General features: G+C 41.6%; 1 protein-coding gene and 1 non-coding gene across 2 annotated transcripts; one reads left to right on the forward strand and one right to left on the reverse strand.

Annotated features, from left to right (window-relative positions):
* Window positions 1–4,913: 4,913 nt before the first annotated feature.
* On the reverse strand, window positions 4,914–46,887 carry LOC121865496 (mitochondrial uncoupling protein Bmcp-like). The gene is made up of 9 exons (XM_042365004.1): window positions 46,781–46,887; window positions 44,695–44,774; window positions 17,748–17,898; window positions 15,955–16,091; window positions 13,042–13,184; window positions 12,744–12,868; window positions 9,540–9,600; window positions 9,174–9,281; window positions 4,914–6,400 (listed from the first exon to the last, which is right to left on the reverse strand). The coding sequence occupies exons 2-9, from the start codon at window positions 44,756–44,758 to the stop codon at window positions 6,281–6,283; spliced, it is 909 nt and encodes a 302-aa protein (XP_042220938.1). The 5' UTR covers window positions 44,759–44,774; window positions 46,781–46,887; the 3' UTR covers window positions 4,914–6,280.
* An 8,429-nt stretch (window positions 46,888–55,316) lies between these two features.
* Window positions 55,317–55,387, forward strand: Trnag-gcc. The gene has a single exon. It is a non-coding gene; the product is annotated as a tRNA-Gly (tRNA).
* The last annotated feature ends 4,621 nt before the right edge of the window (window positions 55,388–60,008 follow it).

A 60,008-nucleotide genomic window follows, 5' to 3' on the forward strand; every position in this document is an offset into this window, starting at 1 on the left:
CGCCAGGCAGGCGGAGGAGGAGCGAGGGCCGCCAGGCAGCGGCGGAGGAGGAGGTGTTGCTGGCTGCGGCTGTAGGTAGAAAGAGAGAGATCACCACGAGGTCAGGTCTTAAATAGCGGGGGTAGGCGTGGCTTAGCAGTTGACCCCCGCTCCGTGATGTATGGCGGCGCTGGTTGACCCAGACCACGAGGCATACACTGGGGAATTGGTGGGGTCGGCTAGGCAGCGACAAACAGCGTTTGTAGGGGAGAAATCCACTACACTGTATAGAGTAATGACGATATGTTTACACATGTGCGCACTTACATACGCGATCTCTCTTTTTTTTCTTTACCATTATCGTTAGCTACTTCTATTGTTCCATTTATTAACATTAAATAACATTACTTAAAACAACCACATTAATTTTACGACAGCTACAACCAGGGTCTTATTTTCTTGTTTTATATGTAGAACCAGTCAGTCACTGGTTTTGTAATCAACGAAAACAATGCTGTCTCATTTCCTTGTGTGTTTTAATATTCTACGTATTATTAATGAATTGTATTGCCCATTTTGCACACATAAACATTAATTCAATAAAAAAGACATTCAGTAATAAACAATAATGAATCTTTTGTACATACGAGAAATGACGCTGTTTACATGATTGTGCACGTCGTCTGAACGTTGGCGGGCCGTTCAAACCCGTTGAAATTCGAGTTTCCGCCGTCAAAATTTTAAATTTTGTTTTTTGTGTTCAAATAAAAAACGTCGAATTAAAAACTCGCGAAATTTGAGAAGCTACTGTACGACATTTAACCCTTCAATATGTCTTCAAAGAGACCATGAAGCAGAGAAAGTGGTGCTAGTGCTTCCAAGCATAAGCACAGTCACTATCTATCCAGGAAAAGGGTGAATTTCCATGGTCTGGAAATTTCCATGGTCCGGCACCGGTCAGGTCCCGAGGTTGCCGGACTAGAGAGGTACAACCTGTATTAAGTACTTTAGTGCTCATGGGACAGCCTTGGATAATTCTGAGGGCTTTGTTTTACATTTCTTCGAGCTTGTCAATGCCTTTTCTGTCATGAAGGACCAGGGCTGGTGCATGATAATCTTCCAGAGGTCTTATATAGCCTAGGTGAATTGTTTTAACAATTCTAATATAGCACCATAATGTAGGCTGTACCCCTCTCCACTTCTAAAACATTTCCGTCTGTCAATACATTGGCGGGTTAGCTGTTGTATGGCAGGTAAGGTACAAGGAACGGAGACACCAAGATACCTCTCTTGAACTTGACGGGGCCACCTTTGCGGTGACCAACTTGTTTGTTAAACACCTTAGTTTTCTCAGTGGAGATAATAAGACCGAGGTCCTCATAGGTTGTTTGTACATTGTTCAGGATGGTTTGCATTTCACGATAAGTTTTAGTATGTACAGGTACAAGAATATCATCGGCATAGCTGATTGTGATATTGCTGAGGTTGTCTGGTATTGAATTTAATAATGCAACAAAGTGGGACTAAGTATTCCACCGTGGGGATTCCAAGTTGCATATCTTTAACTTCTTTTGTAACCCTGAAACAGTGCTGCAGCCCTTCTGTTAGTGAGGTAACTACTTACCCAGTGTAACAGCCGACCTCCTATATCCATTTTGGCGAGTTCATACAATATAAGTTGCCTATTGGTAATATCAAATGCAGCTTTTAGGTCAAGAAATGTGATGTATCTGTGCCTTTCATCCCCATGCACAGTTAGGAATGTGGTAATGCAATTATGTAGACTTTTACCATGGGTGAAGCCACTTACGTTAGAAGACATGTTCTCTGATTATATAAAAATCTGCCAAGAACCATCCTCTCAAAGGTTTTACACAGGCAGCTGCTTAGTGATATGGGACAAAATGTATCAGGCTGGCCTGGTTTCGGTATTGGTACAGTACAACAATACTGTTGGTCCATGATCTGGGTAGTTGGTCTTTGGCAGGACTCATATTGTACAATGCCAATAATGGATTGCCCAGCACACACCTTAGAAGTGAGGGTGGCTTCAAGCTCCCATTCAGTATATGGAACATCACACTCATTGTGCTGTTTGTCCAGCATAAAGTTAATGAGATTACTTCTCTCTACAGACTTTGCATCAAGTAGTTCTCAAGTCCTTGTTGGTAACATGTCATAGCTAGAGACAAGAGCTCACTTTGTTATTAGCTCATTCAATTTTTGCAGCGCGTTTGGATGGGAGACATGTCTACTGTTTTTAGCTTTCCAAGCTTTGCTGAGGGAATTGTGTTGGTTCAGGCTGTTGACTTAGGTTTCCCATGCATTTGTCTGAGTTCATCTACACATTCCTTGATGACACCCTCCTAACTCTAGCCCTGAGTTTTGTCAGTTTGGGGTCATTATAGCACTGCTGTGTTGCCTGCTTCCATTGAATGGATATCAATTCACTGGAGTCAGTGCAGCGAAGAATGACGAAAATGATTTTGGGACTTAGAAACCTTCCATATCAAGATAGATTAAAGAAACTAAACATGCATTCCCTAGAAAGATTAAGAGTGTGGGGAGATATGATGGAAGTATTTAAGTGGGTGAAAGGAATCAATAAAGGAGATTTAGATAAAGTTCTTATAATATCCGAGCAGGATAGGACTCGAAGCAACGGATTTAAGTTGGATAAGTTTAGGTTTAGGAGGAAGATAGGGGGGAACTGGTTCACAAATAGGGTGGTGGACGAGTGGAACAAGCTTAGCAACTTTGTAGTAAGTGCTGGAATGCTGGAAAGTTTTAAAAGGAGGCTAGATAGATTCATGGATGATAGTGTGTGGTTGTAACTCTCGACAAGAGCTGCCATGCACAGGTCATCCAGCCTATTGCAGACTCCTTATTTTCTTATGATGCTAATCACATTTTTTCCATTTTTCGGTGGAGGCATTGTTGGTGAAGTATGTATAAATCCTATCTATCAGATTGTCATGGAGACTTTAGTAGTTGTCAGGCTTGTAATCCTTGTACCAGTCATGAATGAATTCTATGAAATGGTTTTCATGTTCGTGCTTGACTGCGAATCTACTTCTGTTGAGTTTTCCGCCAGTGGGGGTGGCATTGGCAACATGTATACTATCTTGGATTGGGTATAAGATTAGTGACAACATCAGAGCAATGAGTTGTGTATGATAGATTAAAGCCAATACACTAGTCTAAGAGCCCTGCCATATGTGTGTGTGTGTGTGTGTGTGTCTTGGTTCAATATTACCTATAATTTGAGCAGCTTCATGTGTGCTGAGAAATGCAATGTCTCCTACCATTGGTTTTAGTGGTGGGGTCACCTAATTTCTTGTCTAGTATTCAGGTCACCAATTAGGACAGTGGGTTCAATGTGTACAAAGTCTGAGAGATCTGTGTATTGAAGCTGATCTGATGGAGCAAATGCATTTAGCATGGTGAGTTACCCAAGTGAATAATGATACCATGGTAGTGACTTCTTAACATACATCAAACATGTGTGAGTAAAACTAGTATCAAAATGCACATAATTGGGGCAGACTGGGTGGGGCGTACCATTAGGTGTGAGACTCTTGCAGGCCCACAATATCTATGTCCAACTCATCACCTTCACCTCTATCTTTGTCTGGTATTAATACTGGCCATTATTTGGAAAGAAGCTGAAGGCACTGTATGATGCTTTCTTTCCTTGCTGCCTGTCCCTCTACAGGCAGGAAGCTTTTTAACTTTTTAAGAAACATTTCTGGAGCATGTACTCCTCACCAGTTGTTCTGTTTCAGTGGCAGACATTAACACACTTTGGTTACACTCGACATTACTACCATTTTCTGTTTCTGCTTGTTCTTCTTCAATGCTTATGTCCAGAGGCATCAGTAAAACAGTTACCAGTATCATTGTTTTCCTCTGCGTGGACAAAGAGTTCCTAGTGGATCTTGAGTTTTCACATCTGGTACTGACATTTGAATGTTTTCAATTTGATTGTAATCTTTCCATTGCTGCTGCTTTTGTGCTGGTGGTGCGGTTTCTGTATTGCATTGCAGAGGCTCTTTAACATATGAGGCGTCTAGAGTAGGAATGACGAACTCACCAAATCATGGTTTTGAGTAAACGCACGTCAAAGTTTTAGAGCTGTGAAATCACACAGCGCCATGGAATATCGATAGAATTGCCTCAGTTATGTTCTATATTGATAATTTTTGTGTAGTAGGTGTGCATAATACAATGAAACCATAGAAAACGGATTTTGGGGGACTGGCGAGTTCATCCCTCCTACGCTAGACACTTCTTTTCAGTTTGAACTGCAAATTCACCTTTGAGTTCTTTAATTTAATTTTTCAAATCATTGATCTCTTCATTTTGTGCATGTTGGCAGCTACCTGTAGAGTCCATACATCTGTGTTGCCCCATGCAGATCTTGCTTTAACTGCTGGTGATGACCCTGGAGCTTTGGTGGGGAGGGTAGGCCATAGGTTATTCCCTAGCAGCAGCAGTGTTTCTTGTGACCTGACTTGGTGGCGGGTCTGGGTTCTGAGGAGGTGTAGGAGCTCTAGGACAGCCAGGGTGCCATACAGAAACTGTTTTGCAGTTATTACCTCTGTTGAATGGTTCCCCTTTGAGTAACTGTGTGTTGCATGTTGTCGTGGGCAGAGACCACACCACGGCTTGTTAGAGGTGCATACTTGGGCCACAGGGCCCCAGTGGTGACACTTGGAACACCTCTGGGTAGGAGGTTGATGGTTACCTTCAGTCCAATAGGCACCATGGATTCAAGCAATTAGTGTTAATTAATAACCCTTCAAATAATTAAATGCATTTTGAATATTTAAGATGTCAATTATGCTGTGCATACTATGTTCAAACCAACAAAGACCTTGATATCCATGTGGAGTAGTTAAAAGGAGTGAAAATTCAAGGTAATAGAATACAGCTTTCAGGTTTGTAAATTTTATTTGGAAGAATAAGTTATTCAGTATCACTTGCACCTTTCTACTCTCATTCATTCCCAAACAAGTACAGTATGTATTTAAGGAAACTGGTCTTTATATGTTTTAACATGGCAGAACTGGAAACCCCCAAACTTCACATTCAAATTTCAAACAGTCTTACATATTTAAAGATCACAAGTACAACATTCAAACTTTAGATTGAAATTTGGGTAAATATTTATTGGCAGATCTTTTTTGCAAGATTAAATTGCTTACGTACCACAATAAATCACTGCACCATATCTGCATTTGAGGTCACCCACACCTTACAAAAATAGATCATTTCAGCATCATGTAAGAGATGCTGTCAACTGCAGTCAATTATGGCAGAGTTTAGGAGTGAGCTACATTTTACTTTCTACAGCCAATGATTCTTTTTTAGTATGAGTACTTCAAAGATGTAAAAATTGATAAGCCAAATTTAAAGACTAAAATACATTTACTGTACTAAGTGTAATAACTATAAAACTTGACAAGTAATAAATATTTCCATGCTCACTGTCTAAAAAAAATACAGTTGACAATATAATAACTGCCACTTTAATCTCCACCAAGATCTTTGGTTTCAAAATGGCATTGCCACACATAGTCCAAGAACAACAACTGTAATATATGAAATACTCAATTGTTTGTGAATTTGACAATTCATTTCATCAAACTAGTTTTATATACACTTTATCCCTAAATTTACACAATTTCTTTCATCACATTAATGCATTATGCATTTATTCAAGCCTGATGGAATATTTTCACTGCAGGAATGATGAACAGGTCATGCCAGAAATTTTTGACATCTTATACTTTTGGTTATAACAAAGAATAATACTAAACACAAATGATGATGACTCAATGCATCATATACAAATGGAAGTGAAATAGGACTTACTTCATGAACAATATGAGATCCTCTCAGGTTGGTTTCTTCCAAGATTGTCAAGAACTTGATAAATGTGAAGAACCAGCTCTGAGCCCCAAGGTAAAAAAAAAAAAAAAAAAAGAGTAAGGAAATAAAGGCCTTCCCAACTGGAGCACTTTGCTTATCATTACATTTTTCCTTTTCACAAATATCAACATTCATTTGTGATGATTATCAAATCTTATTAGATTTGGGGAAAAAAATATTGGGAAGTCCCATGTATCACGAAAAATTTTATATTTAAAACAGTAAGAATATGAAAATTTTTACAGGACCTTTAATGCAGTACTGATTAAATGCCTGGTAGATCTTGATGCTGAGGTGATCTTCTGAATAGACAGATGAGTTCGTCAATTAAGCTGAATTCAGAAGATGACGTACAGCACGGATAAACTTAATAAAACTTCTTCAGTTGCTCAAAGGTAACAAAGAAGATTATGTTCCATGGCCCAAGTCTGAGCCATGTAGGGATGAAGCCCTTGTACAGGGCTAAGGGTCCCTCTGCTTTTACTGTCTGGAGAAAGAAAAAAAAAATTACATTCTATATCTTGCATTTAGTTAACAAACCATCGGTTCAATGATTCACACATGCTACCATGGAAAATGTGTTTGATTACATCCAACCAACAACTTATCCAGTTATGAAACAACTATAATAATAAAAGGTCACGTCTGTCTCCGTTCCAGCCATAGCTCCAAAACAGATGCAGTTACAGAACTGAAACTTTACACACATACTAATTGGGACATTAAGGAGTATTCAGTGTGTGTGCAGCCAATCATGACACCCCCCCCCACACACTTTCAGGGCACCAAACTTTAAATAAATAAAAAATAAAAACATTATTTTAAGTATTTTTATTGTCAATGGCTAGTTAGTTTTCCATTGCTGTGTGTAGTTTGCAACCTTAGGGGTAGTGGTGTACATAAACTAAGCTATTCACTCAAAGTATACAACGGAAGCCTAGCATAATTGACATTTTAAATAATGCCTCTAAAATGTCTACAGGTATGAGACCATTTATCCAGGATTCCTGGATAGGGTTTTTTCTGTAATTTGGAATGCCAGGCCAAAAATGCATGGTAAACCCTCTGTAACTGGCTGAAATACAAGGTAATAAGATCAGACATTTTCAGGGTGTCTGTAATACTGTATATTCAAATATCTTGGTTTGCCATTAGAGGAATGTTGTCTGTAGGATTGGATGCTATGATGCAACCTATTCATTTTATATAACTTTATATGTTGAATGCCTTCCCACAATTCTATTTTGTTGGACGCTTGTATTCCATAAGTAAACAAGTTTGTGTCTGTACAGTACTGTACATATATTTTTGGGAAGCTGTATTGCTGGCGGTTAACTGTGTGTGCAATAAACAAGAAAACCCACACCATGGACGTATAAATCATCCCGGGTAATTGAATCTCTACCAGAACGTCAGCAATGAGAATGGGATTATAATAGAGAGTTGTACGAGTCATGACAAGTGACAATAATCATTGTTGGCAGGTATGTGAGGTGGCTTGATTCATACATAACAGTGTCATGACTTTTCTCAATTAAGTGAAAATTAACATGCTTCAATGCTAGTCTTAAGAAAATATATATAAAGGGGATTTAAAACTTATGGACACTTATTGAGGTTTTAAATATTCTGAACAGGTTTAAATATTTTAATGATCATTAATTAACACTAATTACTTGAATGTTCCAGTTTTGAACCAAGACGCATAATCATGTAAAAGAGTACCTCTATGAAATTTGAACAAAATCTGTCATGACCTCATGTGCCATAATGTAAGGGGTCGGGTATTTTTAGGGCAACTAATGACTTTTTCCCGTTAAGTGAAAACTCGCATGCTTAAATATTAACTCAATTTAAAACTTGGGCACAGCATAATGACATTTGAAATATTCTAAATGTGTAATTATTTAAAGGATTGTTAAGTAACACATATTACCCATGTTTTTTTTATTCTGAGCCCAGATCTTTAATCAGCATGTAAAGACCTCATAATTATGTATTCTAGAAGCCAGATGTCCAATAGGGCGGGGCCAAAAAAAAAAAAGAGTTGCCAACTAGGATTTTCAAGGGGCTGTTATGGTGCGACTTCTCCTATGTACCTTGTTGAAAGTAGCTTAAATGTACGCCATTACATTAAAACTTAATTCAAATCATCGGCATATATACATCAAAAACATATAAATAGTATACAGTACAGTAGTAATAATGAAAGCATAAAAAAGCAAAAATGATAAGATTTGTGCACACAATGTATCACAGTCACTCGATACTCACTCGCCTTAGCAACCCTCCAATTTCTACACACTCGCCACCTGAAGATTCATAAAACTTTATCCCTTATGTTAATTATTTCTTTTTGCACTTTCTGGATGCATATCAATCCAAATTTTTTAGTTGCAAAATACTTTAATCCTTATGATTATTTTTTTTTTTACTTTTTGTATGCATGATTGAGTATGAATGTAAGAAAGGAGAGAAAATGAAGACAATAAGATACACAGAATCTACCCCAAATTACGAGTTGAAAAAACTATTAGTCCACAACTTAACATACAGCTCACTATGGGGAATGGTTGAAAATATCCCCACTTGGCCCAGGAATTACTTTTGGTGCTAATTTAAATAATTTCTTCCAGAACATAGCCGGTTTTTGGAGCGTTCCATATACCGGGACGCAGGATAAATAGTCCCATACCTGTATGCATTAGGCAACTAAACCTGAATGTTATTTTAAAATCTTAGCTTTGAAGAAAAAGTTTTTAGTCATACAATATTTGGTTCAATTCTTCAAGCAACATTATGCTTGAATGAAGGAATAATTACAAATGAAATTGACTGCTTTTGAACACTATCAGGGGAATAAACAATAATAAAAAAGAACCACTAAAATGTGAATTTGTTACATGCCCTGCCTCTCTGTATGTTAATAGATTAGTCAATAAATTGTCTTCAAACTGTCTACTAGACCAATATTTTTTAGCTTGGGTATCACTCGGACACTATAGTATCTGCCCCAGGCGAGAAATTGAGTATTTACTAAGTGGGTCCCTGTAATGTGATCATAAAGCTCACTGAAACAATCTTCCTGAAACTAACCCTTATATAACAATACTGAAGTACTGTTTTAGCTCCCTGTGACATTTAATTAAACTATGAAATTCACATAACAGCAGAAACCTGTGTGACGAAGGAGTAAACAATGTTCCTAGATTTATGTCGGCCTCATATAAAGAGGCTGGAGAATATGAAATTATACCTACCTGTACTAAACAGTCCAGAGTGCTTGAATAAATCCTTGAAGTACACACTGCCCCGTTACCACTAACTTGTGCAGGAGATTTCAATTTCCTTTGGTTCATCACTCTTGTCTGTAAAAATGATTATCTTTTTACTCTTAAGCACAAATGGAAAATGCTGTAAGTCATACATAAACCAAATTCAGTATATGTACATCCATCATGAACAAAACTAATACAAGCGGTTTCAATCAACTTCTGTATAGCCATCAATAACAAGGCTAATAGCTATTTAAATAATATAAAGACAATTAAATTCTTGATTTGTACAGGTAAACATGACTTTAGTGTCTCCACTTATAAATTATGCAAGACTCTTTGTACACTCACTCGCACAACATCAAGTGGCGTCGAGGCAACGGCACCTCCTAGGCTTGATATGAAGCTCGATCTGTCATGAGAAAATTATACCATTTATTCAATGTTCAACTACCTGCTTGACACCTCCGTTCCATTTGATAATGTATTTATTTGGTATTTCCTTCCCTTTCCCCATTTTTCCTTTTAAAGACACGAGCTTTCCAAATTTTCTTTATTTATACACAGTATTTGGATTAATGGTAACTTGGTAACTTCTCACTGTCTGATTTTAAAGTAAAAAAAAAAAAAAGTGCCCAAAGCATGCATTCACAATATAAACAGTACAATTAGTGAAGTTCCTTTGACAACATGCTCTTTAAAACTATATATTCAATAATCTTCATTCAATTCTGTTGATGAATTTGTATAATTCTGAGTTGACAATGTGTGCCTGTATAAATGAGTCCATGCACTTCTTATGGAAAAGCACATAATTATCAGTGAAAAAATACCTAAAAATAAGAAGAGCATTTGCAAATGAAACAAAGTTAAATGTATCAGCCAGTGAGATGTTTGTACTTAATTTGCTCAAACCAATTAAATATACTGTAACCTTAGATTTTCCATATTTTTATAAGTTACTCATTATGAAAATGAAAATGTGATGAAATGAGAAATTATGATGTAAAGGTACAGAGAGTGTATAGATCATAGAGAAAAATCAACTAAACTACTACACAATATGGTGCATTTATATTACTGTAAACTTTCATACAATTGCTACAACCTTTGAACTTTGAAAAACAAAAGTTCAAATACCTGTAAAATTTAATTTAATAGTTGTCAATGAAAATATATACCTTTACTGAGGGAGGGCATGTCTTCGGGGATATTCTTAAAGGAATTAATGTTACATTTTCATTCAAAGCTTCACATTGTTTTGAAGTACAGTACAGTATTTACAAGATAATAATTGTTTGGTTAGATCATTGTATATCACACATAAACAATACAAGGGCTTATTTCATTAGTACTGTACCATGAACAATCTTCCAGGTTAAGAAATTTAATGCAAAATGGATGAGCAGTAGTCGAAGTTGGCATTGCAAGTTAGAGGGAATCACAGAAGTGATTATGAAAATGATGGTGATGGTGAGGCACTAGTGATGAAGATGGTACAATACAGGTCAGGTTCTCAACGTTACATGGGACAAGTCACTCCCGAGAATCATGGCGGTTCCTCAGCTAAGGGCCCCACAGTCCCTCCGGGACTGGGGACCCGTGCCGGGTAAGTGGTCTGGGACCGGGGTTTTGGGATCCGTTGCCAGGTCCCGAAGGACCCTTGATTCATCCCGGACATGCGTTTGCGAAACATCTGGAATGGACACACGTGAAACTATGTGGTGGTCGCCAAGGACGTACCACCAGGAAAGGATATGAGTCGACACACAAAACCAGGTCATGAATACAGTACAATGTTTACACATTTGCCATTATCTCTTGCCTGACTGATTTACTCTAAACATACTAACATTAAATTGACCCATTAACTTAAGTTTTAGCTTTTGATAACTAACCTCACTTTAGTTCCCTTCCTCACTAAGGAGATGAAAAGCATCATTCATTCGATCTTACATTCTATGAGATGAAAATTATTAGTCAAGTGTTAACATGCAGGTTTGTAACTGTAGGTCAAATTGTTTCATAATCAGATGCTTTTTTCTAATTTAGGGGCTGGTTATAATTCTAAAAATATAAGATATGGACATCAGAACTTTTCAGTAAGTACCACAATTACAAAATTTTGGGCATTCCACTTGAATCTAGAGGATTTCAATGTGATACAATGTAGACTGGGGGTCTTATGTACAAGCAAACACAGAAGTCATCCACAACTTCATGAAAAAATTTGAATTTCCACAAAATGTAAATTTTCTAACAAATGTACTGTATGCCATGGACAAATATGCACTAATTCTCATAAAGATTGATTTAACAGTTTCCTCTGGCCAAAATTTCATATAACTAATAATCAATAATGCAGGTAATATGATTATATTACTGTATTGTATATTTATGCCATGAATGTTTCAATTCCTAGTGGATATTTTAATGCTGATAAGTGAAAACTAATATGGTACTGTACTGTAACCAGAAAAGGTACTAAAGAATAAAAAATTAATTCTTACTTTCAAATAACTGTACCAAATAAAACAGAAGAAAATTAAAATAAATCCTTGCTAGTAAGTAACTAACCCTGAAAGATATGAAACCCTGTTCAAAGTTCAGAGGGTTGCTGGGTATGAGAATATTGGCAAGGTTTTACATATAGGTAGCCCAAGATGGATGGTTTGGGCTTGTGAAGAGAATGGGAGAGAACAACTGGGTCAAGAGATGCAATTGTTTGAATATAAAAGGAAGGAAAGCTATAGTTGAACAAGGAGGACAACAGAGAGAGGTTGTAAAAGACCCTACAGCCTCGACAGCTGCCATCCCCTGATAACCACTAAACCCCACAAAAGGATTGAAAATTACCATAAAACAAAAATGATGAATAAATAATCGATAAGTATAGACACCTAGACTTGATTACCACTGACTACAAACATTGAAAAAAAATTATTCAGAGTTTTTGTGAAGTGTATTCAGGTACAGACCCTAAAACAGTTTCCAAATGGAGTCACTGCAATTTGGCATTCAGTTACTCCTATAACAAGGTGAGATGCTACTCAGGACAAATACAATTTACATACCAATTAGATAGAAATTTATAGAGTAGGTGTGGTCATGGAATTTTATAGAAAGGACGAGAAATATTAAACAAACAAGTTGAAATTTGTGTTAGAAATGGTTCTTTACGCCACAAACCAATATTAGTAAAGGGGACAAAAAGGATATGAAATACTGTAACAGTAAATATATGCAAATACAGTACCTGTATGAGCTACAAATAGCCATCATCAGGACTAGTGTGTTAAAAAGACTATTAGATATAATGGAGAGGCAATTTAATTTTAAGGAAGCTTGTCCTTTTCCTCACCGGGAAAATATTAGAATATTCATCATAATACTATACTGTAGTGGAATGCCCTTTTCATTCTACATCAAAAGATAGGTTACCGATGTCCATATGATTCCAATGTACTTCCCAGATCTCAAGTTTATTCTAAATTACAAGACTGCCCTCAGTTAAAACACACCAAACAAAAGTACAGAACTCGCAAAATAACTTACAAGAAATGGTTTGTTGCATTGTCGGGTAGCACATTCATCTTTATAAAATAGTGTTTGCACATATCATATATTGGCAATTCTACACCCACAATCACACCTGCTCTCTGAGCTGTAGGACACACTCCCTGAAGATAGACAAATTATACGTTATACAGAACCTGTGACTACAATTAGCCTATTTGTCCATGCTGTATTACATCATGAAATTATTCTTCCTCTCAATACTCATGTAATTAGTGGTAGCTTAAGTGTATCTAGCAATTTACAGACATTATCACTTTCATAATGGAAGACCTACCCTCCATAAACCCTGTATGCCCTCCTGGTTATATATGCTGAGGAATGCTTGAGGAAGACTCTTCTCCTTGAATTCTGCACGTCCACTTTGTAATCGCACCTTAAGCACGTCTGTAGGGTTGGCCATGGAACTTGCCACCACTCCTGATGATTATGTAAACATTGTATTCCACATACTGTACTCGTACAGGGCCACGGGGCATAATAATAAACAAATATAAAAATCTATTACAGTATAGTCTGCATTTACGCGGTTTTTGTTTATGTGTTCGGTCATTTACGCGGTGCCTTGCCAGAATGAAAATGCTTTAATTAAGTGGTAAATTTGGTCATTTACGCGGCGAGCAGCTGGAGAGGTCCAGACCGCCGTGCCATTTTTTTACCCACGCGGTTCATTCTTGACCATACGAGGAAAGCAGAGCAAAGAGTGGTGCGCATTAGGCCGCTCTTACGTTATCGCTGACGTCATATGACGTATCGGACTGTGATTGGGCCACGCATCCTTACCTCCCTCCGCCGCTAACTGTGATTGGTCTAATGTAACATGACGTGCTCTGCCACCAGAGGGTATAAGTCGCTGACCTAGCAGGGCCTGTCTCATTCTTCTCAGTCCGCATATACAGTTCTCTCTCGTGCCCGCAATTCCCCTCACAACGGCTTCTGCGGGACCCCCACCACCAGAGAAAAACATTGAATTTCCTGGACCAAGCCATGATAATGCGAAGGAAATCATCGAGTTGGGGGAGAAAATTAAGCTCATCCTTGACAACGACCCAGACAAGCATTGGTATGAAGCGTCTAATAACCATCTGACGAAAGTTATGGAGCCGTATATCCAGATCTATCTCGACAACATCAATGCTAGTCGTCAACGTAGTATTGAGGACTTCCTCGCCCGCAACCCACCACAACCACAGCCAGCCCAAGTCAGTGATAGTGATATTGACAGTGAGGATATGGACTTTGAGGGGTTTGTCTGGGAGGCCCTGCAATCCTCTGCGAGTAGTGAAAGTGATTCACCGGAGGGCAACTAATCTGCCCTCTGCCTTGGAACCAGCCGCCATCCACGTGTGCCGACCCATCTTTTCTTCTAACGTAAGAGTTAAAAAACCTAATATTATTGATATTTCTCTTAATTATTAATTGTGTGTGAATATCATCATAAAATTAAGATGTTATTTTTACTACAACGTACGCATTGTGTCGAAAAAAATGGAGTTTGGGGGTCGGCCCAGTCTCTATTTCAATTAATCCCATATGTTCTGTTATTTCATTTACGCGTTTCTCGTTTTACATGGGCCTCCACGGGTTCAATTGACCGCGTAAATGCAGACTATAATGTACTAGATGGTAAGATTTTACCTACAAAGATACTCTCAATATGCTGGGTTCCAAATTGTCAAATTTGAGTACAGCATTGTAATTAATGTGGATTCATGACCCATGAAAAAAACATTACTTGTAGACTAACTCCATTTCCCTACCAGGCATGAACCAGTGACCCTTAGAACAGGAAGCAAGCACTATAATAAATGAACTGACACACTCCATGTTGAAGAGAGAGAGAGAGAGAGAGAGAGAGAGAGACACATGGATATGATCACAATCCAGAAACCTTGGCAATAAAGGGACTCGGGTCCTTCCTGTAGTCATGTATAGTCTCTAAAAAAAAAGTATTGTTAGCCATAGGTTTGATGTGATTGGAGTCTTTCCGAGCATTATTACTCAACCTGTTTCTGAACGGTTGGTAGTTCTACATCCGTGACCTTTGAGCATGAACGAGTACAGTATATACATTTTCGAACAATGTGAATCTCCTGAGGCTTCAGATCATATATTACACAAATTAGAGTGGATGTCATAAATGGACACCAATGCCCTGCCAGTCATCAAAGGATCTTACATTGGCTGGAGCGAGGAATTATCAGGGAGACATCGCAAGATGTGAAAGGTGCTATCATTGCCCTTCACAATGAGGGTATACGACTATACGTAACGCTGAGATGCCACAGTGAAATGAGATGAGCGAACCCAGAGCATCATGATGGGTTAGCAGGAGCAGATCCAAGGGGGGGGGGTGATCCTGAGGGTCCAGACCCCCCTTTTCATCAGAAAATTCCAATACTCAAACTTTTTGCAAAGTAAAAAGTAATTACTATTGAACTCAGAATATTTCCTAATATCAAGTGAACATGCCTTCAAAATAGCCACAAATGTCTTACAATTGGGGGGGGGTGGGGGGCTCTGTTTCTTTAAGTCCCTTGATATGAAACCTTATTTCAGTGTTAAACCAATGCAATTTGCCTATCAGTACTGTAACATGGTAGATCCTATGTAGACCAATATATTGTATATTGCTGCAGCTGTTCACTCTAACATCAAGTACTATTTGCTTCTTCTCTCTCCATAAATCAGACATATCGTGAACAACATGATTAGGCATATTGTGAAACCCTGTATAAATGAAACTTCATTACTACAATGAAAGAATGATGAAATGTCAGTTTTGAGGTCTGCCTCAGTTTCGGTTATAATGTTCTGAAACACTTCCAATTAATGTATATTTCAGTGTTACTGTAATCATCAGTTAGTGGCTTGTTTACATATGCCTTGCTTCTACTCAGCACGACAATGGATTTCATGCTATACAGTACTGAAGTATTTAATATGCCACACAAAGACGACTCCCTCTCCCAATCCTACTCCGTTGCTGATATGGCAAGCAGGTGTACCAACATATGATGATGTACTTTGTCTAATGACTGTCTAGTCACTCTAGTGTTTCAAATTGTAGCGATGGAAAATCTAATGATGCTTTTTTGTGGGACTTTTCATGCAATCATGTTTACATTATTTTTATATACAGGGTATAACCAAATTGCAATGTTTCTCAAAAGAACTTCCTAAAATTTACCTGCTGTGACTGCACAGAATACATTGATGCCGAGTCTTTCTTCATTGGGATTATTCACTAGCATCTGTTTGAGCGAATAGTAAATACCAAACTTGATAGTTCCATATGTTGCTTGACGTAGCACTGCTGGTGCAATTCTGTAAAAAGAACATAGAACATAATTTTTTTATAAATATAATTCTTGTGAAAAATGAAATCCTGATGCACTGTATCTCACGAGTCCTTAAAATAAATTTTACAGTTTAGTTACCACCCTAGAAAACTTTTCCATCTATCTAAAGAGAGTTTCCTGATCTTCTTTTTGCCAAAACAGCAATAAACCAAAACATCAATGTACTGTACCGTTACCCTATACATTATCATTAGGTGCTACTGGCTCCAAAAATATGCATTTACTGTCTTGGTCATCTACCACCTGCTCTATACACTTGTACAGTGGTCCCTCGGTTAACGAGATTTCGGTTAATGAGTTACCTTCCATAAGATTCTTAACTTCGGTTAACGAGCAATCCCTCGATTAACGAGTTTCTTACGAGCTGACCTGTACATGTTTTCGCTTGCATTTGGCGGTCCACCAGCTGTAGTATTAGTCCGCCAGTACAGTGATCGGTTCTAGGGCTTAAATTCCTTACCATTTTAGTAAATATCAGGAAGTTTATACTATTCAATAATTTTAAAAGTTTAATATTAAATTTTTTAGTAATTTTAACAATTAATGAACATGCCATCCAGCCTGCCAACACACCATACAGGCGTCAGTCTTTGTGTCTTTTCAGTGGAGGTAACATCTTGCTTGAGACTCTTCAACTAAATGCTTTTTTCTGTGTTTGCAAACAAATTATTGGTCATTTTGAAATTTATTTTACACATTGACAATATATAATGCAGTGCAGTGTTGATTTAAAGAACATAATCTTGAATTACACCAAGAGAATTAAAATTTTATGGGTGAAATGGCACCTTGGGGTGACCTCTCTTCCACCCCAATGTCTTCTCTTCTCCTCCACCCCCATTCTAATTCCCATCATCATCATCCAGGAGCCTTCTACATACACACCTCAAAGTAAGTGTACTTTTCTACCTTTTTTGTTGAATTTAGGCAATTTTCGGTGAGCTGGAACCAATTACCCCAAAACCCATTGAAACAATGGTTTCGGTTAACGAGTTTTTCGGTTAACGAGCAACCTTCTAGAATGGATTGTGCTCGTTAACCGAGGGACCACTGTACAGTATGTAGTCTGGTTTTACGCGGATATTTTTTTTATGGAGAAGGCCATTTACGCAGCACCGGTCAGAAGAGATAATTATTATTTACACAGTGAATTCCATCATGTACGAGGCAAGCAGCAGGGCGAGGTGCTGGACGCTGACGTCAGACTCACGCCAGTGACGTCGCAGACTGTGATTGGGCCATGTATCCTTACCACCCACACACCCCCTCCGTCGGGCACTGTGATTGGTCTAAGCATCCTTGCCAGCCCCGCTCTTCACAGCGTCAGTCTCACTGTCTCTGCGTTTATTCAATCGTGCCCAGGAACCAGTGCTTTATTTTTCTTTCTACACAATGGCTTCCGCTGGACCCCCACCACCCCCGAGAGGCCCTGAACTACCTGGCCCAAGCAGCGCCAAGCCCAGTCACTATTTCAATTAATCCCATAGGTTGTTATTTTATTTACGCGTTTCACTTTATACGCAGACCTCCATGGGTTTAATTAACCGCGTAAAACCAGACGACAGTATACTGTATATATGTTGTGATAAAAATAAAATAAAAACTTCAATCTGCCACTCACCCAAAATAGAGAGCCCTAATTCCTTCCTCGTGGGATATCTTAAGGAGTGCATGGAGCATTCCCCGGTAGCGTTTTGTGATCACCTCCCCGGCATCACTTCGTCCACCTTGAATCTGGAGCCGAGTTTTGGTCGTGTCAATGGGAAAAGTCCCTGCAAAGAAGATTAGCTGTCGTTACACAGAGAAAACAATAAAGATTCAAATTGAAGATCAATAAAATATGAAATGTGTGATAACATGACTGCCCTCATTGTACAGCAAATTTGAAAAAGGGGACATATAACAAATTATAAAAATACCTGTACCGTATTGTGGAACAGACTTTGTCTAGTTATAATAAATACCGTTATTGATAAATTGTTGTTTACATTACATCTACGTATTGAAGATAATCACGTCCAGTTTACTGTAATAAAAATATCTTCATTGACCCAAGAGCTACTATGACACTCCTTGCAACAAGGCAATCTTGAAGATATTTAACTATCATCAGTAAAGACCTTCAACAGGCATTGGAATTTGGTGTTCTATATTTTCAAACATCACCCTGATGGCAGCTGTTGGGTGAAATCATAATGGGATACCCCCTCCCTCACTACCATCAAACAGGTGTTATACCAGCTTAGAAATTACAGCAGAGACCAGGGAATACAGTACAGTACAGCTTTGGTAACTTGGAAGCCATCATGGACGTTGAAACCAAGTTTTACTGCTGGATGTCCTTCCCAATGCCAACCCACAGGGTGAGAACAAATGGCAAGGCATACTGACTTCAGACACCCGGGAACAGTTATCAAAATATCTGCTGCAATTTCCACCTGGACGATCGTCTGTTTTATATGGCTTATCCTTTTTAGTTCCATGATCAGGTTAGGTTAGGCCGGGTCGGGTCACGTTTGGCAAGGTTATGTAATCAATTCAAATGTTATGCTCCAGTAAAAGGTTTAGTCTTCCTGTGACCCTGACCTCTGACAAACTTCAATTAATCCACACTTTCTTGAGATGACACGTCCTCGTGCAACCTTTCTGAAATATCTGCATCGATACAGAACAAAGATTTGACCTTAATTCAGCTGGGAGCCTCCACATACAATACAGCGAAACATAACACACAAATAATATACACATCCGTAAATGTTAATACTCTCTTGAATTTCGGCAATTTCGATTGAAACTAAGAGTGCACTATAATAATAATAATGTTACCGTTATCATATAATGGATTTTACATTATCATTGTACTCAGGAAAGAACCACTATCGTTGTTAATTCGGCAAAAACTGTTATTGTGGGCAGCAAAGGTAATGTATTAAGAGAGGGGAGGGAAAGTTGGGTACGGGTTAGGTACTGCAGTGTGACGGTGGAGTAGCCTCATCTAAGCAGTCATCACATGGTCACTTACAGTAGGCTCCCCCAAAAATGAACACATGACTACTTCAAATTAATAATTCAGCTATTTCTTACTGCTAAACAATAAAACATCAGTGCATTTAACTCGAGTCTCTGATTAAATAACTTTTTAAAACGATATAAATATTGCTAACTCATCCTTAAAATCAGATACAATAGTGGACAAAAATCATATTCCTACATGAAACGGTCATAGGAATTAAACGCTACGAATAACCTTAAGGGTGTCCACTGTGAACTGTATATGTTCTAATGCCGTACATAACCTCGCAAGTCAGGGATCAACAACGCTAAATTTGTTGGTAAATAATATCCCTAAAATTGCTTTATTAAGTTGTTAATGAAATTCGAATCTAGATTTTAAAGCACTACCATAACCGCTAGCACAAGTGGATATAAGCATTCAAATCTCACGAACATGTCATTCATTGTACAGGAACTTTACGAAAACGAGGAAAAGTAGACCTCTACAATCACATCCGTTGAAGGTACTGGGGAACACTACCAGCAGTAGCACGGACAGTACACGTGCCTAGCCTTGTAACACTTCAAGGTCACGGAGCATCAGTATCTTCCACCCTCTGTTCTACGTGGGAACAATGAGACTGCTCTTTATTTCAAAGGTTAATTACACCGTGTCATCTTCACACTTCAAAACCTTAAGAAAATTAAAACTGAACTCGAAGGCGCGGTGTCTCCAAGTTAGGGGTAAAAATGTGTGTGTAAAAAATTAGTCACTTCCTGCACCAGAAAAAACAACAGGTAAGCCGATAGGTACAAGTCGCGGGGCATTACAGTATACCTATACGGCTGGCTAACCTGTGAACCTTGGGTGTCGTATATCTGATCAATTTGCCGGTGTTATAACAAACACATCGCCGACATTTGAGAAACAGCTGTGAGAGGGCTTCCCGTGCACCCTAAACACTATAGTACTGTACTGCAAATGAATGTACGGTAAGTGAACCCGATCATTAACAAGACAAAGTTTATGTCATGGGCAATATATTTATCATTCTTATTCACTCATTTTATTTACCTTTACTACTTTGGAGATCTTCAGCTAAATTAAAAGAAAACGAAGGTATAATGTTAAAATTCGTTGGTAAAATATACTGGGGTGTAATTCCTGTCTGTACTACCGGGAAGTACAGTACTTAAGTTATGGTGAGTTACGTTGGCCTTTACAACACTCGGTACTGAGCAGTTCTTAAAAGCACAAACCAAATTATCCTTAGTTACATCAGCACATATAAACAACCAAAAATATTAATTCTATAAATTCCCAGGACATAAATAGAAGGAAATTTTAAAGAATTTACCTTCGTTGTTTCAATGACTCCTGATTTTTACCGAAGACGAAAGTGAGGTCCATAGACATTACTGTCAGTTAAGTAGTGTGATTATAGCGTACAGCAGGAGACAACGTGGCCGTCGCTGTACTCTACCGCCTTCACCCCCCAATGTATTTTATTTACAGCTGGGAGTGCCTTGGGACTGAATCAGCGACCCAGAAAACAGGAAAATTCTGTAGAAACACCCTCAACCTATTTCAATTCTGAAAGCTCTTCAGACATAAAAGTGAGCTTTGTAAACAAAACACAGTTCCAAAAAGTCCTCATACCCAAAAGTGGTGACGACCAGGCCAAGACACGTGAGAAGTGGGGGTGTGCTTCCACGTGCAGGGGGTATGGCATTAACACGTGACCACTGCTAAAACCGCTCACAATATCGCAACGTCTTGGCACACGCCCATCGCCCCGCCAATGCCTTATTCCCTTTACGAAACTTCTCAGGGGGTCAGCCAGAGGTGGCAGGGACATTTTTTTGTCCACATCTACAATAATTTAAAATCTTTAAAATCTAATCGCTTGGATAGATCGATCCTTATCGTGTGCTGGAACACACCTAAAAGTTTACCGTCTGACCTCGGTAACATCCACTGCACTAGATTCGTTGTGAAGTGTCGCAACTAGATCTGTCTGAACGCATTCTACTAACTGGCAACACGGCCGCCCCACCACTGACAGTATACTTTAATAATTTCCTTGACTGAAAATTAGTAGGAATGTCTTCCCAAGTTTTCAAATTATATTTGTCATATTAAAAGTATTAAAAATTATTGCTCTTCTTTAGCTCAATTGTTAACAATCTGATATGAAAACCAAAAAAGTCAGACAATATATACAATATTATTATATAAGAGCACAAAGACTGCAACACCCACCCTGACAAGCAATCGTTTCTTGCAAAATATTACCTTTCACTGTCACCTTGACCTTGAAAACTGTATAACTTTTAAACCTCTTGCACTGTGTTAATGATAAACAGTGGAACCCACACACGAAACAAAAGTAGAATCACCCGAAGGTTAGGTTAGCGGAAAGGAGGTTAATCTTAGGCCAAATAAGCTAGGGGCCTAATCTTCTGGTGATCTCCCTTACACTGGCTACTGCAACAAGAAGGGATGCCAATAAAAATGAACACCTCGCTAAGTACAGTACGAGAACAAAATAACTACAGAAAATACTTCCTTCACGGTCGGGAATTAACCAGAAGCCAACAAAGTGTACAAAGTGAGAATACCGCCACCCACAACACGCTCACGTGAGACAAGTGTGGCTCTGACACGACATAAACAAGATGACCTGCCAAACCAATGTTGAACTATTGCCAAGTTAACGCCGCAGTGAGGATTTTGACGCTAGGCGACGACTTTTAAAGAGAGTTTAAGATAGAAATAATACACGAGTCGACATGAGGGAAAGCTTATTTACATCAACACGCAAAATACAACTGTATCTGCAAAACTGTGGCACGAACTTCCAGCCCAGGATATAAAGCGAGTGCCGACACTGTTCATCCGAGTGCCCACAAACCAAACACTATTACCGGGAATGTTTTACTACCCTAGCTCTCCAATATACAGCCAATTAGCAGTGCGACCACTGCTAGCCTGCCCTCAAGTTTCCCAGATACAAGTACACGACGCCTGGATCGGTGTGCCAGCCAAACCTGCTCTACCTGCACTTGTCCGCCACTCCAAGCCAAACCTGTCACTTACCAGCACCACACCAGAGCATTGTTGCCTTACTCTAGTATTTTTGGTTTTCTTCTTTCTTAGGAACTATTGTTGGGTCGGATGGGTACTGTATAATGAAGATCAATCGAACTGATATTAACATCCCCCTCTCCCTTTCTCTCTTTAAGTGGCTCGTATAAACCTCTTTCTCTTTCACACGCACGCTCGTGGTCATTTACTTTCACTCAAAAAAAAACATGACGCGACTCGGCTGCTTGTAAAGTTAAGAATCGGGCTATTTTGACTATAAACACACCTGGTACAATCTTAATTTACTATCTAACTTAAAATCCGTCAGCTACTCTTACCAGGAAACTTCAATAACTAAAGAAAAAACTATCAACAAGATGACCGATAAGTTTGGAAGGGTTAAGTCATATTACAATAACTCGCACACTATCTGCTATTTGGGGAAACCCACAATTTCCCTCAGAATGTAGATAACAAGTGTTTATGGGGGTCATATTATGGGTTTAAAGTTGGCTCGATAATGTGTGTGTGTGTGTGTGTGTGTGTGTGTGTGTGTGTGTGTGTGAGTGTGTGTGAGTGTGTGTGAGAGTGTGAGTGTGAGTGTGTGTGTGTGTGTGTGTGTGTGTGAAAATCTGTCCTTTTAACTTTAAGCCAAGAATTCCTCCAATCCTTAAATTTTAGTTTAAGCACGGTTTCAGGGATAACAATCTTTAGGCCCACATATACTATAAATATATCTACACACACAAACACACAGTCTCTCTCTCACTTACACAGCTACACACACAAGTTCCCAAAACAGTAACACGCCCAGTCTGAACCGCCCATGGACTCGTGTTACTTTCGCGGGAGTTGTGAGCGAAGGTTTTCTGTACATAGACGAAAACCAGTGTAGACGTCAACAACTTAGGCTTTAGGGGAAATGGTAAAACATATATACATGACTTACCTGATAAACTACAAAACGCAGTTGTATTGACAAACAGTTCAGTGATCAGTTTAAAATCCCCCACCATATTCTTGCACCACTGAAATGTAAACTTTAATGACCTTCAGTAATAACAACAGGAGTGGTGATACGTTACTATTATCACAACAACGGGTAAAGTTGTGGACATAATTCCCCGAGACACACTTGACAATCTGAGGCGTTTATTGAAGTGACGTGTGACTGAGGGAGACTGGATTTTAAGATTAATAATTGGCATTGTGTTGTGTTAATCTGACAAAAAAAACATACCATTAGAGGCAACGTTCACCAGGTGTAAACCAATCACACATTATGACCCCACTGGTAGATGCCCTGTACTAGTTGGTATGGAGGAGATTGGGGTTACAACTGTACTGTACATCAATAATAAGCGTGTATAATTCTTCGACCATTGTTCCATTACTACGTAAATTAATAGTTAAAAATATATAAAAATAAAGATAAATAAATTGACAAACACGTATGCAAGTTTATGCACAAGGAAGTAATGAAAATTTTTTACAGAGCCATAACCGGGAGATGTTCCAGGGTTTCACCGCCATTAGGAGCTGGTACGAATAAATACTGTCATTAAGTGTGTGAGAGAGTGAGAGAGAGTGTGTGTGTGTGTGTGTGTGTGTGTGTGTGCACTAATCACTCATTGTGTGGAGACTGATAACAAAGATACAAGTTTCCTCACTGTTTTAAGTGGGAGTGACGTCTAAATTGCAAAGTATAGCCACTGATAAAAACACGATTACCAGTGGCTTTGTCTAATGGGGACGTTACAGAAAGAAAACAAATGTCAATGAAGAAATATGGGGTGAGGTTCTTGACTGACCACGACCAGTCCAGCACCTGCCCACCTCCCAAGCTTTCTCACCACATCTGCGTCATCACTAATATTTTCATCTCGCTCTCCTAATCTGCTCACTGTAATTATTCACACCTCACCATCCACTGGTAATGGAACGCCACGATTTCAGTGGTCTAAATATAGGAAACGCCTCACCACCTCCCTCGCCCACCCAGGCACGCAAAATGACACACACGGATATAAGCCACACAACCAAATGAGGAAAACGCTCAGTGACGTTGAGTTAGATGGTCGTAAGATCTATAGTACATTCCTCTCGTGTTTATTTTGTTCTACATGTTCGCAGACTAAAACTGGGCAGGCCACCGACCTTACGTCGTGGCTGGTTCTGTCAACACAGTACGATGACGAATCTATAAGTCTGACGCGGCTGCTTGCATCTTCAATGACTCCCTCTCCTCCTCCAGTCATGTCTGCGTGACACAAGCAGGAGCCCGGCAATAAATATTCAACAAAGAAAAGGGTGTTTGCGTCTTTCATCATCAGTGGCTCGCTATGTACAAAACTGACAAAGAATGTCAGAATAAAAAAAGTAGGTCCTGAGAAATTTAAATACTCGGGGTACTAAGACTAATTAGCCCTTAGGAGACCTTCACTTTATAACTTGACGAGACAGACGAACGATTAGATATGACTACTCCTTGAGCTGCTACCTCATAACAACGATTAGATATAACAACTACAGTAGTAATAATAATAATAATAATAATAATAATAATAATAATAATAATAATAATAATAATAATAATAATAATAATAATTAATGGTTTATTGAAAAAGTTTGTAGCCCGAAGGCTGAAAATATACATTGGACATGAATGACTTATTACATACATTGGTGGTTTAACAAAAGCCTTCATTAGAGAAAGGTGAAGGAACACAGTGAACATACAGATTAATGTTTACACACGTAGATCATGTGAGCTGAGGTGTTGAACAGCAGACACGTAGTGTAGTAACTCCCTCACAGGTGGTGTTTTGAGGAACTTGACGTGGTGTAGTAATTCCCTCAGAGATGGTGTTACGAGGGGCCTGATGATGTAGTAGTTCCCTCACAGATAGTGTATGAGGGGCCTGATGAAGTAGTAATTCCCCCACAGATGGTGTTATGAGGGGCCTGATGATGTAGTAGTTCCCTCACAGATGGTGTTATGAAGGGCCTGATGTGGTGTAGTACATTCACCCTACATGACACCGAACAACGGAAAACCACCATCAAATCCATAACTAAACACAAACTATTGAAACCGTCACCATGAAAATATTTTAGAAATTATTCCAACCATACGTCACGTGCTGTATATAAAGGAGTACTGCACAGCACACATGGGTGGCTACTGCTGCACATCCTCCCCACGCACGCATGATCTATACATATACTTATCATCCATCCCCTCCCTGTACACAAACGAGGAAGGGAACTCACCCTGTCCTCCATCTCGGTATTACCCAGTTACTTTACCGATATTCTGGACAATATTAGATACTGTTTATAAATACACAATGGAATGTTATGTGATTATATGCGACGCAATTCCTGACCAAGTGATAAAAAAAGTTCTTTACTGAGCGCAATTTCGTAATCTATTTATCGATTATTTGAATATTTATACCTCTACATCTCTCCAATAACCGTGGTTCAGGAGTCTCACCTGTGAAGGCCAGTGACATGACAAGCATACAGCATTTCACTTACCAGTCAGTACAATATGTTACCTTGAGGAATCAACGTCAATACTTAAGGTACAAGGAAGGTTGAGCATTCATTATCAACTGTTTTACATACCACTGCTACAAGCACACTCAGCCAAGAACAATTTGCCAAGCCTTTAAAGAATAACTAAAATAGATGAATCAATAGTTGCAGAGTTCCACGCGTTCCTCGGTTCACCTTATGTTGAGAGAAAGTAAGAGTGAGTGTGTGTGTGTGTGTGTGTGTGTGTGTGTGTGTGTCAAAGAAGGACGGCCTAGTCTTCATTACCAAAAGCAAGTATCGACATCGTTATTATAAGTTATAACCCAGGCAATATAAAACATACAGTGCGTGACTGTGTAATGAAGCTTGATAATGTGTAAGTATTTATGTATAAAACAAGAGTGGGGGCGGGGAGGAGGGAGGGGGGGGGGGAACTTTCCATATCAACGTAAAAAAATATATATTTCGTTACCGATAACAAAGGAAATCCGTTGTGACAAAACATACAACAGAGATAATTAAAGAGTGTAGAGTGGCCATATTTGTTGTGTGGCCTTATTCTCAAGTCAAAGCAACACCAATCACATGTTTACAACGTGTGCTGTAGTTATCCATCCATTCTTACACCATCCTTACAGCGAAAACAATAATCTCTGGAGGCTATATCTCATATTATATTGCCCTCGCTAGATTAAATAGTGGCATTAAAGTTTTACATTATCTGATTTAACTCCACAAAGTCATAGTCAAACAGTTCTCGCCGAAATTCTCTCGTCTGGTAAATTGTTCAAGATTAATTGATCGATTTGTAAAACATGGTTACATCTGACGTCGTAACAATTAAGTCATAAGACGCCGTTCTCTTTTAAAAATGAATTTCTATTAATAATAATGTAACAAAGCTATCCAAGGCATTTCTTCCTCGGGTAGAAAACATTCAAAGGTTGTAATGCAAAAAAAAAATCACAGCTAGAGTAAAGGGTTGGCGTCAACTGAGAGTCACGAGGCCTGGTGCACAGACATTCCTCTCTCGCCCTCCTTTACCTCTCGCCCTCTCCAGCGTGGCCCAGGGGCACTCGACACGCCCACTACGCCTTCGTCCATAAAACATGATGTACTACACGGTGGACAAGCACAAGGGACAGACAATAAGGTAAACACAAGAGAATTTCGAGTACAAGAGTGAGGCCCAGAAAGATAATAAAAAAAAATATTAATAAAAAACAGTAAAACGGGAATGAGAGATTATGGGAAGCGAATATTCTTTCCTTTGTTCCTGCTTTCGTGACAGCTGGCTACGCGATAAGGCACCACGGTTGTAACAAACTACTGTACTCCATCAATAATATGCACAAACCCAGGCACAAGCCCTTACATTCCTCACCTATGACCTTTCGTATGATTCCCTGACACGCGCCGGTGGTCATCGTGGGACGTGGCAACATTTATCAACCATAACTCCGCCACCTGTTTGTTCTGAGGGTAGACGTCCTCCCTGACCCAACACAGTCCTGAGGTATTTTATGTAATTTATAGTGTCCTTTCGATGACATTACCTTTATGCACCCCACCTTATTTCACCTAAAGATTAATCACCCTTACACTACTGGGGGGTTAGTGTGGTTAATCTTTAGGTGAAATAAGTTGGTGGTAAAGATCCTCCAAGTGATCCGAATATAGACATGGTAGTCCTGGTGAGCTCTTTACCCAACTACGCGTCATGTGAGGGAGACCAAATAAAAATCTCTGAGTTTCTTCACCACAGTCAGTTGCGCTTCCCCCACCATTCTAGTACACAACAGTTGTCTCAGCATGTCATGGGCACTCCAACGACCATGCATTTATCATATTCTTTTTCTGCCTTAAGTTCACTTCTTAATATTTCACGTCTGGTTCTCTGTTAGCAGCAATCAACCAACTTTGGGAATTAGACAAAACCACGATAAGGAATGTTGAAATGGAAGGAAAGGGATGCCAGGATTGAGCAACAAGACTAACCCAAGCCTTACCTAACAACCACCACAACTGTCTTAACACAAGGTAAGAAATGTATATTCTTCACCCTGACAGCACTTGCAGGACCCCAAGTCTTTATCTCTCTACACTTTGGTCTATAGAACAGAACCTCATGGTGACTTACTTATCAATCGAAGTTATCACATTCAGTCCCTTCAACACCTCATTATGAAAGATGACAAGGTTACCATCTTCAGGTAAAGATCAACCAAGTAACAAAAGGAAAGACGAGGTGAATACGATCTGAAGATGGTATGAAGAGTAGTGTAACTACAGGACGGGGTGCGGGGACAATGTACACCACCTGAGAGGCCTCCTCCAACATCCTTGACCTTCACCAAGAAATCACTAGTTTTCTAGGGCCTCTGCAGTGTGCGTGGGCGCCCTTGTTGAGTGCCACACACAAACCATCCAATGCAGTGACGCTCAGCAACATCTAAACTCTGCTGATAAAAATTCAGTGACCCAGTTGGAGATCCTCCAACTCCGTCACTTATGAAATGTCATGCAGTGTATTTGATGCTCTACATATTCAACTCTCCGTCTACACTATACTGATTTTACTCTTAATCTCAAGCGATGCAGGCACACCAGAATTAAAATGACGTATTCAGAGGAGAATGGCAAGACTAAACCTGGGCATTAGGAACCTTGAATACAGACAGGTTAAAGCATCTTAATTTGCACTCCTCGAAAGACGTAGAGTGAGGTGTATATATGGAAGTCGGGGCTAAACAAAGGTGGCATAACAAAGGTACTCACACTATCCAACCAGGTGCAAACTCATAGCAATGGTTTTAAATTAGACAAATTTACATTTAGGCGCGAGAGGGGTAAACATTGGTTTGGAAATAGAGTAGTGGATGAGTGGAACAAGTTACCAAACATCATCATTAACTCGAATACGCTGGATAGCTTCAAACATCGGTTGGATGGATATATGAGCGATAGGGGTTGGGTGTAAACGGGACTGCCCAGTATGGGCCAATAGGCCTGCTGCAGTTTCTTCCATTCTTATGAAAGTCTCACCCCCAACTACCCTACTACGAATATGATCAACATTTCAGATTTTGCTGCGACGAAATAAACCAATGGGATCTGTTCCTCTGATCCGTGCACCAACCCGAGGACTGACACATCCATCAATTCACAAGCGCAAGTCACGACCACTGACCCTTATGTCCAATACAATACCGCCCACACCTCCGCCCACCCCTACGAATACACCATCTGTGAGGGAATTATTACACCACATCAGGCCCCTCATACACCATCTGTGAGGTAATTACTACACCACGTGATGCCCCTCATAACGCCATCTGTGAGGGAGTTACTACACTAATTGTCTGCTGTTCAACACCTCAGCTCACATGATCTACGTGTGTAAACATTAATCTGTATGTTCACTGTATGTTCCTTCACCTTTCTCTAATGAAGGCTTTTGTTAAACCACCAATGTAAGTAATAAGTCATTTATGTCCAATGTATATTTTCAGCCTTCGGGCTGCAAACTTTTTCAATAAACCTTTATTATTATTATTACGATTACTGCTGCCTCTCTCCGTAGGTTGACCATATTCATTATTTGCTCGAACTACTTGTCCTGATAGGCGTCTCCACTAACTATGTCTTATTGAACTTCGGGGTAAATAAGCTGCATTCAATTTTACACGCCCTTAAAATGAAAATTTGGGTTTCACTCTAGCCTGGTCTCATTATAGTAGATCATCGTCCAAATATGGCTAGGCCCATGACTAGACTAGCACGGGCGTCACATTAACGGGATCCCAGACTGGCAACGTAACTACGCAACCATTAATCTTCCGTACGGCTTCGAAAAGTCAACATTCTTACCTGTAGAGCATTGTAGGTCTTCTAAATATTGTAATACATAGTCAATTAACCACCCAACACGTGCAACAGTGAACTGCATTACATAATTTACAGAAATCTTCTTATTGAACACGGAACACGTTTCAAGCATGACGTATATCAAACAAAACAAAACCCCCAGAACTCATCCAACTTAGAAACTGAGGACATGGGTGCTGACTGGGACGGAGCGGACGTAAACAAAAACACATAACTAATACTGGCAGGTGTCTGGTGAGAACAAACCTCGCCTTCACCGGGCAAAAGCGGCCCATTATACAGCATTAACATCCACTGCCTATAGCGATTACAACAACGACAACTACTACAAAGACTGCTACGACGCCAAGGATCCCCAGCTACTTAAAGTATGTGAAAAAATGACAAAAGAAAGAACCACGTCTTTCATCAATGCATAATAACTACAATTACACATAAAAAAAAACGAATGATTGTTAGGCCACCAATCATTTCTACATAAAAAGCTGTAGGAATGCCAGGAATTTAGTAGAGGGGGGGTTAGTCAATATACCTAACTACGTATTACATAACTCATGCTACTACAGGGTGGTGGTGGGCGTGTCTGGTACGTAGGGCCACAGCTCCGCCCACAACCACCTCTCAGACGGTGCCTTCCCAGCAGATCAATAGTGTCAGCTTCCTGCAATACGTTCACGCGCGCGCAAGGCTCTCTCTCTCTCTCTCTCTCTCTCACCAATAAATTCCTCAGTATCCAGTCATATGAAAACAACCGATGTCCTCATGACACAGCACCAAGGAGGATGAATACCACATAAACAACAAAGACCGGATAGAAGTAACATTATTAAGGATTCTCCACACACAACTTAAAACGCCAACATTCCCTTCTTAATAATACAAATGGGCAGCCGATACGTTTCCAGAGCGGACGATGTATTTAAGCTGTACTGGCGCACCGGGTATAGATAGCAGGTGTTACGCTAAGCTATAGAAGGGAAGGGAAGGGAAGGGAAGGTAGCGTGAAGTAAGGTAAAGAACACACAATATAGCTCTCGAACATCACATCTTCCACACCATATATAGTGTTCGCTAATTAGATTTTATATAAACAAAATACAGGGCGAGGGTCAGTGTCATTAACCTTTCCCGGGCCGGTGGAAGTTGTTTGGACTTACTTCCTAGCCCCCATTAGTCCCTGTTCACCTAGCAGTAAAGTAGGTACCTGTTGTAAGTCGAAAGTTGTGAATTCGTATTCAGGGAGTTGTTGGAGCTTCCAATAACTTGATGACACGAAACATTGACTCTTTAGGCTTCTACGCCCTTAACTCATGAGACATAAAAGCAAGCATGAACTTAGCATGCTTCCCTATTGGGAGCTGTAAACGCTTCTGCGCTTCACCTTACACAAGGGTGTAGGGGAGTGCCCAATAAATAAATAAAAAAAAAGTGTCATTAACCCCTTAAGTGTGGTAACTTGACTTAATCCCTTAAACAATATGTCTAAACTCCCTGAGTGTGATGTCTTAATCCCTTTATCTTGATGGTTTAACCCTTTGAGCACAATATATTAAACCCTTGAGTATGATGTCTTAATCCCATGGTTATGACTTAACCCTTTGACCATGATATCTTAACCCCTTGAGTATGATATCTTAATCCTTTCAATAATATGACAAAAGCAGCCAAGGGAAGAAGTCATCCAACTCGAGGGATAATTAACGCTAAGCTGGGTAGGAACGAGTCACCCCACAGCGAGCATAAGACAACACGCATCATAACTCAATCCCGCAATTAACAAAATTCAATTTAGCCAGCTGCAGTGATTTTGTCCGCTTCGCTGTTGTTATACTGGTGAGATTTTGTCCTGTAGGATATTTGTTTTGAGGTGCGGAGTTTTATTTTGATGATGGGGTTTTAGGATCACCTGAGGTTGTCCCCCCAACTTATCTCATCCAAAGATTAACCACCCTAACCTAACCTACCCCCCCAGTTAGAGCTCGTTTTATTAATCATCAAGTGAAATAAGCTGGGGGGGGAGGGGGGCTAAGCTTCAGGTGATTCCGATTTCGTCCTGTTGAATATAATACTTTAGGATCTTTGTCTGAATGTTGTTGTACCCACCACATCATCCACCGCAAGAGCTAGGAGGGACTTGCCGATATAATTGAGTATTGCCCCCACCCCCATCAATAACTGGCCACTGCAACCACCACGGCCCTCTGCTGACCTTCGCTACTCTTATCAACAACGTAGGCAAGGGGAAGGGAAGAGAAGGGGGTGGTGGGGAGGAAGGGGTGAGGGGAACGGTGGTGGGGGAAGAGGAAGGGTGGTGGGGAAGGAAGAAGGGTGGTGGGGAAGGAAGAAGGGTGGTGGGGGGAGGAAGAAGGTGGTGGGGAGGAAGAAGGTGGTGGGGGAGGAAGAAGGTGGTGGGGAGGAAGAAGGGTGGTGGGGGAGGAAGAAGGGTGGGGGGAGGAAGAAGGGTGGTGGGGGAGGAAGAAGGGCGGTGGGGGAGGAAGAGTGAGGAGGAGAGGAAGGGTGGGGGGTGTCCATATCTAGAGGTCGACGTCTTTTAACATTTAGTGGATGGGTTTCAACATATAACGCTACGACCCGACCTTTCTCCCTCATACAGGCATCTTAAGAAAAGTTAAAACAAAAGAGTGGTGCCTGGTTAAAGCTGACCCTGAAATCTCTTTAAGGGTCAAAGTCACGCTCCTACAGCCCAGTCAGCCGTATATAACCCACTAAGTCGTGTATTCCCCCCCCCCCCTCGAGTCTCCAACACAGCAACAAACTCGCTTCCTCTGATGTAATACTGCCAGTGTCTGCGGTCACCTGTGGCATCATTCCATGTTTCAGGATAAAACACTATGAAGGAGAGACTTTCGGTGTGTCAAGATTCCAGAGGAGAGGAAGTTGATAAGGAGCGTTGTGGCGGTGAGGAAATCCCATCTACAGTACACGTCAGTCACACAAGCCTTCGACCATGACCCTGACCTCTAAAACACAACACCCACCCGGCTGGCGCCCTCCAACACAAACACCTCAACAGCGATCATCTCCACTCCCTGTCTCAGAGTATGATTGACAGTGACCACAACAGTTACACTGACTGGCCAACTGACTGTCTTTATTTCCGAGGAGGAAGCTCGTCTGGGGTCTCATGAGGGATAGTTTTCACAGGTGAACGACTGAAAATTAGCATGTGCTATATAAACAGTCGGGAGGTTCATGGTGGTTAACTTTGCTCTAGACATCATATGATCAATAGTAATTCTAGATTAACTGGTTGCAATAACGCGAGGAGAATGTTCTAGAAGTAATAAACCGGTTGTATCTGGTTCCTGGCAAGGGGTGAGAGCGAACCTGCCACCGTCGCCGGCCAGCGCGAGGGTGGGGGACGGTCCTCTGTCTGTCAAGTCTGGACTGGACTGGCGTCTCCAGATACTTCGACTAGCAATCCATACTGTAAATAACAATTACCATACTGACCTCACTGTAGCAATACACTACAAACAAGTCAACTGTATCTCACGACACTATACCTTAACCTACTTCGAACCACCACTGTGTTTGTAAATGTTATTCAACCTGTAAAATCAAGCTCACTAGAGCCTCCGTACTCATCCAACTACACCTGTAGCACCATGTTGAACCATAAGTACATACCGGCATCCAATTACGTTCTTTGTGGTGGCTACAAAATTCAGCGTTAGCGCAGCGACCATCACAAAAGAACCAAAACTTGAAAAAGCAGCACCACTCTCCCCACTCCGTCCCAGCTGAATAAATCAACCGCCACTATAAACAAGGACCCAGACCCACCACCACCACACACAACCAAGAAAAGTGGTATCTAATATTCCTTCCACACATTAATGGGGACCTGGAGGCTACCTGACCGTTAATAGGGATCTTGGCACACTGGTGGAAAACTTATTTTATATAACACACATAATAAAGTGTCAAGATGTACTACTTGTAAGCCGTCTGTCTAACACATTAAAGTTGAATCTCGGGGTTTCCATCAAGACCCCCAGCATATTGTGTGGTGTCGGTTTTTTATCGCTTTAGTGCTTTACCCTTAACATACACCAAATCACTACAATACAAGCCTTTCTTAACCACCCCTCCATTACCTCACACCATCCACATCTTCCTCACACCATCCACATCTTCCTCACACCATCCACCTCTTCCTCGCACCATCCACAGCACACTCCCACCCCAAACTCACTCCATTTAAAGACTGAAAAATGTCCAACCCGGGGCTGAGATAGTGATGGTCGGTCAAGGGAAAATGGAAATGAAAAATACGCCCCGCCGAATAATACTATTTCCCCTAAGTAAATTTTATATATTCCAATTATTCTCCTCAACAAAGGTGACAAAAATATGATCAATGTTTTTTTTCATCAACCGCACACACACACAGGATTGCTTATTGTCCACCCCCGTCCGTGTGAGAGGTGAACAAAACAGCTCCAAAATTATAATTATAGTGACTAGGAACACCTCAAACAAGTCAATTCACCAATGTCCAGTTATGGTCCTTCGTGACAGGGGGAGGGGTATCCACCCTGCTACCTTCTCTTTAATAATAAATCGCTGCAGAGAAAACGCGCCATAAATAACCTCCACACAACACGAGGGCGGAGGAAGACTACCGATAACATCAACTTGTTCTGGGTTACAGTATAACTTCCATCTACCAAGTGTCAACCTCTATTTAATTGAATTTTGGCTTTTACAAGATACCTGAAGGGATACAGACGAGTGTTACCCCCTCCACACACAGCAGGAGGCACCAAGAACAATCTCTATCCATATTTAACCTGGGGAGCATCAAGAGCCTTTCTAACTGACACAAATATTCACATCTTTTACACGATTAGGCGGGTACATCACATGCCACCGGGATATCATTAAGTTGCCCTACAATTTAACAGAATCAGGTCATCGTACGCCCCCTCCTCCCTATGGCTTGGTGTACACAAGGGCATGTATATTCCTGAAAGGCTGACGCACGCGTTAATAAGTCATAACATAGTCTGCACCTCCCAATCTCGTTCCCCAGGCTATTTATGAAACGAGAGACGATGGCGCGGGCCAGGCGACTGTCCCTACCCGACTTTGTTTCGCTCCGGAATGAATGGGTCTTCTCAGACTACCGGATCACCATGGGATATACCATCCCCGTATAGGGAAGTGACTATCGTTATCTCTGAACTGATAACCCACATACTGCATACGGAAAATAAAGATAACATTCCTTAGTCACAAAATCTGTCAAGTTAGTGTGCGGGAGAGGAGGGGGGAGCGACCACTCACCTGGTGTTAACACTGGGAGGTGAGGGAGGGAGGACAACACCCTGCCATGACCAGTGTCCCACCCACCACCTCAGTTGTAGCCCTATACAATGAAATATATTTGGATCCACTGATACATACAGTATATATCATCGAACAGATAATTAATAAGACAGAGAACGATAACTCAGACTAGAAAGCGAAAGATAAGGGACGCGTGAAGCAACAGCTTTCCCTGGGCCCTAACTATACTACGCACGAGGACGGCCATCCTTCCTGAGCCCGTCCACGCTGCCCCAACCACAGTACACCTGCCTGAGCCTGTCGATGGTCTCCTACATAATGCACATTTAGGAGTCAACAAAATACCAATCCAGATATGACAACAAACCAAATATGCCAATAGTGTACACGCACAGTTGGCGAAGGTTCCCACTCAGTGTAATATCGAAATACGATTCCAAAAACATATTTACACATCAAGGTATGTAGGGTAACAGTAAAAAAAAGAAAAAAAGAAACCGTTTGATCCTGGCCAAAGAAATCATTGTCACTGCCAGACAGAAACGCACTACTTACTGGACAAGCCTCTTGTTTAATGCTTTACAGTGGAACAAATATAGTTACAAGATTTGCTCTTGCATATTTTGATAAATGTAACTGTAGTATATACGATTTGTTTTTAATTTCGTAAATATGTTAGTATGTTGTAAAATATAAACAAAGGACTGCAATATTACGTTAAGTAGAGAGCGTGCGGCAGTAAAACCTAATTACCTTGTCCTCTAGACGATTGCTGCTTTGTTTGAAAGTTGATTGTGGGGCAGGGCGACGACCTGGGAGTGTTGTGGACACTTCTGCACTAAATACTGTACTGCACTAGGAATTCGCTTTTAAAACAAGGTGTTACTCAGAATCACACGCACAAAATTTGTACACAGGGACCATCTCTTAACACCGTCTCCCCTTAAATGAATCTCAAACTTATCGTCCCATTTAAAGCCACAAGAACTGCGTATTAGGACATTTACAAGAAAAATACTATCCCTCCCAAAGAGTTATTCAATTATAAGCGACGTAGGCGACTGGCATTATTGATCAACACTCGAAGCCTCATCACTTGTGGTTGGCGGGATTCCTAGATCTCCTATAGCTTTTATCAGACGCCAATCAGTTTTATAACACTCGCGTCACAAGACCTGATACCCAACGGCATTCAAATATTATAATCTTCCTCAGAGGCATTTCCCAGTTGCACAATAAAGGGGGGAAGGGGGGGGGAGGGGAGTGGTCCACAAGATGAAGGGTAGTAGTCTTTATCACTGCCATTAAACACACAGCAGGGGAAGTGGTTTTTGTATTACAGTCATTAAACACCGAGGGGAAGTGGTTTCTTTATCATTGCCATTAAACGTGTAGAAAAGGAAGTGGTCTCGCTAAACCCCATCCAATAAATACACAGCCATAACAATATTACAAAGAGAAGAAAAAAACATCTACTTGTGTTGGTGGCCCCACGCACTCTCCTGCCCAGGTATAAAGACATACTGTACACACACACTCATTGTTCAAGGACAATTTCCACACTCACATTCTTTCACTTTGACTACCAAGATTTGTTTTGTTTTTTTGTAGTGGAAAGAATTATGACAAGCTTCCCGTAAACGTCAAACACACAAAAAAAAATTATGTTATGTATTTTCAGGAGCAACGACAAACACACGTACTCGAATTCCGTGATACTGTACAAGTTTTAGGTGAATGTGACGTAATATATAAATTTGTTGTTTATGGAGTACACGCCTCCTACGCCATATTCCTGATGTTCTGCAAGGTACTGTGTATTCAGATCTAGTGCAGCACAGTGTTTAAGTGTTGGTGTGCTGCCAAGTTAGCTGCGAAGAAGAAACAATATTTGCTGCCAACCCATGTCTACAGCGGGGGTGTACGACTGCTCTATTTATATAAACCTGACGCTCTCTAACTAGCCTTCCTGAGGATGGGCGTAGTGTGTTGTTTACAAGGTGACTAACTCCCGCTGTAGCGAGGAATAAAACGCATTATGATGCAGATTCTTTTACTCGTCATTCGTAGTAAAAATTTCTCACCCGATTGTGGTAATATTGCGTGCAGATACATAACCACCAGCCCTCACCTGAGCTACCCCTGACCCCGCTAACGTCACACCAAGGTCCCACAGGTAGACCACTCAGGTTACTGTATTATCACTGACCCCTACAGCAAGGTTCCACTACCTCCATATTTAACTGACTACCGAGTGCCACCCCGACACCCTAGTAGCCCACACAACAAGTAACTTTAGTAAACCTTCCCCGTTCCAACTCTAGGCACAATCATTAATACCCATACTTACACAACGGGCCCAGCTGTGAATGCCAGGAATACCTCTGCTTCAATGCTGAGGCCACTTCCTGTGTGTCAATGTCAATAAAATCAAGTTCGTGTTTTGGTCACCACCGAGCCACGGCGTCACGGAACTCCAGGCAGACGCATATCATGGCACATAATGGCACGACCTGGGCCACTGCCAGACCACTGCCTTATAAAGCACGTTCCTGTGAATCGATAATTTGCCATGACTAGCCAGTGTGTAGTACAGAGCCAATATAGTTTACCCAGACAATAGTTGAAGCCACTACTATATCATAACCCTCTATGGTATCCAGATAGACTCTAACCCTGTACTTTAATGCGCCCACCTAGACCCGCCCTGCCCTGCCCTGCCCCGCCCAGCCCAGCCCGCCACGCTAGGAGTCTGGCACTCAACTTTAAAAGCACACCCATTTCCACCTTTCACGCGAAGGTCAGGCACCCGCAGAGCACCGGTTTTAACACCCACACAGGCAGGCGACACACCACACGCCCTCTGGTGGTACAACAACAAAGAACACGCACCACCCTGCCAACTGCAACCTGTACTACACGCACACATAACGCCCCCAAGGTCGCCAGGTTATCGATTTCCCTCGTTAACCAAACAACAACGTTAGCTAGGTGGTAAGAAGCAACAAACCGGGCCAAAGTACTTACGACCCACGAGTTACCTGTAATACGGCACAAAGCTGAATAATTAAACAACGGATAAATTAATATTACACTAATCTTAAACACTGCCGGGTTTTGTAATCTGTTGAACACCATCTTGATGTTTTATTTGTCTTCCACTAAGAGGAGTTTGAAAGTAGTAAAGAAGAAAGGGAAAGAGAAGTAAGTCTAGAGAAGAGGAGAAAGAAAAGGAATTAATTAATTTTACCGCCACACCACCCCGTCAAGTACTGTACTGCGGTGTCCCTCAGGACTCATTTAGTTTAAAACTCGGGTTGAAACACGACGACCCTCTTCAAGGGAAGATGTTGTTTAATAATACGGGCGAGTCTCTTCAACGTTGTAAAGACTATACGTACTGTATATCAGGCGTTGGAGAGATTAGATTTGTTCCCTATGTATGTGTAATGTTCAGGGGTCAAAAATTACCATGACACTGAAGTTAACGCCACAGACGTGCGTGCGCGCGCACGCACACACCCCAAAAACAGTATTGTCAAATTACAATCCTCTTGATATAACCCCTTTCACCATGTGTACACAACAGATAAATCAGCTGAGGTACCACTCTGTTGCTCCTCCACCAATCGAGGGAAAATGATAATTATTTTTAATAGATATCAGTATTTTTTAAACACGGATGACCCGATTACTGTAACTTAACCTAATTAGCTATTGCTAACATTACTTTTCTATTACAGCTTTAGTTACGCAATAAACAAGGAAATAAGAAAATAAATAAGAATAAGTCTACCCGGCCACTTGGGTATGCGGCGACGCAGACCCGAGTTGCAGAACAGCCATAACAAACGAGTCCAGACAATGCAGTTATACCAGGCCACCATTGACGATCATGCTAGCCATTACTGCACTTAACCCCTTGCATACGAGGACTTCATCCTTTGGGTACATGCAATTAACCCCTTGTGTGCACTGTAAGAGCCCCCCCCCCCCCACCCCCTCCTGAGTACAACGCCCTCGTAATCAAGGGAGTGGGTCTTGGTGTTCAAAGGTTAAGTACTCAAGGGCCCAAGTGAACGTACTCCAGGGATTAATGCACTGTACAAGCCACCATAATAGGCACGACAACCATTTCTTCCTCATCGTTACGTGACCAGGATAGTGATGAAGTTGCTGTTGTATAGATGAAGGAGAGGTGCACAAGAAAGTAAAAATATCGTGTAGCGTTCCAGTTCCAGGGTGAAGGTTATGTGCGAGGAACCATCCCCATCCTCACACGTTAGTAAATCAGCCTTAAGCCTTACTTATACCACGCAGAAGTAGGTGGGAGTGCGGCCTTGAGGCACCACGACAATCACAGGTGAAAAAAAAAATACATATTTTTATATGGGATTACCATTAACACCCGCCACACTGACCTAGTCTGGGGGGGAGGGAGGTACGGGTACGCAACACCCACCATACAGAGTAGCTTGGTCTACATTTCCTTGTAAGGCTCTCCAGTGTTTTCTTCCCCTCGCCGTGTAGTAGACCAGGAAATACCCAGGTTGCATGTTTAGTCTTGGCGCAGTGCGTGACGTGCTGATGACCGGCCGTCACCCCCTTCCAACAACAGTAGCTGATACCGTGTTGGTCAGGTTAACGTGACGCTAGCCAGGTTAAACAGTAAAACCGTGATAACTGTTACATTGATCAAGTGTACAGTATGGCTAACATCAGTTCTACCTAAAATAAATATAAAACTAAAACTACTTTGTCCCGTTGGTGAAAATCTCTCGACGGTAAATAACTAACCTATAGGGAGTGGCGTGCAGGAGGTGCGTGCATCATCCTGGCTATTAGCCGGTGCTGGGGGACTGTGTTCACGAGCCCAAATTTCCAGGAATTATTCATAGTTAATAACACCCTAGTGTGTCTTCATCAGTAAATTCACGGGACATAATAATACACGCCACTTTGCCATTATATTTGACGCCCTTCCACCCTTACGATGATCACGAGGAATATCCACCATGACTCAATGTTGAGAATAATTAACACCGTACAGGTGTGACTGAAAATGTAAACTAATGGACCATTTCAAAGGTTAATATATCAAGTGAACTTCAGTAAACTCTCATCATCAGTGATCTACTAAAACTGTATACATAAATGAGATCTGCTTTTCTTTACTCCCCAGCAACACCTTTGGGCCTCGTGTTGATGCTATGTGGACTTATACACTGGAGGACTAAAGTGGTGGACAGCCGCAAGGTACCTACATTAGAGACCTCTGGCAATGAGGAAAATCATAAGTTAATATATATATATATATATATATATATATATATATATAAAATAGGAAGTTGTACAAGTTTAAAAAATAAAATAATTTAAAAATCAAATGCGGTTAAGTACCACTTTGCAGTAAAAAAAAAAATCATTACCAGAGGTCCCTATCGTAGGTTCCGTGCGCCTGTGGAGTCCTAGACTAGTGTACCACCACAATTCATTTTTTATGATAGTTCGGGTAAATGCGAGCTTCAACACACCCTTGAGGAATATTTACTCAAAATGACACAAAACGGGAAGAAAAAAATTCACTCAATCTGCCAAACAAGTGAGTTTTTGTCCGTGCATGGACTGGTGTCAATGCTAATCATATTTAACCTGGGAAGTGAGACGCTCGGGGAAATATGGAGAGCTCGACTAGCTACAAACACCTACACACGACTCCCGGTTCTATACGTGGTTGGTGGAGCAGTGTTGACTGGATTTAAAAGGACTGGCAGCCAATTCCTTCAACGGTACAGTACATCTGCAGATAACGAGGCTTCGTCTCACATGAGCAAACAGTGACATTGTCTAGACATTCTTATAGTCTAATATTAGTAATTTTATTTAACTGAGCTAATACTTCTGAAGTGACTAAATACTGTATCTCATGTCTTTTAAAATGTTCCACAATCGGTGCTCTAATCAGTCGGCAATCAGCGTCGGCCAGAGTAGCCTATTGTATAGTCTTACCTAAACAGTCCGTACAGAATGGACAAAACGTGTACAACTGGTCGCCAACAATACACTACCATCATGAGGATTCATGTAAAAAATAAAAAAAAACGTATTACAAATTACATAAGGAACATTTACACAGGGCATGTAACACCCTTGAGCTAGAAAACTGGTAAACTAAGAGCTGTGATAACACGGGCGTGGAGCGTGACAGACAGAAACTACTATGAAAACTGGGATTACTAGGCAGGCAACTAACTGTCTTGGCTTCCAACCCAATAATGTTTAAAATTGTCAATTAACGGAATGCCAGTACGAAAGCCACCCAAACCAGAACCCATTACCTAGTCATCCGATACATCAGGGCGCCTATCGGGGATGCAACTGCCCCCCATCTCGACCCGCCTCTTCAGAGTAATCAGTCCATATACATAATAGTGAAAAGTTTGGTGTTGACAGTGCAGACACCCATGGCACGGGTGAACATCCTCTACCACACGAAAGTGATGCTGTTTGCCACACTACACAATGTGCTGCTGACGAAGAGTAGAAAGGACTGTACAGCCAAGATGAAGCTACACCGTGCCCTCTACCATGTCAAGGGTGCAACCTTCCATGACACTGGTCATGGTTGCTTTTGATAAGATATAATCTTTTTATTTACCCAAGCGCAAACACTACTTTTATGTATACACATCCAATTTTTATTTATCCAAGTGCAAACACTTTATTCCTTAACCAAGAACTAAAACTTTTATTTACCTGTGTGTACAGGGTACTTGTTTATTCTCTCACGCCCGTATTATGTTCTCCATACTTAAAGTTCTTAAAATAAACTAGTTTTATCTCAGGCATAAACCTCAGATACACTGGCACTAACACCCTTACAGTACATGGTCTGCTAGCATCAAGTGTTCGTTCTGAATCACCGAAACAGAAATGCAAGGAAAAATTCCTTGCCATCCGCCTAGTTAATTTATCCTTGATCGCCAAGATGTGTTCTCCCTTCCCGTGGCTGCCGCGTGAACAGACTTGATATAAATGTACCAAAACAGTACTCCGAGTGATACATTCCTGTTCTACTGTATATTTATCGACGGCAGGGTAATGCTGTATTATAAAGAAATAGGAAAAGGGAAAGTTGAAGAAATTGTATCCTTTGTCGGCTTCGTCTTATGAATACCAGCAAATCAGTACTCCCGGCAGGGCCCCTTGACTTCCTACCTTCCCAACCCACTTGCTTCCTTCCGTGGCATCGACGACGGCAAAGCTCAGACAGGTGACGTAAATATAGCCAAGGTATGTACAAGCTGAGTAGAATCTCCGAAATGTCAACCTTCATTGTAATATTTTCACACTACTGTATCAAGACAAAGAATGAGACATTAGAAGGAGTTTGCTGATGGATGACATATTTTACAAGGTAACAATTCAAACTAGAAATCCTACAGCAACAAATCAAACCTAGAGCAAACCTTTTTCCACTTTCTATTCTGGTATAAAACTTATCAGAAATCTTTGATGGAGCTGTTCATTACACCAATCTTCTCGTGCTCACCAACAGGGGCCATAATCGTATACAATTCGCAAAACTATACCGCTCTAAATCAGTCATGAACAAACATGATCAAATTTACTGTTTTGGACAAGTAATGCAATTTCAATTTCTGACCCATTTCCAGCAGGTGAGCCGCGGGTTTCTTTATCACATGTACAGGAAGTGATACAACAGAGGTCACACAGTACCCTTGTAGGGGGGGGTTGGCAACTACTGCATTACTAAGCATATCGCGAGCTGGATTACGTCACTACACTGTTAGGACAAGAGACCGGCGACTACTAGATGAGCATGAGGAGCACCTACACGTCACGTGATACAACAGCTATGATTCATGCCACCGCGAGCCAACAACTGATTAGAGGCTTACGAAACAAAAATTCGTACTTTATGTAACGTGTGATATAACAGTCCGTTAATCAACAGAACTGTAGAAATGTTACGTTACTTAATTACTCTTCAAATAGGAAGAGGATAAAAAATACTTATCCCATATACGAGATAAACAAAAACTTCTAGAATACCTGGTGGCGTTCACCGTCTGTCTAAACTACACCCAGTCAACTTCACAACCAATGGGTTCAAATAAACATGGGGTTTAAGGTACATATCTCTCTACACGAAAAAACTGCTTTATCACTTTAACCATAAGAGATGTGTACAAACAAAAGCGAGTGTATTAAGATATATATATATATATATATATATATATATATATATATATATATATATATATATATATATATATATATATATATAAGCTCCATTAACTCAAATATTTCAACAGCAAGTCTCACGCTAACATAACAAGCCTGTATATGGCATCAGGCCAAGCTGTCCTAGTGGATTAGCAGCAACAGTAGCAGACCTTTCATTTACCGAGGGAAACTTGGCTTGGCTTGGCTTCCCAACTCCTGATATGAAGATACTCAAGAAAAACAAACAGGTATTTCACTGACATTACAAAAAACCATCAAAAGATACTACTATACAGTATCCTAACACCAATATACAGTATACACATTTGAAAATCAACTTTTCCGCCATATCCAAAATCGGTGCAATCTATCTTAAGCATTGTGGCGCGATTTATAAATTAACGTAACGAAGACAAGTTGGACAAAACATCAAAGCGTAAAAACAATCTGATGGCTTCAAATACTTTTTCGTCCACACGTTTTTTTTCTTTTCTTTTTTACGGGAATTAGCCCACCCGGGCACAGGTCAAACTACCCACAAAGGGGCCTGGGGGGAGGGGGAGGGAATAGAAATAAATTGAAAATAGAGAAGAAAAAGGTTATACTGTGTTAATCTACACCACGAAGATGCCGGAAAACCAGCTTTTTAAAGTGACAAAGATTGTATAAGTATGGAAACAGAAGAAGGCAGAGCATTCCACAGTTTGGCTGTGTGAGGAAAGAAGGATGTACGATAACGGGTTATTCTCGTGTGACCGACATCCATAGAGAAACGGTGGGCACCGCGGGCAAGACGTGCGTTACGAGCCCACGGCCTTGCCGGCGGCACACAGGATGCCAAATCCACCGAACAATGCCCGTTAAAGTACCTATAAAAGAGAGTGAAGCAACATTGCGGCGAAGAGACAGGGAAGAGAGATTGTCGACTAAAGGAGGAGAGTTAATAAGACGAAATGCCTTTGATTCCACCCTATCTAATAGTTGGACAGAAGAAGAGCCACCCCAGATATGAGAGCAGTACTCCAAGTTAGGACGAATGAATCCCTTATATAATTGGAGCAACTGCTCAGGAGTGAAGTAGCTACGGCATCTGTACAGCATTCCCAACTTTTGGGAGGCAGCTTTAGCTATATTAACGATGTGTATTCACTGGTCGGGGTTAAAAGTGTTTAACACTTAACAATATCTGGCATCTACTTCTGAGTTATACATATATGATTGGGATATATTAATAACACTACTTGTCATCACATATGCCTGAACCACAAAATAGGATAAAACTCTCCTTAATACCTAAGGTCTTTTCTTAAAATACATTAAAGGTAGGTTTAATGAGAAATTTTCAACTAAAAATTTCCTCAATCAATATAAACCGTATAAGTTTAAATGTACATTTGTAATCCATGTAGATGGTCCGATTCTCAAGCATGGAGAGCGCCCACCGAGCTACAGAATAGCATAAACATATTCAATGTCATGTGGTACTCACCGAACTCTGCAATACAGGCAGACAAGCCCCCGTAGATGAAAGGGCGCCAGTCGCTCCGGCCCATCCCACGTGTGAGGCGCCTGAAAAAAAATTATCAGCATTTATCAACCACGAAGTTGAAGCTAGACAAACTATAAAGAAACAATGGGGTAAAGAAAATATCAAAATACTACAACACAACAGTAGTTGTTACCGTAGTTGTGTATTGCCATGCAGTTACTATACAACGTATGCATGTTACGTATAAAGAAGCTGATATATATTCGCTTTATTGCCAAGAAGGCACCTGGGTAGGGGAGGAAAAGATAAGGGGGACCTTACGATAATAACGCCTAAAATTCCACTGGTAAGCATAGTTTATTCTTGTTTACAATCAATTCCAGAGACGACCAGCTAAACCAACCAAACCTCACCTGGCCAAAATGAATCCAGGAAAAAATCACTGAAAAAAAGACACGGAAAAAACCTAACCTACATGCAAAGCCATCATATATAGTGTTGTCAATGTGTACAAGTAATGTTACTTTTTTTCCGTTCACCGGCGAACATATACTAAATTTCTGGCGTATTACTGGCGTTTTAATTAAGTTTATGGATCATATCTGCAATATACACGCAAATGTGACCTGAAGTCATGTTCTGCCACCAAAAGGACTCAAATTTGTGGCTCTAATCCACCCACTGTTTTATATCTATACAAAACTATTTAAGCTTCCAGCTCATCCTTGTAAAGCACTTAACACGAACCAGACATTAGTAGGTGAACCTATGGGTACTCTACTTACCCGTATGGTTGTAATAAATTTTAACTATAGGTAAACGCAGTTAATTGTTCCACTAAATGACAAGTACTCCAACATAAGCACGATATACAGCTAGTGTGTATATTATACCGTATGTGGTGAACACATATAGGTATTGTTTTACTTTCACACAACCATGTAATTTTAATTATTTTACTTTGCACTCAATAGTTTCGAGACAATTCTAAGACACTATTCGTCTATGACATTTCCCTCGCAAATTACATATATATCGGGGGGGGGGAGGGTCCAAAGAGGTGAGATTCGGTTAGGTTAGATCATTTAAGGTCATTTGTGAGGGAAACGTCATAGTAGTGTCTTAGAATTGTCAAAACTATTGAGTGCAAAGATAAAATTCTTAAGTTACCAATGTATACTGCTGAACAGATATAAAAATAAATAAATATTAATTAAAAGACACGCATTTCTGTGCATGCCACTTTAATAGGAAATGTTAAGTTACTTAAGTATATGACTCGGCTAATATCAGTTTAGTAGTAGTTATCGTTGTATAAACATTTTCTTTGATAAAAAATAATGTTACTGTTCTACCTTCATTACTTCACAGGAAAATATAAATAAATGAGCCAGTATTTGTTTTTACAATTCTATAGTCGACTGAAGCCTTCATGATTTACAATAACGTAGCAATAATATTTAGAGGAACTCATTACAATGCAATTTGAAGTTCCATATCTAACTTTTATCTTTACATTAAGCGCATTTACATAAAATAATAATATTCAAAACCATGAACTGCAGGTCATAATTGTGTCAATTTTTTCCATTGTGAACTTCAAACTGCGTTAACACAAAGTCTTCTCCGTTTTTGGGAGGCTTCATCTTGGCCAAAACGAAGTCAAGATCCCATCTGGAGCAAGAGTAACAACAAAATCTGGGTGTCATGGCAGGTAAAAACATCTGGCGCGAGCTCAGGCGAACCCAACCCAAACACAGTGCCAGTGCGCGGTCTTTCACCTTACGCATGATGAATAACGTGACGTGTTCGATGCCGGGAACTCGTTCAACACGTCTACTTACTATCAGCATCCACACAACAAAACCCCTGTTCAAGCAGTCAGCCTTGTTCTCTATCACACAAACGCACCATTTTTCCGAGTAAGATAAGCAGTTGCATCACGATTCCTAGGACCTGGAACGGCTCAAGCAGCAAAAAACATTCCCGCCCGCTTAGAAAATAGTCACAGCCAAGCGTGGGAAAGTTACAGAGGACATCTAATATCATTAAATAAAGCACTGCTGTACCACTGTAACTCTCTCACCTTGGGAATAAATGTGGAACCACAGAGATTCAAGAAAATGCAGAGAGATGTCCGAACACTACCACACTCTTTCTTGGATTGGAGCCGACTGATGGTGAGCCATCTTCTGAACGACGCATGCGCAGTTCTTACCGACGACGCAATCGCGAGCTTGCCATACAATGGTAACTTAAGGAATTATTCTTTTGTTCACGATGCTAAGTGATAGCTAAACCTTTAATACTGATTAAGCCATATACATGATTGATATGTGTGTATATGTGTATAAACTTTCTAAATATCCATTTGAAATTATGATGCCTACGTATATAAATAACAGTTGCCACATCAATAAATCTGTGGTGCCAGTTATAGAGAATTTCAACACATTAATTAGTTTTATGACTGTTTGTATGTAAGCGAAACATTTCCTTATTCATCACCAGGAGGCACTGTTTTGAAGTTACGATAACCAAAAAACGTTCAATGCAGATATTAATATTTCGCTGGGCTAAAATAAATCTTACCTAACATTGGCAGTGCAAGTTAAATAACCATTTAGAACATTAAATAAAAGAACAATGCAGTTGCACCAAAGCCAACTAAGAGAACGAAAACAAAAATAAGTTCACATTGCTACATATTCTAAACTAATATAACTGAGTATATCATGATTCATGCACGCCATTACTCCGCTCAACCTTTAAAGCCGTGTGATGCCACAATTCCCTCTCATCTTTTTACCCCTTCACCACCTTAGATAATTATTCAATAAATTCTTCGTAGAAATTCACAATGGTTCAGTATGAACGCAGTAATGCAAAGGTAAACAGTAAGTAGAATTGACCAAGAATAGCCCAAGAAAGTTTTAGAAACTAATGCTTACTTATGTAGGATTGATTGGGTCAAGGGAATTACCTTAAATCTACCTTTCTTCACAAAGTCATTCAAAATTATCCTAACCATGACAACAGAGCATCTCCTTATTTTCGAAATGGGAAAATATATACATTTAGGGAGCAGCTTAGCTATAAAAGTACAGGTTTCCTAAGAGCCAGGTGGATAGCCCACCTGATTTCAATCTCCCCTGTACTTCCCTCTTCTAACTTTACCTTACATCTGCATTGTATTCTCAGAGCCTATAAAGTTCTCTTCCCTCCATCAAGGAGTAATATTCCTTACCTCCATCTAGATTCTAGCCGACCGGCATGGGGCGGATTACGCTTGCCTCACCAACGTTGCTCACAGGGAAAATACACGAAACTAGGAGAAAAACTTAAAATGAGATGAGGAAACCCTGATTTAATTCATTCTAGCTTTCATTGTTGTTTTTCAAAACTAACTGAAACGTTTCAAGAGGACGCAAGGACTTGGATAATATTTTAGTTAATAAATCAGTTGATTGTTGGGTGAGTGTGGGAGGAGGATCTCAGAATGGGGCAGGTGCCGAGAAGCACTGGGATAAATAAGTATTATCTCACCTTGGTAGTCAACATGTTACTCGAGGAAAAGTACAAGCACCGGAATGCCAGGTAAACCCAACGTGTCCCCTGTCGTTTTCTCGCAGTTTTTATACAGTATAACGCTCGCGATATTTTGTAAGATAAGAGGGTCTGAAAGGTGTAAACAGCAAAATAGTGTGGGAAGTGCATAAATACAGGCAGATCAAGATATCGTGTACACTTGCAAACCCCTGTATAGTCTTGTCTGAAATATACACAAGTAGACCGACGTATTGCATAACTTTAAACCTTTTCTCTTGATATTAGTTATAGAGGGAGATAATCATTCTATTATTATTTTTTTTTACAAGGATTAGCCTGTAGGGGTATCGAGATATTAATGTTGTCTAGCACTCAGGATGGAAGGAAACTCTAATGTGGTTTTCTTGTATATTATATGATATATGATAGACAGTCTGGTGCTGGAGGTGCAGAATGAGAGTTGGTTGGTAAGGAAGCTCAGAAGGACAGCTGGTGGGTCGCCATGCTCGCTGGCGGGAGCGAGGACCGCCAGGCAGGCGAGGAGAAGCGAAGGCCGCCAGGCAGCGGCAGAGGAGGAGGTGTTGCTTGTTCAAGAAGAATGGTCAGAATGAATCTCAATGGAGAGACAGAGCTTATATACCCAGCAGCCGCTATGAGTCATGTTGGGAAAACCCAAGAAGTCGCCGGCCTTTTGGCTCGGTTGCTAGGATACGGCGGGCATTGGAATGCGGATACGCTTGGTTGCTAGGGAAGACAGTAGCAGGTGGTGTGCAGCTACGCAGTTTGTAGGGGAGACGTCCACTACAATACTCCCCCTCCCCTCCAGGCGGTGTAGGAGACTTGTTGATTGTAGAGTTGCTTAGCACATGTGAGGCAGACCGGGCGGTGCATGCCTCATGTGAGACAACGGCGATGGCGTGATGAGCCGATCGCTGAAATACAACTGTCTAGATACACACTATCTGTGGGAGAAGGGAGAAAAAGGGTGTGTGGAGGCGATGAATGTTGTGCTTCCCTCACGACAGGTACAGGGTCGTCAGATGCGCCTGCTGGGGTGTGTGTGGGCCTGGGTCAGGACCAGGGGCTGCGTCAGCAGAAGCGGATTAGGGCTCGTGACAGCAGCTGGGTCCACGACAGCAGCAGGGTGCAGGACATTAGCAGGGAGTACCTGAGGGAGAAAAGAGGGGGTGTGGAGGCAATGGGTGTTGTGTGCTTCCCTCACGGCAGGTACTGCTGGGCCGGCGTCGGCGTCTGAGGCAGGACGGGTGTGCTGGGGTCGTCAGAATGTGGTGCGTGGGGCAGGAAGAGGAGCCGGTGTCTGCTTGAAGACTGGGAGCGTGATCAGTGTCTCCTCCATCCTGTGTGAGTGCTAATCTTCGGGAGTCACCATTGTAGGGGTATCGAGATATTAATGTTGTCTAGCACTCAGGATGGAAGGAAACTCTAATGTGGTTTTCTTGTATATTATATGATATATGATAGACAGTCTGGTGCTGGAGGTGCAGAATGAGAGTTGGTTGGTAAGGTAGCTCAGAGAAGGACAGCTGGTGGGTCGCCATGCTCGCTGGCGGGAGCGAGGACCGCCAGGCAGGCGAGGAGAAGCGAAGGCCGCCAGGCAGCGGCAGAGGAGGAGGTGTTGCTTGTTCAAGAAGAATGGTCAGAATGAATCTCAATGGAGAGACAGAGCTTATATACCCAGCAGCCGCTATGAGTCATGTTGGGAAAACCCGAGAAGTCGCCGGCCTTTTGGCTCGGTTGCTAGGATACGGCGGGCATTGGAATGCGGATACGCTTGGTTGCTAGGGAAGACAGTAGCAGGTGGTGTGCAGCTACGCAGTTTGTAGGGGAGACGTCCACTACAAGCCCACCTGGGCAAAGGTCACTGACCCCAGATCGGGGCCTGGAGGGCAAAATTGTGATAATAATAATAATAATAATAATAATAATAATAATAATAATAATAATAATAATAATAATAATAATAATAATAATATTAATTCATTATAAATAAAATGTATTATATAAAATAAAAAAATAAAAATAAAAATAATAAAATAAAAACAACACTGTAATAATAATAATAATAATAATAATAAAGAACCACAAAGAAATACAAATATGAAGAAAAAATAAGATCAAAAGTGAGAAACAATATATGTATGTTGTGTTGTCAAAGTAAGAGAAACAATTTAAACCCTGCAATTGTATGTAAATGGGGCAGAAAGGCAGATCAGCAACCTGGGACTTAGTCACAATTTTTGTGATGCCACATGGCAACAGGGTCTAACATTAGACAATACATTATGCTTCTAATGTCTTGTAGTGGACTTCTCCCCTACAACTGCGTAGCCGCACCACCAGCTGCTACCATCTTCCCTAGCAACGAAACTAGCGACAAGCGAGTGGCGTCACCAGATGCTATCGTATCCTAGCAACCGAGCAAAAGACGGGTTACTTCTCGGGTTTTCCCAACATGACTCATAGATGACTCACGGCTGCTGGGTATATATGCTCTGTCTCTCCATTGAGATTCATTCTAGCCTCTCTTCTACAACACGCAACACCTCCTCCTCCGCCGCTGCCTGGCGGCCCTCGCTTCTCCTCGCCTGCCTGGCAGTCCTCGCTCCCGCCAGCGAGCATGGCGACCCACCAGCTGTCCTTCTCTGAGCTTCCTCACCAACCAACTCTCATTCTGACCATCTTCCTGAACACGCAACACCTCCTCCAGCAAGCTCCACGCCCTCCAGCACTCATTCAACCAGGAGGCCAGCAACAGGCAACATCTTCTCTAACGAAGCTCCTGCACATCTACCTCCTTCAACACGCTACTCACCGAACATCTCTACTGAGCAGCTCCTCACCACACGGCACCTCCAGCACCAGACTGTAAATCATATAACTTATATTATACAAGAAAACCACATTAGAGTTTCCATCCATCCTGAGTGCTAGACACATTATACCACGAATTCCTACAAATGGTGACTCCCGGAGATTAGCACTCACACAGGATGGAGGAGACACTGATCACGCTCCCAGTCTTCAAGCAGCATAGAAGAATGGCTTATCCACACAGAAGCAGCTCTGCTACTCTAAGCAGACACCAGCTCCTCTTCCTGCCCCCAAGCACCACATCCTACCGACCCCTGAACACGCCATCGCCTCCACACACCCTCTTTTCTCCCTCAGGTACTCCTGCTAATGTCCTGCACCCTGCTGCTGTCGTGGACCCAGCTGCTGTCACGAGCCCTAATCCGCTTCTGCTGACGCAGCCCCTGCTCCTGACCCAGGCCCACACACACCCCAGCAGGCGCATCTGACTACCCTGTACCTGTCATGAGGGAAGCACAACATTCATCGCCTCCACACACCCTTTTTCTCCCTTCTCCCACAGATAGCGTGTATCTAGACAGTTGTATTTCAGCGATCGGCTCATTCACGCCATCGCCGTTGTCTCACATGAGGCATGCACCGCCCGGTCTGCCTCACATGTGCTAAGCAACTCTACAGACAACAAGTCTCCTACACTGCCTGGAGGGAAGGGGGAGTATTGTAGTGGACTTCTCCCTTACAACTGCGTAGCCGCACCACCAACTGCTACCATCTTCCCTAGCAACGAAACTAGCGGCAAGCGAGCGGCGTCACCAGATGCTATCGTATCCTAGCAACCGAGCAAAAGACCGGTTACTTCTCGGGTTTTCCCAACATGACTCATAGATGACTCACGGCTGCTGGGTATATAAGCTCTGTCTCTCCATTGAGATTCATTCTAGCCTCTCTTCTACAACACGCAACACCTCCTCCTCCGCCGCTGCCTGGCGGCCCTCGCTTCTCCTCGCCTGCCTTGCGGTCCTCGCTCCCGCCAGCGAGCATGGCGACCCACCAGCTGTCCTTCTCTGAGCTTCCTCACCAACCAACTCTCATTCTGACCATCTTCCTGGACACGCAACACCTCCTCCAGCAAGCTCCACGCCCTCCAGCACTCATTCAACCAGGAGGCCAGCAACAGGCAACATCTTCTCTAACGAAGCTCCTGCACATCTACCTCCTTCAACACGCTACTCACCGAACGTCTCTACTGAGCAGCTCCTCACCACACGGCACCTCCAGCACCAGACTGTAAATCATATAACTTATATTATACAAGAAAACCACATTAGAGTTTCCATCCATCCTGAGTGCTAGACACATTATATCACGAATTCCTACAATCTCCCCAGGCGGTAGTACCTCCCTGTTTGGTAGCTGCCTACTACCTACTACCTAAAAAATCACATCAGTGTAGCATCGTCATAAAATTTCACGTTGGTTCAGCGTGTACATAAACATTGTATAAATAAATGATATATACTAGAAAGACAAATCAAGACAGATATATAGCTAGAGATAGATATTATCTACCGCCTGGGAAGATATTGGAAGCATAATGTGTTGTCTAATGGTAGACCCTGCTGCTATATGGCATCACGAATATTGTGACCAAGTCCCAGGTTGCTGATCTGACTTTCTGCCTCATTTACACACAATTGCAGGGTCTCAATTGTTTCTCTTAATATTGACAACACATCAGACTACATATAGCATTTCTCACTATTGATTTTTTTTTATTATCATTATTAGTGTTGTTATTGTTATTATTATTTTATTTTACGTTTTATTATAAATTTTATTTAATATGAATTACTGTATTATTATTATTATTATTACCTGTATTAAATTTTCGCCCCCCAGGCCCCGATGTGGGTCAGTGACCTGTGCCCGGGTGGGCTAATCTTCAAAAAAAAAAAAGTGAAATCATAAAAATTCACGTTAAGTCAGAATGTACATAATGTAGTTTAGGTTGGCTAGCAATAAGTCGATTAACTCGTTTCAACCAAGGATAGCCCAATTATAACATTATAAATATATTTCCAGTGGTATGTTTTCTTGCTTTTGTTTTTTATCATCTATTTTCTTACCTCAATATTTCGGAACACCTGAGACTATAGCCCCCCGATTATTTCATCACATGAAACCTCCTAACGTTACCAGGGGAGAGGTTAGGTTGGTTAAGTAAACGTTTGGGGGGTTCATCTTCAGGTGAGGTACTACCGCCTGAGAAGATATTGGCAGCATAATGTGTTGTGTAATGGTAGACCCTGCTGCCATAGGGCATCACGAAAATTGTGACCAAGTCCAAGGTTGCTGATCTGACTTTCTGCCCCATTTACATACAATTGCAGGGTCTCAATTGTTTATCTTTCTTTGACAACACAACATACATAAATTACATACTGTATATCGTTTCTCACTCTTGATCTTTTTTAATTTTTGTATTTGTTTATGGTTCTTTATTATTATTGTTGTTATTTATTATTATTATCCGTGTTGTTATTATTATTATTAATGTCATTATTATTTTGTTTTTAATTTTGTAATTTTTATTATAAATTTTATTTACTATGAACAAATTATTATTATTCTTGTTATTATTATTAGATTTTTTTTTAGATTGCCCCCGAGGGAGTTAGTTTATTGGGCACCCCCTTACATCCTGTGCAAGGTGAAGTGCACAAGTGTTTACAGCGTCCATCTGGGAAGCATGCAGAGTTCATGCTTGCCTTTATGACTCATGCATTAAGGGCGTAAAAGCCTGAAGGGTCATGGGTTTTGTCAGCAAGTTACATAAAGTGACAGAATGATGAGTGTGTGGGAGGAAAATTCCCGGTACAATTTATGTTTATGGCAAAGCGTGGCAGGTCCCAAATAATGTCAAGTGCCAGGCCATAGGCGTTGACAATATTGAGGGACATACCTTTTAGTGTGATTGTGATGGCGTGTACGTCGGTAGAGTCGACTTCAAGGGGGACGTCGAGAGGTTGGTAGGGGACGTTCTTCTTGGTGTAGGTACGTAGTCCACTAGCATGTCCACATGGTGGTCAATTGATGTGGAGAACTGGAGTGGGTGGGCTCCAGGTGCCGCCATGAGCAGGCGTGGCTTGCGGTGGGTGGACGGGGGCAGCCGGGCACACCGGGGCAGGCTCGGTAGAGTGGACGCCAGCAGAGATGCCAGGCGGCAATGGATTAGGCCGTGAGCAAGAGGGGCACACAGGGGGGCTACCAGCTTGTGTCAAACCAGAAGAGGGGGGGTGACTGAGTAGCAGCTGGAGGCAGGAGTAGTCTGTGTAGGTTGGAGATGGCGGTACAGAGTGTATCAAAGAGTCTTTCAATACGGTTGGTAAATTCGTGTAAGAGGGATATGATCTGTGTCGTGTCACCGGAGGGGGTTGTGGGGGGCACCGGTGGGAGCACAAGGCCTGACAGCGTCAGAGTACCGTAGAGACGGGGAGGAGGCCCAGTAGTAGTTGAGTTAGGAGACGGCCGGGACTGCTGTGTTGCAGCCAGGTGAGGCCAGGCAGGGGCAGGTGTTGTTGAAGAAGGCGTTGCTTGAGACAGAGGGGACGCAGAGGGATGCGGCCCGGTAGGCTGGGGTGGAGGTTGAGGTTGACGCAGCCTTCGGGGAGGCTTTTCTCCTGGGACAGGCGGACGTTTGGGACTTTGCCGTGAGTCAGCATTGTGCCAACCACCACAATTACAACACCTGGGGTCAACAACATAGCCCACACCACCCCTATTGAGGTGGTGTGGGTGACCTAATTGAGGTGTATAAGCATCTCAAAGGGCACTTCTCAGTCGAGTGTCCTTACCTGGAGCTGGCGGACGCTCGCCCCACAAGGGCTCACAGCTCAAGGTTGAAGAAGCAGCAGGTCCAGAAAACTGTGAGGGCAAACTTTTTCGGAGTGAGAGTTGTGAACTCTTGGAACAATCTACCAGAAATTGTTGTGACGGCACCGAGTGTGAGCTCTTTCAAGACCAGACTTGACCAACACGAGCAGGTTCAGGTTACATTCAGGAGCCGGTGCATGCCCAATACTTGCTAACAGTGCGTAACAGAGACGTGACCGATCACCCAAGTAGCTAACTAGCCGATCAGTGGTGAAGAGGATAAAAGTAAACAATGCCAAGCAACACAGCACCCACTTCAGTCTTTTTGCTGAATTTTTTAAATAGTAATAGTTCCACAAATCTTCGTAGCATCGGTGGTTCAGTGGTAGAATTCTCGCCTGCCACGCGGGAGGCCCGGGTTCGATTCCCGGCCGATGCATTCTTTTTGTTATAGATGGAATAATGAAAATACAGTACTTCCGGAATGAAGTAACGCCATCAAAACCCTTCATGTTAGACTCAGTCGACGGAATGCCATTCCGTTGATTGAGCCTAAAATAAGGGTGTGTTACAAACTTACAGTTCTGCATGTTGGGAAAGTTTACTGTACAGGGTAAAGATGCAGGAATGTTCTATACCAATCTACTGTAAAACCATACGATTTCATTAATGAAACTCGAAAGTTGAACTCACTCATCCCCCCCAGGTATAGCGTTAGGGTGTTTGATCATGTCATTTCCTGACACGTGATATAAAGAGGTTAATCTCGTAATAATTCACCAACGTTGTCCACGTTCCATTCACCAAGTTCAGGCTGGGAAGACGCAAAACAAAAGCCAGTAATCTGCACAAAACGCAATTGCCTATGGTGGATACAGCGATTTATGGTTATTTGGGCACCGTTTCATCTTATTCTTGTGTTATATTAGTTCTTGCTTCTATATATACTTTCATTTGAAACTGTCCATATTTCAGTTTACAGTATACATTCAATGTATTTTAAATAGCTGTTATAACGCCGAGGACGATGGGGCTTTAAAGCCACTGATCTTACTTATAACCCCCCTGAGCAGTACATGTCCGTACCCATGGGGCCAATTTTGTTTCGAGTATTGAGTCAGCTGAAAAAAAAAGAGAAAAAAGTCGTAGCTCAAGTTACGACAACCTTTGAAGTATACAGTACACACACACACACTTGCCAGACATGGTGTTCTACGAAGACATCATATTAAACAGATAGTACTTACTTTGATATTTGGTACGAATGAAAGCAACTTTCTTTAAGTGGCATGGTGAGAGTAAGTGAGAGTACGCTCGCACCGAACGGCTCAGTTGTTGGTGAAAAGTTGGAAACAAAGAGCGGACAAGAAGATCCGACATGGCCGATTTTTCGGTGGAATATTTACGGTAAATAATTAATTCATCTTCGTACAATCACTTAGAGACATCATTCTTGTGTTATTGTAAGGGGGGGGGGAGGGGTATGAACAACAACTAGCTGCCACCCTGCGAGGGCTTGGCACTCTTACAACAACGTTGATACTCTGACCTGGTAGCGTGACGTGAGAGGAAGGCCCATGGGTACATGTAAATATAGTATCGAGTATTATGGAGAGAACAACGGTGAATACTGTAGGTGAATCAGACCCACATACAAATACAATGTTTTTTAAACCCAAAAATGGTTACAGAAAGGACGTATGCACCCAAAACAGGAACTCCTAGTACCATGCCCTCAAGCTCAATTTACTTGCACCACTACTGGGTGTACCCACACCAAAACGCACATAAACTCTTACAGCACCATAGTACCAATAAAACCAGTGGCACCTGCCAGTACAACACTCAATACCCCAGGGGCAATACTCCAGCGGCCGCCAGGGGAGTCTCATCACCAAGTGACACCTTCCAACAAACTCCGATAATACCGGTGGACTAACACCACCACACCAACAGCCCCACTGAGTTATGTGCTGTACTCATCCACCAATGATGGGGCTGGCAGTGGTTTGTGGGCTTGACGATCCGGGTTCACCACAGGGGCAGGGCGTTAGGGGAATACTACCCCCTATGGGGCCCATGGGTGGTAGTGGAGTTTCTGACGGTCGGGGTTCAAGGGGACACCCGACTCCACTGGACCTCAGACATCTCCCAAGACTAGTGGATGCTACAGACACGGCCTAGGCTGCGCTAGGGACCTGTGGGAGGGAAGCGTGGCGGCTCACTCATGGCGGCTCACTCATGGCGGCTCACTCACGGTGTAACGAACCTCAACGTTTCAAAGGGACATTAACTAAGGACATAAAATACTTCACTCAAAGCACATAAACTACGTTACTTTAACACTTGCACAAACTATTAGTTAGGTCAAATCACTGAAAAATGGCGAATTACAACACGGAGAAGGTGGAGTGACCTACCTGTAGGAGGGAAGCGTGGGGCTCACTGATTTGAAAAGCCAACCACCGCCTTCCACCCCCTCTAAAGTCACAGATTCCACCTACTCAACCATTTCACTGAATTACGTTACTGTAACACTCTGACATTTGAAACTGAGACTACGAACTCAGTTTCATTTCCTACTATTATCTTTACAAACAATGCTCTGACTGAGCAATCAAAAGCAAGAATTAAATTGATTACAAAATGTTGGATGGCAACAGGTCCCAACATGCTATAGTGGATTTCTCCCCTACAAACGGTTTGTCGCTGCGTAGCCGACCCCGCGAATTCCCCAGTGTATGCCTCATGGTCTGGGTCAACCAGCGCCGCCATACATCACGGAGGTCAACTACTAAGCCACGCCTAACCCCTGCTATTTAAGACCTGACCTCGTGGTGATCTCTCTCTTTCTACCTACACCAACCAGCCAGCAACACCTCCTCCTCCTCCGCCTGCCTGGCGGTCCTCGCTCCCGCCGGCAAGCATGGCGACCCACCAGCTGTCCTCCTCTGAGCATCCTCACCAACCAACTCTCTTCTTCTAGCTACAGCCGCAGCAAGCTACACCACCTCCTCTGCCTGCCTGGCGGTCCTCGCTCCCGCCGGCGAGCATGGCGACCCACAAGCTGTCCTCCTCTGAGCACCCTCACCAACCAGCTCTCTCTACATCACGCTTGTAACCATGCTGCCTTCCCAGCACCAAGCTGCATTGTGCATCCAATACAACATGTATACAGAGAGCACATTGTGAGTTTCCTTTCTCCATCCCATCCTGAGTAAGAACCCAAACACATCTGTTCCCCACAATGCAACGCCTTGCTGCATCACCCGAGGCAGATTTCAAAAGGTTCCCTTCAGAATATTAACTCATTCCTCAGTTAACCTCCCTACCACAATTTCACTATGATTATCAGTCTCTGATATTCATAGGTGAAAAAAAAGGTTTACAGGTTCTCGGTAGCAAAAAGAGCTCACAAACTTCCGTCAACAAACACACAACTCGATGACGTCATCAAGGAAACAGAGAACGGCAGACATTTCCACCGGGAGACTCAGAAGGTTTTATGGACGTGTAAGCGGTTTTTTTACGGGAATTAGCCAACCCGGGCACAGGTCAAACGACCCACAACGGAGCCTGGGGGGCGAAAAAAAAAGAACGGAAAGAAATTGAAAATATAGAAAAAAAGGTTATACTGTATTAATCTACACCACGAAGATGCCGGAAAACCAGCTTTTTAAAGTGAGACAGATTGTAAGAGCATGGAAACACAGAAGAAGGCAAAGCATTCCACAGTTTGGCTGTGTGAGGAAAGAAGGAGGTACTATAACGGGTTATTCTCGTGTGACCGACATCCACAGAGAAATGGTGGGCACCGCGGGCAAGACGTGTGTTACGAACCCACGGCCTTACCGGCGGTACACAGGATGCCAAATCCCCTGAACATTGCCCGTTAAAGTACCTGTAAAAGAGAGAGAGTGAAGCAACATTGCGGCGAAGAGAAAGGGGAGAGAGATTGTCGACTAAAGGAGGAGAGTTAATAAGACGAAATGCCTTTGATTCCACCCTATCTAATAGTTGGACAGAAGAAGAGCCACCCCAGATATGAGAGCAGTACTCCAAGTTAGGACGAATGAATCCCTTATATACTTGGAGCAACTGCTCAGGAGTGAAGTAGCTGCGGCATCTGTACAGCATTCCCAACTTTCGGGAGGCAGCTTTAGTTATACTAAGGATGTGTGATTTCCAGGACATATTGGAGGAAATGGTGAGGCCTAACATATTTATTTCAGAATTTGGGAGGATGATAGCGTCCTGAAATGTAATTGGTGGGAGATCGTCTACTTTACAAAGTGTAATTGGTAAATATTGAGTTTTGTTACTATTGAACTTAACCAAGTTTGTATCTCCCCATTCAGAGATGCTGCACAGATCCGCGTTGATAGAAGTAATGATATCAGTTCTAGAAACAGATCTAGTTTGAGAGTTAGGAGGAAGGGGAAAATGTGAGGAAGAGTGAAGAGTAGAATCATCGGCGTAAGAATGGATAGAATTAGTTGTAGTGTGAAGTAAATCATTGATAAAAAGAAGAAAGAGAGTTGGTGAAAGAACAGAACCCTGTGGGACGCCACTATTGGTAGAGAAAGAGCGAGAAATCGATCCCTCGACAACAACTGCCATGGATCGATTCTCAAGGAAGCTAGAGATGAGAGAACAAAGTGGGGAAGAGAAACCAAAAGAGGGAAGTTTAGATAGCAAAGACTTGTGCCATACCCTGTCAAATGCTTTGGATGTACTGCGCACATCATTGTCATTCCTAAAAACCCGTTTTAATTCATATTACGCTACATAATATTCAAATCCACCGCGCTTGTAGAATCTCAGGAGAGACGTGTATTTCCCATCTGTTTTACCCTCAGGATCACTCTCAGTAAGTCCCGCCTTCGAACACAGTTGTCACTACGTTTATTGCACTCTCTACTGGCAAACGCAACCTTGAATTAGTCTGTTTAAATCAACTTTAGTAATTCGCCAGACCTTTGTCAACTGAGGGTCATCTTTGAATGAGTAACAGTTAGTTTGTTTGTGATTATTGTCATTGCGTGAGTAGCGATCACTGG

Source organism: Homarus americanus, unplaced genomic scaffold (assembly GCF_018991925.1).
Source record: "Homarus americanus isolate GMGI-L3 unplaced genomic scaffold, GMGI_Hamer_2.0 scaffold25483, whole genome shotgun sequence".
NCBI lineage: Eukaryota > Metazoa > Arthropoda > Malacostraca > Decapoda > Nephropidae > Homarus > Homarus americanus.

Bases quoted from the DNA above. Each gene is read 5' to 3' on its own strand.
- LOC121865496 (XM_042365004.1), bottom strand. From the start codon at position 44,758: ATGGGCCGGAGCGACTGGCGCCCTTTCATCTACGGGGGCTTGTCTGCC. The intron at 12,869-13,041 runs GTAGGTCTTCCA...GTCTATCTTCAG, and splicing joins GCATACAGGGTTTATGGAGG to GGAGTGTGTCCTACAGCTCA. The intron at 9,601-12,743 runs GTAAGTTATTTT...TTCTCATGACAG, and splicing joins AATGCAACAAACCATTTCTT to ATCGAGCTTCATATCAAGCC.